Raw genomic sequence first — 72,089 nt, 5'->3', positions numbered from 1 at the left:
GAGAAGCCAGAACAAAGCACATATCCGGGATACTACTCCTGGCTACAAGTGCCTGCTAGCTGACTTTCATAGGTAGAAGTCAGCACAGGTCACAGACTTCCCGAAATGCCTACCACATGTTTGGCGAGGTAAGTTTCAATCACTCTAAGTAAAGCTTAACCTTTGTTCTTCCAGCATCTTTAATTAAACAACGATTTTCAACTGGTTCTTGAAGCTCCTGACCCAGAGCTATTTTCCTTTAATTTCCTTATATGGAAATATAATGGTTTTTTACTTCTCACAGTCAGAAAGAGATGAGAAGGCATCTTTGTGCTAATACTAGACATAGGACCAGACTCTAGCAATTCCATTGCTTATACTCACTTCTGCATCATAGTTCAAGAGCAGAGGGGAGCACTTTCATTCAAGAGGGTTTGAAAGCCCGCAGTCACTTCCTATCCCAAGGAGAAGGGACCTTGAGAAGCAATATCAATTGCAATACCAACTAAGGGCCCTGGAAACAGCCTGCTAGAACTCTCCTTGAAATTTTCCTCATAGTGAAGTGTCTGGCATTTGCCTGAGGCATTAACCCATCCCAGTAATTCTCTCAGTTGGCCTTTCATAGTGGTCTGCATCCTTCTCCCAATTCTCTGTTACCTAGCCCAGCCCTTCATTGTCTGTTACATCCAGATCACCCCTGGCTACTTCCCACCCATGATTCTATCTAGATTCCTAGGCACTGGAATTCTCTGTTACCTCACAGTCACTCTAGCCTACTGGCTACTCCCATCCAGATCCTTTTTCTATAAAAAGAGTCAGTCTCATCTAGGCAGGGTGGAATTTTAGAATCATGACCACCTTGACAGGCATGCTAATAAAACCTTGTCTTTGGCTGAAAGAAGGTTTGAATTGAATTCTTTTGAGGCAAGATCTGCATCACTATTTCAGGGTCCCAGCACCCCTAAACCCCAATGGAGGGGGAGCTTGAACCTCATTCACATCTAAATTTGTTCAAAGAGAAAAATTACACACACACACACACACACACACACACACACACACACACACACCAAATTGGAAATATAAATCTAATACAACAGGACAGAAGGAGGGGAAAGGGAAAAAAAGAAAAGGGGAAGTAATAAAAGGGAGGACAATGTTTTTAAAAGGAGTGGTCAGAAGCAAAACAGATTTTAGAGGAAGGATAGGTCAAAGAGAGAGAGAGAAGAAGAAAAATAAGAAAGTAGGACAGAGAGAAATACAGTTAGGAATCATAACTATGAATCTGAATGGGATAAACGCCTGTAAAACAGAAGCAGGTAGCAGAATGGATTAGAAACCATAATCCAGCAATATGTGGTCCACAAGAAGCACTTTGAGAGAAATAATTACTAATAACATTCTTATTGGAATCCAGTTGTTGTCCTCTCCCCACCCTTTTTACTTCCTCATAGTGGAGGATAGAGCTGACAAGATTGGCCTAACACTCCAGGAACATTCTTATAACAATCTTGGGCAGGACTCAACTGGGAGAATTTATTTCGGATAAAAGTATGAAGAGAATCTTAATTTAGGTGAATTCCAGCCCTAAAATATTAGGTTCCATCCTGGAAACCCCCCTTGTTCATTTTAAGTGGTTTGAGTGGGGAGAAATGTCTTTGTCTAGAAAGCTGTAGGAAGCTGTGCCAGATTGTCAGTAAGAGGAGCTGAAGGACTTCAGCCAACTTCCTCCTCCACCCCCTCATTGAACAACTAATCAGGATTGTTCTCTGACTCTCAGGGGCACCCATTTTCCAAAGGTATTCCAGCATTTGATGATCTCCATGGTTTGTCTTTGGGTACTGATAGAAACCACTATTCATCAATTATTTTATTATTTGCTAGACCAATTAATAAATTAATCATTAATTACACATAAATTCTGTCTCTGGGGATTTTTATTCATCTAAACTTGAAACAGAAAAGACACACAGAGTTAAAATAAAGTGCCAGATCAGAATTAATTATGTTTCAGTTGAAGTAAAAAACACAGAAGGCTAAAAGAGAAAACACGGACAATCAAATAACATCAATACTAAACATATATGCACAAGATGATATAGCATTCAGATTCTTAAAGGAAATTTTAAAGGAATTACAGAAGGAAATATTAAAACTATACTAGTGGGGGAACTCAATTTTCCCTTTTCAGAGCTAGATAAATCTAACCTTAAAGTAAATAATAAAGAAGTTATGCAAATGTATAGAATCTTAGAAAAAATAGATATGTTAAACCTCTGAAGAAAAAGAAGGAATAAAGACAGTACCTTTTTTCTAAGCTATCTACATAGCACCTTAACACATACACACACACACACACACACACACACACACACACACACACACACACAATGACAATGTATTAGGGCATAAACATCTCACAATCAAGTAAAGAAAAGCAGGAATATTAAATATACCCTTTTCAGACCAAAACACATTGAAAACTATATTTAATAAAGGGCTATGGAAGGATAAATTGGAAGTTAATTACTAAAAAATCTAATCCTGAAGGGTGAGTGCATCAGAGAATAAATCATAGAAACAATAAACAATTTAAAGAAAATGACAGCAATGAGACAAGATCCCAAAATTTGTGAGATACAGTGTAAGTAGTAATTAGGGCAAATTTTATATCTGTCAATGCATACATCAATAAAAGAGCAGAATAATGAACTGGGTTTGCAAAAAGAAAAACTCAGAATAATAAGCAAATTTAAAATTTCTAATTAATCACCAAAATAACTAAAAATCAAAGGAGAGATTAGTAAAATTGAAAGTAAAAAAAATTTAACTAGGAGATGGTTTTATGGGAAATACAAAACAATAAAATAGATAAACCATTGGTTAATTTTATTTTTAAATGAAAGAAAACCATATTATTAGTACTGAAAATGAAAAGTGGAGTGTACCACCAGTGAAAAGGAAATTAAAACAATTATTAGGAGTTATTTTGCCTGGTGATATGCCACTAAAACTGAGGCCATCACCAGTCATCCTGATCTATATCTTGCCACTGGACCCAGATGGCTCTGGAGGAGAAAGTAAAGCTGGTGATTTTGCACAGCCATCCCTCACTCAAATATAATTCACTTGCAAGTCATGGCATCATCTTCCTGATGTCATGGTCCTCTTTGAGAATGAAGGACAAACAACATACCACTGAAACTAACAATCTAAGTGAAATGGAAGAATATTTACAAAAGAAAAAAAATGAAACTACTCAGACTAATAGAAGAAATCAAATACTTCAAAACCTTATCATAGAAAAAAAATTAACTAAATGATCAATGAGCTCCCCTCACAAAAAAAAAAAAATTCCCAGAAACAGATGAATATATGTGAATTCTACTTAACATTTAAGGAACAATTAACTGCAATGCTATATAAACTGGAAAAAAATGGGTATAGAAGAAGACCTACAAAATTCATTTTATGACACAAATATGGTTTTTATACATAAACCAGAAAGACATAAAAGAAACAAAGGAAAATAAAAACCATAGAAAAATTTCCTTAATGAATATTTATGCAAAAAATTTAAATAAAATACTAGCAAGGATATTACAGCAATATGTCAAAAAGATCATATACTAAAACAAGGTGGGATTTATATCAGAAATACAAGGCTAATAAATATGAGGAAAACTATCAGCATAATTGACCATATCAGTAACAAAAACAATAAAACTTACAGAATTATACCAATAGATGAAGAAAAAGGCTTTGACAAAATACAACACTCATTCCTATTAAAAATGCTAGAAAGCATAAAAATGAGAAATAGTATGTCTCTAAAACCAACAGCAAGCGTTATCTGTAATAGTGACAAACTTATAGCCTTTCTAATGAGATCAATAGTGAAGCAAGGATGTTCATTATTGTTCAATAATAGTTTAAACTATAAATGCTAGTTATAGCAATAAGATAAGAAAAAAATGAAGGAATTAAAATATGGAATGAAGAAACAATTGTCATTTTTTTCAGATGCTAGGATTGTATAGTTAGAGAACCCTAGATAATCAACTAGAATGCTAGTTGAAACAATTACCAATTTCAGCAGTTACAGAACATGAAATAAAACAATATAAATCATCAGTATTCCTATATACTACCAACAAACTTCAGCAGAAAGAAGTAGAAAAGTAAATTCCATTTAAAATAACAGCAAACAATATAAAATACTCGAGCTTACTTGCCAAGACAAACCCAAGGATTATATAAACACAATTACAAAACATTTCTCTCTCTCTCTCTCTCTCTCTCTCTCTCTCTCTCTCTCTCTCTCTCTCTCACACACACACACACACACACACACACACATGCACACACACATACCACAGATCTATACATTTGGAATAAATATCAATTGCACATGGGTAGGCTGAGCCAACATAATAAAAATGACAATTCTACCTAAGTTAATTTACTTATTCGATGCTATGCCATTCAAACTACCGAAGAATTATTTTACAGAGCTACCCAAAAGAATCATCTGCAAAAACAAAAGATTCTTAATATCAAGGGAGCAGTTCTAGATTTCAAACTATATTACAAAGTGTTAATCATCAAAACAATCTGTTACTGGCTAAGAAATAGAGTGATAAACCAGTGAAATAGATTAGGTACACAATATATAGTAATAAATGACCAAATATCCAAGCTTTGGGGGTAAAAATTAAAAATTTGACAAAAATTGCTGAGAAAACTGGCAGAAACTAGGCATAGGCCAACATGTCACATACAAAAAGAAATAGATCAAAATGATAAATGATTTAGATATTAATGGTGATATCAAAAGTAAAGTAGGGTAACATGAAAAAAAGTGATCCTCTCAGATTTATAGTTAAGGGAAGAGTTTATGTTCAAACAAGAGACAGAGGGGGTTGTGGTTAGTGAAATATATGTTTTTGATCACTTAAAAGCATTTGTACAACCAAAACTAATGCAGCCAAAATTAGAAGGAAAATAGAAAACTGGTAAAAAAAAAATACATCAGGTTCCTCTGATAAAGGTCTCATTTCTCAAATACAGGGAGCTGAGCCAAATTTCTAAAATATATATACATGAGACATTCCTCAACTGATAAACGGTAAAGGGATATAAACAGGCAGTTTTCCAAGGAAGAAATCAAAGTGACTCATAGTCATTGAAAAAAATACATGAAATCACTACTGATTAGAAAAAAGCAAATTAAAACAATCGTTAGATAACATTTCATACTCATTAGATTGGCTAAAGTGACAAAAAGGAAAGTAACAAATTATAGAGGAGATGTGGGAACACTGGGACACTAATGGATTGTTGATAGCATCATGGACTGGTCCAACTATTTTGGAAAACAATTTGCATCAGTGTAAGAAAAAAAAGTTATAAAAATATGCATACCCTTTTACCCAGCAGTACTGGTAAGTACGTATCCCAAAGAATTTTTTTAAAAAATGGAAAAGGACCTACTGTACAAAAAATATTTATAAGAGCTCTTTTTTGGTGCAAAGAATTAGAAATTGAGGAGATGTCCATCAATTGAAGAATGGCTGAACAAGTTGTGATATATGATGACATACTATTTTGCTATAAGACATGACAAGCAGGATGGTTTCAAAAAATGTGAAGACTTACATGAAGTGATTCAAAGTGAAGTGAGCAGAATCAGGATAACATCGTACATAGCAACAACAATATTATAAGGATGAACAACTATGAAAATCTTAATTAATCTGATGAAGACAAGAACCAAGATAATTCACAAGGACATGTGATGAAAAATGTTATTTACCTCTAGAGAGAAAACTGATGACCTCTGAGTATAAATTGAAGGATATTTTTTCACTTTCTTTATTTTCTTGCTTTTTATTTTTTTGCAACATGGCTACTGTGGAAATATGTCTTACATAACTTCATATGTATAATTAACACTATATTTCTTGCCTTCTTAAGAGATGGGGTGAAATAGAACAAGGTAAAAAAATTTGTAATTGAATTTTTATTTAAAATACGCATTTGATAACCTGATTGGGATAGCCTTAAATATGCCCAGATATTTGGATGATAGTCATTTTTATTGTGTTGCCTTTTATTTTCTATTAAAATATATATTTATATTTTAAAAAACCCTACTACTACTACTACTACTACTGCTACTACTACTACTACTACTACTACTACTACTACTACTACTACTACTGCTACTACTGCTACTACTACTACTACTACTGCTACTACTACTACTGCTACTACTACTACTACTATTACTACTACTACTACTACCGCTACCATTGCCACTACCACTACCACTACCACTACTATTACATCAGCAATGTTAATGAAACACAGGGCCCATCATCTTAAAGCAACTATATAAAGGTCAACATCAAAAATGTAGAAGGAATTTGGAAGCCCTTCTTGGTACTGGTGTTAGTGAAGTGGTTTCAAAAGCTTAAGGATTTATTTAAAAGAAACAAATAAGTGGATATCACTTAATTGAGCAATAATAAATGTTGCCAAGTACTATACTGATTTTTCCAGTTAATTTGGTGGCAAAGTAGGAATTAGAGTTAGCCAATATCCTACAATCAAGCCCTTAAGCTTTAAAGTACATGAATAGAACAATAAAAGGGTGAAAGGCACAGCACAGAAGCTGTCCTAATCCACAACAGGAAACAAAAGCAATGAAGCACCTAGGCAGCCATGATTTAGGTCATAGCAAGAATATAACCCAGAGGAATGTCTGGGAAACATAGCACTTGGAATCCTGCTACCAACACAATCAACAAAACCTGACATAGATCTACTGCAAGGAGGATTAAAAAAAAAGACAGGGAAGGGACAATGGTTAAAACCTAAGTAAAGCCACCAGGAGAATGAGCCCCAAACCAGGTATTCTTACATTGGTAACTTAGCTACTTCATCCAGGACCCAGACAATATGTTCACATCATCTGAGAGTACAAGAGGGAGCATAATCTAACCCAAACACAAAGCCCTGATATAGAAGCAAATACTGAATAAATGAGTAAACAGAACATAATGCCAAACATCATGAAGAAATATTATTGAGAGATAGCTAAGAAGTAAACCCAGAAGGAAAACAAACAAACAAACTCCAAAACAGGTCGAAGTAGAGCCTGAGGGTGAGAAATAAGTTGACCAGAAAGGCTATAAGAGTACCTGTATAAAATGAAGCAAGACATAAAAAATGAAATATTATATAAAATGAGAATGAGGAAGGGAATAAGAATTATTAGCTTAGAACACGGTATCATCATCCAAATATTTTCTTCCCATCACAATAGGTAAACATCATTGTTTCTATTAAATACAAGCCAATGAATTTTACCACTAGATGCAACCAATGAAATGGCTAAGATCCAAAAGTGAAATCTAAAGATCCTCTATAAACAATATCCACATGAACTCAACCATCAATTTATCAACAAAGAAACACACAACAAATGACTTAATAGGCAAAAATCTTTACAAAAATGGAGAGATTTATGATGAGAATTCTGAATCATGTCATCACAACCAGGAATTACAGATACATTATATTTTTGAAGCTAAACTTATTAATCAATGCAATGAAATGACAGAAACTGTGCTACACATCATTGAAAGCTGCAAAACTTAGGGGCAGCTAGGTGGCACAGTGGATAGAGCACCGACCCTGAAATCAGGAGGACCCGAGTTCAAATCTGGCCTCAGACCAAAACACTTGACACGTACTGGCTGGGTGACGTTGGGCAAGTCACTTAACCCTGATTGCCTAACAAAAAAAAAAAAGCTGTAAAACTTAAGTAACTACCAGTTACCTAGCACTATATAACCTTGTGGCTAGAATTACACATCAAAAGCTTGCTATTTTTCATAAACAGATTACACATCCCTGTATTACAAATAAAAATCTCAAATATTGACTGGTATTTAGTGAATAAATTATACTGGAACCAGATCATTATCACAGATAACTGTTTATCATCATCTATATGCAATTTTGATGCATAGATGCTTAAGAACAAAGTTTTCTGTAGAATTTGCCATACCAAGTACTCTAATATCTAAACTAGATGAAACAAAACAAAAAGAAAAAAGGAAAAGAAAGACAAAAATGAAGAAAGAAGAAAAGAAAGAAATTGGCAATATAGAGAACTAACCAAATAAATAAAATCAAACCATGTGGGAACAGGATTAGGTGCACATCATCCTCTTCATGATGTCTGCCGTTGGCACTATCCCAAAGATGATTCTGATGAATCTGAATTTCAAAAGATAAGATTTCATCACAATATCTTAATTTAACTATACAAGGTAGTTATTTTATTCACTTGTACAATTCTCTGAACAACATTAAATAAGAAAGAATAATAGCAAGATAGTAACTTGTCACAGAATGTCAATCCCAATTTAAATCCCCTTAAAAATAGAAAGAATGATAAGAATAATAGCATAATAACTTACATAGATATAACACTTTGCAGTTAACAAAACATTTTCATTTATGTTATTTAATTGAATACTCACAAGTTTCTTAGAAAATAGGTAATACAGATATTTTTATCCCTATTTGAAACTCAATGTTGAGTAGGAAAAAAAAACTTTAAGTACATTAAATATTCAAATAAGACACCACAAAATCTAAAGCTTTCAGGGTATGCAAGTGCATGTCACAAAATTGAAATCTGATATAAAAATACAAACAAGCAATGTCTACATTATCAGTAAAAACAAAGCAAAAGAAAAATTCCAATTCTTCCTTTCTGTCAAAAGTGATCTGCCTCTCTGGCAGGCAATGCGATTGGCTGAGACCCAGCAGCATTTATATCTTGCATCATATTACTCTGTAGGGAGACCATGGTCCATTGGTTTGGATCAAAGTTGCAGGTTACAACAGTTCTGTAATGATTCTGCTGGTGAGTGCATAGATACAGTCACAGTCCTTTCTTGGTAGGATGATAATTAAAACTAGACATAATGGTAAAATATCTCAGAATGAATCCAGGGAGCATAACTATATTTGTGCCCAGAGGTATAATAAGATGTTTCACAGCTGCCAACACATGCTGACTTCTAGCGGGAATTACGGGGGAAAACTATTTGAGCAAAGCCAAAAGAATAGTATCTACAACCAGTGGGTATATTGGATACATGATTATAACATCCAGCTTGCCTAATCTACCAAAGTTATTTTAATGTTGCAAATATAGCAAAAGCTATAGGGTTAGGTATGCAGCTTAATTATTGTAGCATTGTCAGGAATTTAGTAACCTAGCTATTCATAAGAACAGAGTAGCTCTCTCTGTCATGTCTCCTGCAAGTGAATTAATAGTATTGATGTTGTCTGCTACTTCTGTTATATCACATAGCACCCAGTACCTTCCTGGACATATACTAGATGCTACAGAAATATTTGTTGGAAAAAAAAAGAAGCATTTGTTGAGCAAGCTAAATCATTATGATGTTTCTTCTACATGAAGAAAATGGTCCTCTCAACTCCACTCAACCAGTTTCTGCCCTTACTGTAACGTCCAGCTTAGGGTCTAGTTCTTCATAAGAGAAGAGAGCTTTTCTCCACAGAGAAAGCTCTGTGCTTTGTCAATCAAGGGCCTTTGTCAGTTACACCTGGCTGGCAGTGATCTCATCATTCTTCTGAATATCCTGCCTCTTGTTAGACATTGCATATCTTTTATTGAATTTTTACATTCTGAATACGTGAATGAATGAATGAAAAGTGTATATTAAGTACTTTATATGCGCCAAGCTACATGTTAAGGGTTAAGAATACAAATACAAAATTGAGACTGTTCTTACCCTCAAAAAGCTTCCATTACAAAAAGAAAGACAATTTTTCCTGAGAAGTGGTGACCACAAAAATCACAAAGTAGTCTGGAAAATCACAAAGATGGTGAGAGGAACAGTAGGGGAGTCAACTCAGAGATCTGAATGACTGGCAGCTGTGGTGGTTTCCAGACTTCTCAACCCACAAATGCCAAAGACAGCTTACAAAGTCAGTAGGAAAGGTCTGTCAAACATGGGTAAGAGAGTGTGGGCCAGGCCTAGACTGGGGTGGCAGCTGCAGTAGTGGCTGCTTCCAGAGTTCTGGCCCACAGAGAGAGGAGAAATCAACCAGCTTATCAGAGGGGCATTACAGGGATCACTTTGCTGTCCTGAGGCAGGATTCTCTAGCTTTACCCGTGCTTGGATCTGAATCTCAGTCCTGGGTGGTGGTCGTGGATGAGGAGGAGCACTGGCCTGGTAGAGCATAATCAGTAGTGGAGAAGACTGTATCTTCACAGTTCTAAGGCAGAAAAGAGTGGTTGTGCTCACTCATAGACCACAGTACAGGCCAAGAAAGTAGTAAACACCTTGCCTTTGATGATACCTACTTGGAAGAACTGAAAATGTATAGGTCCCTAGAAGTATCTCTGAAAACAGTTGCACAAAACCCCTGAGGCTTGGGACAGTACACCCTCCACTCTGGAAACAGAGCCTTGCCTTAACAATGAGTTAAAAAGTCAAGTAGCTGACTGGAAATATAAGCCAACAGAGGGGGAAAACCCCCCTCAGATTATAGAATCTCACTTTGGTGACAAAATACACAACCAGAAGAAAACAATAAAGTCAAAGCTTCTGCATCCAAGGCCTCCAAGAAAAAAATATGAATCAGTCCCAGGCCATGGAAGAGCTCAAAAAGGATTTTGAGAAATAAGTAAGAGAAGTAGAGGAAAAACTGGGAAGAGAAATGAGATCAATGCAAGAAAATCATGAAAAACAAGTCAACAGCTTGCTGAAGGAGATCCAAAAAAATACTTAATAAAATAACACCTTAAAAAATAGCCTAACCCAAAAGACAAAAGAGGTCCAAAAAGCCAATGAGGAGAAGAATGACTTAAAAAGCAGAATTAGTCAAATTGAAAAGGAAGTCAAAGAGCTCCCTAAAGAAAATAATTCCTTAAGAATTAAGAGTGGTGCAAATGGAAGCTAATGACACTATGAGAAATCAAGAAATTATAAAAACAACCCAAAAGAATGAAAAAAATAGGAGACAATGTAAAATACGTCATTGGGGGAAAAAATGACCTAGAAAGTGGATCCAGGAGAGATAATTTAAAAGTTATTGGACTACCTGAAAGCTATGATGAAAAAAAGAGCCTGGACATCATCTTTCAAGAAATTATCAAGGAAAACTGCCCTGATATGTTAGAACCAGGGGGTAAAAGAGAACTTGAAAGAATCCACCTATCACATCCTGAAAGACATCCCAAAATGAAAACTGCCTGGAATAGTATAGTCAAATTCCAGTGTTCTCACTTCAAGGAGAAAATATTGCAAACAGCCAGAAAGAAACAATTCAAGTATTGTGGAGACACAATGGGGATAACAGAAGATTTAGCAGCTTCTACATTAAGGGATAGAAAGGCTTGGAGTATGCTATTCTGGAGATGAAAGGAGCTAGGATTAAAACTGAGAATCACCTGCCCAGCAAAACTGAATAAATCCTTCAGGGGGAAAAAAATGAATATTCAACGCAATAGAGGATTTTCAAGCATTCTTGATGAAAAGACCAGAGCTGAATAGAAAATTTGATGTTCAAAAGAAAGACTCAAGAGAAGCATGAAAAGGTAAACAGGAAAGAGAAATCATAAGGCATCTATAGCTGTTGAACTGTTAACATTCTTACATGGAAGATATATATATATATTATCTCACATAAAAGAGGGGGTGAAAAGCTTTTACAGTAGAGGGGAAGAGGGGCAAGGTTAAAGGGAATGAGGGAATCTTACTCTCATTGGATTTGGCTTAAGGAGGGAATAACACACACTCAACTGGGTATGGAAACCTATCTTACCCTGCAGGAAAATAGGGGGAAAAGGGATAAGAGAGGGGGTGATGATAAAGAGGAGGACAGATTGGCAGAGGGGCTAATCAGAAGCAAACATTTTGAGGAGGGACAGGGTCAAGGGAGAGAATAGATTAAACAGGGGATGGGATAGGATGGAGGGAAATATAGTTAGTCTTTTACAACATGACTATTATGGAAGTGTTTTACATGCACATATTTGTAACCTGTATCAAATTGCTTGCCCTCTCAACAAGAGTAGGTAGGGAGGGAGGAAATGAGAGAATTTGGAACTCAAAATTTTAAAAACAAATGTTAAAAATTATTTTTACACGCAACTGGAAAATAAGGTATACATGCAATGGAGTATAACCATCTATCCTGCCCCACAGGAAAAGAGAAGGGGGAGAGGATAAGAGAAGGGAGGGGGTGATAGAAGAGAGGGCTGATTGGGGCAAGGGATATTCAGAATACACAGCCATCTTGGGGTGGGGGTAGGGGAGAGATGGGGAAAAAATTTGTAACCCAAAATCTTGTTGAAGTGAATTTTGAAAACTAAAAATAAATAAATAAAATTTTTAAAGAAATCCAGATTGAAGAAGCAATAGTTGTGACTAGAGCAGCAAGAGTGGCTGGGTGGATCACTCTGCCTTGTACAGAAGTTTATGTACATGTCTCATATTTTCTGCTGGACTGTGAGCTCCTTAGAACTTTCTGGACATCATCTCTTTCCTATCCAGAGGCCCAATTTCCTAAATAGATACTCCCTAGATTGGGCCAGTCTTATATCAAGGACTCCTGTCATGCTTATTTCATTACTGGCTCAACTAACTCTCTTAAGGCAGCTTGCCCTGAGCCAGGTATCCTTCTCCTTCCACTTTCCAGCTTCCCTTTATATGTTGTCTTGCCCCATTAGAATATAAGCTCCTTGAGGGTAGTGGTTGTCTTATTTTCTTCTATTGGTATCCCCAGAATTTGCTTACTTATAACAGTACTTTGCACATAGTAAAATTTTTATATATTCTTATGCATTCTCTCTCTCTCTCTCTCTCTCTCTCTCTCTCTCTCTCTCTCTCTCTCTCTCTCCCCCTCTTCCTCCTGTCATGTGCTCAGGGTGATATGTTTTTCTTTATGTCCTTCATCAGAGAGAAGGAATCATGGTAGGATGTTAGCTTTGGAGTAAGAGATCTTGGGTTAAATCACACCTTCAATAAGTAATATTTGTGTGACACTGGACAAGTCATTAAACCTCCTTGGGTTTCATTATCTATAAAGACCACATGGCCCTGTGATCCTCTGGTATGTAGCATAGCGTTGATTTACTTCAGTCTTCCCAGGAATTTTCATAAAAGCAGCTTCCCTTTTACTTCTAAAATAAACTTAATTGTATTTTTCCTGACTTGCTATCAACTCTAAATCCTTCATCTTGTCCTAGATTTATACCTAGAAAGAAGCTTGAGAGATTATCTCATCCAACCTGCCCATTTTGTAGATGAGAATTAAGTGACTTACAGATTAAGTGACTTACCCAAGGGTAAAAAGGTAGCCCACATATAGCAGCATAGATAAAATTCAAATTCTGTTCATTAAACTTCAAATCTGGTGTTTTTTGTTTCCCACTACACAATGCTATAATCCTTAATGTTTATTTATTGGTCTTTTGGGTTTATCTATTTTTATATTCTAGATTTTTTTTATTTTGCTTGCAAACTAAAAATACAGCCACACAGTCTGGTGGAATGAGTAGTTGTCAGTACCCCTGTCAGCACTCAAAGTCTATAAGCTTCAAAGTAATTGCCCATCTGAATTAGTAAAGGAGTTTCCTCAACAGGAATTCTCTACGTTGATGAAATTACAGTTTATAAATGAAAAATGTAAGGTGATAGAACGTGATCTATGTGATTCATTTTGTTCAGTACACAGGACCACACTAGTTATAAGAGGAATATATATATTTTTTCAATTTGAAAGGCAGAAGACTGTAGTGGGAGAAGAATTCCACATGGAGTCAATCAGTCAATAAGCATTTAAGTGCCCACTTTTTGCCAGGTATTGTGCTAAGCATTAGGAATACAAAAACAAAGTTCTTGTCAAGGAACGTGGATTCTGTTGGAGAAGAAAACACGTACAATACATAAGAATATATATATGCAAAAAAAAAAAGGTAATGGGGCCACTAGAAACTGAGAGTATCAGAACAGATTTGCATAGGTTATGGCAAGTGAAATGACCCTCAAAGGAGAATAAAATTTCTGAGAAGTAGGGTTGAGGAGGGAGTGCATTAAAGCAAGCCTATGACAAACAATCAAGAGACTTGGATCCTGGCCTTACCTGGCTTTTGCTATGTGATCTCTAATTATTAATTTAACTTCTCCACATCCCTTTGTCTTTATTTTCTCTCTCTACTCTGCATCTTGCTGCTCTGCTTGGTTCAACTCCACATAATAAGAAGTCCCTTCCAACATAAGCAGATTACTTCTAAACTCATCATTCTTGTTGTTCAATTGTGTTCAATTTTTCATGAGTCCATTTGGTCTTTTCTTGGCAAAGACACTGGAGTGGTTTTCAATTTCCTTATCCAGCTCATTTTACAGAGGAGGAATTGAGGCAAAGTGTCTGAGGCCAGATTTCAACTCAGGTAGATGAGTCTTCCTGACATGGCCAGTATTCTATCCACTGTACCACCTAATTGCCCCTCTAATCTCATCATTATACTGCTAACTCAAGTCTTGAGCAACAACATCTGGATCAGTCTCCCCTCCTATGCTTGGGGGGCTGGATAGTGGAATACCAAACTCCTCCCAGTGCCTTCCTTTATGGAGGCAGAAATTGGACTTTCAGCTTATACTACTCTGAATCTTCTCTGTCTGGTTTCAACTGAACTGTGTCTCCCCTATCCCCATGACTTTGGTGCCTCCTTTTGTGTATTGTTTCTTTATTAAATAAGAAGCTCCTTGAGGGCAAGAACTGTCTTTCTTTTCCTCAATTGTATCTTCCCATCTTTGCCACTGCTTTTTGCACTGGGGACTGACAGATGATGAATCCCAGCGTGTGCACGTGCATGTGTCCATGTGTATATATTTTGAAAAGGAGAGAAATAAAGGAAGAAAGAAAGAAAGAAAGGAATGAAGGAAGAAAGAAGGAAGGAAGGAAGGAGGAAAAAAAGAAAGAAGGAAAGAAGAAGAGAAGTAAAGATGGGAGAAAAGAGAAAGGGGAAAGGGGGGAAAGGAAGGAAAGGAAGGAAAGGAAAAGCGGGAGGGAGATGAAAGACAGAAGGGAGAGTGGAGAGAAAAAGAGATAGAGAAGCAGAGAAAATGCACGTGTACATGGAGTATGAATCAGTGTGGGACATCTGTATCTTTGAAAGAGGAGCGTGTGTGTGTGTGTGTGTGTGTGTATGTGTGTGTGTTTGTGTGTGTAACATGATTTCTGTGTATATATCTCAGCCTTTGGGGAGTTCACCAGTGAATTTCATATTTGTGACTGTTCAAATGGAAAAGGACTGGGGTTTTTTTGTCCCCAAGGGTCTTTGTATGGTTCACTAGTATGTGAGAGGGGTCCCTTTAGATATACATGAGTTAAAGTATTTTTATTGTTTCTGTGAATGTGTTTGTAAGGAATATGTTATATGTGGAAGATGGAGAGCTGGAGCACTGAGACAGTAGTTAATGGACAGTGTTTATGAATTCTAACTCCTGAGTGGAGGAGGGGTGATTTTTAATACCCTAGGTAGTAGGATTCTACAATTTAGGGTTCTGGTCTCAGAAGGGAAATTTCTTAGGTAGTACTAACCTTGGTAATCTGCTTGTGGGTAAGCCCAAGTTGGAGGGTTTTCAATGTTGAGGTCAGGGATTTTTGTGTGTGGGTTTGTGTGTGTGCTATACAGATAGCCAGACTGGTGAAACCGATGGACTCCTTCTCAGAATAAAATTTTATGTCTTTGTGCTTTCCATTAAATCATGTTAGTTTTTATTGTCTAAAACAAAACAAAACAAAAACAAGCATCTCCTTTTTTTTTAGCAAAGACCTTTAGTCCCTGCCTCAGAGTTTTGTAACTTACATTGCACAGATCAGTTACATTCTTGATTTATTTAATTTTTTAGTTAAAATAAGAAGATGAAAACAACAGGTCTTTAATATGCTAATGAATGGGTAAGCTTGAGCTTGAATTGGGTATTCTACACAATGATTATTGATGTATTGTGATTGATGAATAGTGATAAAAACCATATTGGTCATTTTTTCCCATGAGCATTAACATGTCATTTGATACTTTGGAAGTGTGGCAATCTATGAGTTTTTTCCAGGAGGTACACCCTTTTATTGTGAAACTCAAAGGCCCTCAATGGTTTCCCATATACTAGGGTGATTCCTATTCTTGCTGATACATGAATTCCTCACAAAGGATCTAACGAACAACCTGAAAGACATCATTTTATTTTCTAATCTCAGGAATACCTAAAAGACAAATTTACTGGTAATAAATATATAAATAATCTAGAGGTCAGTAGGTTAAAAAAAGACATCTAATCATCCACTTGTTCCATTTATGGTCATGATATTAAACTGCATTAGCACAGTTGTGGGCCTAATAAAGTTTAAAAAAAAAGGAACTCCTTTAGCAGCATTATAAGTATTACTTTTAATAAATCACAGTCACACTTAACCACATTTTATTGCAAATTATCATTTATTTGTTTGTTTGTTAATTTTTATATCTAGAGTATTTATATCCCAATAGTCATTTGATTAGTTTCAACAATGTGAAATGGTTTTGATACATAACCTAATACATTCATACTATAAAAATACTCCAATTCTCTAAAATAGAAAATCATTTGAATTGTGCAGAGGGAGTGTTTATTCTAGTTTATAAATAAAATTTCTTTGGTGTCTAGTGCCTGGGATATTACCACTTAACATGGACTTTTGTTGGATACTTATCATAATGGAGACAGTACATTTTATATCAGAATTCGCACCATGAAAACATTTTTGCTTTTATTTTTATGTTACAGTTGTATCTTGTTCCAGTACCCCTGACCAGTCCCCTACCCTTTCTAGTCAGCATAGCAACTGAATTTATAAGTAGCCAACATAAAGGGAAATTGCAGGAAATAAGTTTGCAAAGATCAAAGGAGCATAATATACAAATTGTAATATATATGGACCAAAACTCCCATCCTGATAATAATATGTACTGAATCAGCAGAAGCTATCCAGGCTTTTCTCAGAAAAATTGCAGATCTCCAAAGTTTCAGAGCAGCAGAACTTCAAAAAGGAGCTAATACTTTGAAATGACATGGATATGTGTTCTGTAAAGTTTTACTGATAACTTTTAGATGATTTGGATATGTTAATGAACTATTCCTGGTGTCACATGAAAAGAGTTAGTCTGCTCCCCCCAGAACCTTATAAAAATGAAACCTCAAAGTCTTGCCCTCTGAGTACTCTTCTCTCTCTATCAGGTTCACACCGTCCAGTGATCTCAACTCTAGCCCATGGTTATGTGAGTGATATATAGTCTCTTCTTCCACCACTCCATCCCCTTTTCCCATTCCATCTGCCTTTATATCCCTCCCCACTTTTACCACTTGTCTCTGTATTTTCTGTTGCTTTTTGCCTTCACTCCTTTAGGTTAGTAAAACAGAGTTGCCACTCTGTTTCCTGGGGCCAAACCTGCTCTTTCCTGGTGAGTAGTCAAAGAACAGGGCTTACCTGCCCCCATTTAATAATTTCACTAATTAATTATCAATTAAATGTTCATCCATATTTCTTAGTTGATTGGTTAGCTTTTACTTTAGAATATTTATATGAAATTTTTTTAAAAAACCTATTTTTAACCTTGTTAACCTCTACTACCATGAGGAATAAAAATAACTTAATCATTCTATTAACAGACACTAAACACTTAGCATGGCCAAGCACTGTGCTCAGTTCCAGACATAGAATGAAAAAGTAAAAGTAGTCCCTGCCTTTCATAGAATCTTGAAAATGCACCACTTGATGTATTCTATGGGAAAATGACCTAAGATGACCTTATTCTGCCAATTATGTAGAATTCAGTTAATAATTTGTAGGACTGCTATAATCTCTACCTTTTCAGAAGGTTCAAAATCATAAGTATGTAAATAACCTTTAGATACTACCAATGATGATTTCCATAAGACACAAATGACATTGTCAAAGGTCTGTATGAATGGAAAAGGGTATGGGAGAAACAAAGTATAGCCATTGCTGCATATTGCAAATATGGTCTTTGAGTGATTTTCTCACCTATCTGACAATATCCTATCATCATTCTCTACTATTTTATCCTTCCCTTCAGTCTCTAATAATGTGGTATCCCTTTTACCTGCCAAGGCCAGCCCTTCTGAATACACCCAAGATCCCACCCATCTTCTCCAGTAGATTCACCCACTACAATCTTATCTGTCTCCCTAATCCTTCCCTGATACCTTCCATACTGGTCTCTCCCATCCTCAACAAATACTCAATAGATCCTATCAACTTGCTGACTACCATGTTGTATTTCCTGTTTCTTTTTTAGTCAAATTCCCTGAAAACAGTTGATCACAATCAGTGCCTTGACTTCCTTGCCTTTCATTTTTTTTAACATCCTAGAATCTGTCTCCCAACTTCTTTATTCAACTGCCATAATCCTATCCAAAGCTACCAATAATCTTTTAATCACCAAATCTAATGGACTTTTCTTAGTCCTCATTTTCTTTGACTTCCATGCTACATTAGATACCATGTCCTGAATATTCTCTCCTCTCTCAAGTGGGTTTTTGGGATACCTACTTGACTCTCTTCCTGACTTTGTCTACTCCATCTTTTTTTCCTTTGCAATTCATCATCTATGCTAAGCCCACTGAAGAAGTGTTTTCCCCAAGGCTCTGTCTGGGTCCTTTTCACTTTTCTCTCTTGATGCCCTCACCAACTGACCTAGGTACAGTTAACATCCTTATATAGATGATGCACATATCTCTATATACAGTTCTAGTATCTCTTGAGCTGTAGCACAGCATCTCCCAATGGCTATTGGAGATTTCATACACGTTGTCCCAAAAGCATCACAAACCACAGACACCCCCCCACCTAACCACACCTACACCCACCCACACCCACTGGCTCTCACCAAGGCTAGAGCACGTGAGCATGCTCATGCACGCACACACACACACACACACACACACACACACACACACACACCCCACATATATAAATAGAACCCATTATCTACTGCTTCTTACTCTCTTCCAAACTTCCCTATTAATGTCAATGGTACCACAACCTTTCCAGTTACCCAGGTTTGCAATCTCATGCCATGCTTACCTCCTCACTTTCATTCACCTCATCCTTCCTAATTAATAAGTTGTCAACTTGCTATTTCTAACTCTACAATGTCCCTTCTACGTGTCCCTTTCTCTCTCTTCATGCAGCTGTCATCTTAGTCCAGGCCCTCATTACCTCTTTCCTGGACTACTGTAATTGTTTCCCATTTATTAGATTTGCCTTAAATATTTCCCCATTTTAAACAATTCTGCCCATAGCTACTCCCAAAAAACCCCCCAAAAAACAAAGGCTTATGATTACTTCTAGGATCAAACATAATAATATGCCTGTTTATCTGAATGAATATACACACTCCTTTTGGTATTTAAAGCTTTTCACAATCAGGCTTCTTTCTACCTTCCCAGGCTCCTCATATTTTACTTCTCTTTACTCTTACATTTACTCTGGCCATACTCCAGCTTTACATTTACTCCACCCATAGCAGCCTATATAGAGTTTGACCTATAGCATTCCATGTCCAATCTCTTTACCTTTCTGTTGTGTCTCCCCTATGCCTGGAATACAATTCCTTCTGACCTCCATGATTGGAATCCACTCTCTCCTCGTCTCCATCCTTTGTAATCTCTGATTTCCCTCAAGACAAAATTTGTGAAGTCTTTCTTATTGTATTTTCCTTATTCTATCTTTCCTATTGCTATTTCTTATCCAGGTACTAAAGCACTCTCTTCAAAACTATCTTTTGTTGATGGTGCATATATTCAGAAAACACTAAAACACATACTTTTTTATGTCCTCCTTTAGAATATGAGGTCATTGAGAACAGGGCCTATCTCTATTTTATGTTTTTCCCACTTAGCACTTAGCACAATGTCTCTCATGTAGTAGGCTCCATACATGCTTTCTGATTGATTTCTGGAAAGACATGAAATCCTGTCTAAAGTAATGGAGAGAATTCCTACAATATTGAAATCGTGGATAAATCTACATATCAAAATAAGTGATTTTCTAGTTTCTTTGTTTTATCATTTGAAAAATAATTATTTGAATAATAATAATGTACATGTATACATTAGTACTAAATAGGTGTTTTTCTTGTGGTAATTAGCAATTAAAAACATACGGAGAGACAAAAACAAATTGAATAATTGTGTTGTGCACATTCCAGGGCTAAGATGGCAAGGGAGAAATAGAAACTTCCATTTTTCTTTAAGAAAACTAGAAAAAATATGAATTTTAATAAAATAATAACAGATTTAGAATTAGAAGAGACCTCTGAAATCACTGAGTCTTCTTATTCTTCTTATTCCTTCATGTTATAGATAAGGAAATCAATACCTGAGGAGAAGTTAGGACACATTCAAACTCCCAAAGATAGTAGTAAGTAGTAGAATTGGAATTTGAAGTCAGATCCTCCTGCTCCTAATATAATGTTCCTCCCCTCCCCGCCTTGTACCACACTACTTCATGTTAGATTTGTAGGAAATGTTGTCATAAGGAGAGTTTCAGATCCAAGCCTTTATAGTACCTAGCAGGAAAAAAAAAATAAAAGTAGGAATTGGAGTCTTATAATACCACAATAAGGTAGCTTCAAGGTGCTAGAATTACATCATAAATCCCCCAAAGATATTGTTCTGCCTAATATTTATAGGATTATAAGATAATTAATTTAAAGCTAGAAGGGACCTTAGAGGGACTTTCTTATTTTATAGATGGGGAAACTGAGACCCAGAGACAATACAATAGGCTCATAGTCTTTATAACTGGATGAGATCTCAAAGCTCTCCGAGTCAATAAAGGAAGACCAGTGGTTCTTGAGTCTACTAGCTCAATGCATGAACTAATCTAATTAAGTAGAATAGAACATGAACACAGTCAGTTCCCCAGGAATTCTTCCCTTGAATCACGTAGTTTGGATTGGATTCCGTTTAGGAAATCTTAATGTTAGGGAAGAAGGAGGTTGGAGGCAGAATGCCACCTCTTGCTCAACTCCACGTTAGGGTGGGATACCTTTTTTCAACAAATATTTTTGACGTGGACCCTGACTTAGCCAACTTCTCCTCAGCTAATGTTTAATGCACTGTCTAATAATCAAATCTGTCTCTCTCTCCTAGGATTTAGAGCTGGAATAAAACTTACGTATTGGCATCAGCAGTTTCTGAAAAATGTAGTATTTCCTAGCTAGAAGGAGAAATAGGAGGATAAGAAATCAGAGACTTTGGATTGTCAACAAGGGGGAGAAAGGTGGACAACAGCTGCCAGGTGAGAGAGACCATGGCAAATAAAATGCAATGTTTCCCCAGAGCTGTTATTTAGTGATTGACACTGTTGAGTTGTTTCAGTCATGTCTTACTTTTCATGACCCCATTTGGGGTTTTCTTGGCAAGGATATTAGAGTACTTTGTTATTTCCTTCCCCGGTTTATTTTACAGATGAGCATACTAGGGCAAACAGGGTTAATTGAGTTGCCCAGGGTCACACAGCTAGTGTCTGAGACTGGATTTGAACTCATGAAGATAAGTCTTTCTGATTTCAAGGCCAGTGCTCTATTCATCGTGCCACCTCGTTGACCACAGTAATTATTAGATCAACTAGAATTATTGGCTCAGCTATAACTACGAGCAGTTGGAACCTGGTCAGTGTCACTTATCTACTTAAGGAATGATGTGCTTGATAGAACTTGATGCTTGTCTGAATATATCTGCCTTATGACCATGCTTGGACCTGATGAATTTGTCCACGCTCCACTTTCCCCCTCTTGACTGCAAAGCAAAGTAATTAAAGATGCAGCCTCTTTTTTCTTTTCCTTTTCTTCTCTCTTCTTCTGTTTAGCCAGGAGTTCTTCAACATTTGTTGTTGTGGCACTTTGGTTCAGCCTATGGACCCCCTCTCAAAATAGTATTTATTTTTTAATACATAAAATGAAATACAGATGGTCATAAAAGAAACCTCTTACATTGAAATTGTCATCACACTAAAAACAATATTCATGGAACCCAGATTAATAATTATCATTTCTCTGGGTTAGAGAAAAACTAAAACAGAAACTCAAAAAAAACATAATGTATTCTAACCTATTGTTCGATCCCCCATGGATTATGATAGTAAGCTTGATTCTCTTTTTTATAAATGACTTTATGCTCACCATTTGTAGGAATGTTTTTACTTAAGATCAGAGTTTGCATGGGGGAAAGGCCCTGAGGTGTTTTGTATCGTACAAAATATATGGTGTTATGCTGCAGTGTATTTGCAGATAAGAACTCTCTGGGGACTATGAGTCATGGTTTAATTTTATTAAGTATCATATTATTCTCTATCAGACAAACCCCTAAAACCTGAATGTAAAAAGTAAATATTATTTTCCCTTAGAAGAACAGGCTGATTGGCCACATGCTGCTTTTATAAATGTCAATGCTAACTTGGAGGCAAAACTCTACCACTCTAGCTGAAGGGTTGTTTTTGTTGTTCAGTCATTTTTAGTCTTATCCAACTCTTCTGGACCCCATTTGTGTTTTTTTTTTTTGCTTTGTTTGCAAAGATACTGGAGTGGTTGTCATTTCCTTCTCCAGCTTATTTTACAGATGAATTTGAACTCAAGTCTTATTGACTCCAGGTCCAGTGCCCTATCTACTATTCCACATAGCTACCCATATAACTTAAGGGAGAGGGTAGCTAAAAGAGACTAGAGGAGAAAGCCAGTGCTGATCCCTAAGTAGTGGTCTTGAAGGTTTTGACTCAACAGTTTTCTGCTTGGGAGAGGACAAGAATCCTCTCATTACAAAGCAACATCTGGTATTAGATATAAATTATAGAAGTATAGCTTTATAACTGGAAAAGAACTCAGAAGCCAGAGTCCTGATCTTTGGATAAGAAGGCCACAGTAGGTTAAATGAATTGCCTAAGGTCAGGCACTAAGATAGTAAGCATCAGGACAGGATTGGTACTCAGATCCTCTGACTCCAGTGATTCCACTGCTTTTTCCTCACTAGTTGTCTATCCCCATACGTGTACGTGTTATAAGTTCGTTGCAGAACTGAAAAAAAAAAAACACATAACTAAAGCAGGAGCAAGGCCTGGTAAGAGGATAAGCCACTTGGGCTTATCATCTGTTTCTATATCTTTCCTTCTCCCACTCATTTACATGGAAAATGAAGCATTTAGGAGGCTCATGAAAATATTGTCAAAAAGTCAAGCACTGGGGTTTGTGAAGTTTCTTTGTTCTGTAAAGAATTTTTGGTCATACAATCCCTATTGGGGAAATTAAGCAGCAAGTTACTTGGGCTTTCTGACTCAAGATCTCTGATGCAAACTACCCTTTGTAACCAAGACCTTTTCTTTTGCCTAGACCTATGATTTCAACCCTTGGGAGCTTCTATTGAGGAAAGTTTCCTTACTAATTTAGATTTACTAATGTTCTGTAATTTATAGCTTTAGGATATTACCATGGGTACAGTCAGGTTGAATGACTTGCTGAGGGTCATAGAGATAACATGTTTCAGAAGCTGGAATCAACCCAAGTCCTCCTAATGCTGAGACTAGCTCTCCATTCACTTTTCCATGTAATTCTTCCTAATGAGAAAATACAGATCAATAGAATTGAACAGCCACTAATTATATGAGATAATATTCTCTTTATCAAGTCAGTTAGGTGGCACAATGGATACAGCTTGAGTTGGGGGGAGGAATAGATTCAAGAATACCTGAGTTAAAATCTGGTCTGAGATACTTGCTGTGCGACCAAGGGCAAGTCACTTAATCTCTGTTTACCTCAGTTTCCTCAACTGTAAAATGGGGGTGATGATATCACCTAATTTGCAGAATTGTTGTGAGAATCAAATGATAAATTATTTATAAAGTGTTGATCACAATGTCTGACACATAGCAGGTGTTTAATAAATGTTTTTTCCCTCCCTCCCTCCCCTCCCCTGTTTCAAAGACCTTGACACCTGCATTTAAAAATCTCCTCAAGAAGCTGTTTCTGGATTTGAGCTAAAAAGATCAAAGGCAAAGCCTACTTTTCCTATGTGGGAGAAATCATATCTCAGATGAAGACTCCAGCTGAAGCCACAGTCTGATAGCTCTTGCTGGGAGCAGCTCTACAGCATCATGACCAGTATTAGCATGTATAGCTGGCAGTGTGGCCACAGCACCAGCAGAGCAATGATAAACAGCAGCCAACAATGAGATCAGAGATAATAGGTTGTGTAATTGTGTAAAGCCCACAGAATACAATCCCACTGGGAACAAATTTCATTAAAATGCCAAAAACATATCAATAACTTTGCAGTGAGGGAAGAATGAGTTTTCCCTCCATGTGTGACACCTAGCTACCCATGTCCACTTTGTGTGTAGCCATCTACATATGTGCTCCTCCACATGAATGGTCTTTAAATAAATATCTTCTTCTCTTCCTACCTATGGTATGAAGATTTTTGAAAAAAATATGCTCCAGGCTTAAGAAGGGAAGTATTGCTATATTTCTTACTATTTGTTATTCAGTCATTTCAGCAATGTTTGACTCATTGTAACCTCATTTGGGATTTTCTTGGCTAACATACTGGAATGATTTTCCATTTCCTTTTCTAGATCACTTTAAAGATGAGGAAACTGAGGCAAACAAGAACTCTATCCACTGTACCACTTACCTGTACCATGTTACTATGGTGTTTCATTAAATTTCTCTGCTTAGAATTGTGTCCTTTGGTTAACAATCAAATGTAACCATGGCAACGTTGGTTCTTAAACTGTGCTTTTAAGTGGATATGGAACCACAGACTACTTTGAACCTGAGCTCACACTGTTAGAAGGAGATCTAAAATAGAGGGTATTCCAAGAAACTTCAGATAGAGATGAGGGAGGTAAGGCCCAATGTTACCGATTTAGTAGATGCTGGACCAATATTTTCTAACTGCAAATCCAATGCTCTTCTGAACCTACTACACTCCAGATCAATAAGTCTTTGCCCAGTCCTTGTGATAGTGTAGACATGCTCCTGCACACTGTCTCCATTTGACTCTCTCTCACCGTCCCAAGTCTGACTCTAGACACGCACACCAACTTTTCACTTTTCTGCCCACTAGAGGTTTTCTCCCAATGACCTTACCACAACTCCTCCAGGTAGGGAATGGACATTTTGGCCACTTGCATTTTCACCTTTTCTCTCTCACCTTTCTCACCTATGTTCTTTGTATATGATATTTGAGTCTAAACTTGGCTGTTTGGGAAATATCTCTTTATCATTACCTTGTCCTTAGGTAACTAACTACCCTGAATCTGTATTCCATATAAGAGAATGTATTTATTAAAACAAACAAAACAAAACAAACAAACAAAAAACAGTTAATGAGTTAGGCAGACTATGGCTGTGTAACAGTCTAAAGTTTTAGTAGAACTATAGCTTAGAGCTTGACACCAGCATTATTGTGGGACTCTGAAGTATTCCAAGGGGTGTAGTGAGACAGTCACCCTGTCATCTTCTGTGGAAACTTACACTCTAAAAGAACACATCTATGAAAAAGGAGAAACCGTAGTACTGCATTCTCCTAGTGAAATCTGAAAAAAATCAGTGACCAGACATGGAGAGGGAATTTGTCTTTTATTTGTGTAAGAAAACTAGAATGAATACATTTATATATTTCTAGGGGGGAGGAGTAATTCCTTTCAAAATATATTTATTATATATATATATTCACTCATTTTGGAGATTCTACACTTCTCTCCCTTTCCCCCTTCCCCAAAGATCTTATGGCTTTTTATGCTTCAGATGAAACTCGGATTCAAAAGAGTGAGATTTTCCCCCCGAAGGCCCTGAAAGGATAAAGGAATTCAAGACTTATTCATATGTTTTTATTTAAGCTAGAATAGGTATAGATAGCCCCACACAAACCAGACCGCAAGTTCTCTCTCATGACCCCATTGTCCTCTGCATAATAAACTCAGATCTGTATGCTTCCTGCCCCACCATCCACACTGCAGGGTTTTGTTCACTGAGCTTAAGTATATTTTTAGTTACTCTGTCAAGGCATAGGGGTTCACAGGAGTTCATTGCTTAAATCACTTGGAATGCATTAAGAAAGTGAGCACAAGCACAGAGGGCAGGAACAGGGAAAGGAGGAGAAGGGAGATTGGGATGCAGTATAATGTGAGGTAATCAAGGGGGTTAATGCAGGAACCATTTGGCCGGAGCTGAGAATGCAGGTGCCAGCTTGTTCCAATTCTGGCTCATCCTTCTTTTCTGTGCGTGTTACTCCCACAATGTTGGGAGAAGTCCTGACCTGCTTTAGTACTAAATTGGGGTTGAAGGTCCTTCTCCTCCTCAGCTGATGATTCAGGGTAAAAGCAATTGAGTCTCCCTACAGCTTCTCTATGCAAACCTCCCCTAGGTTTCATATGTCACTTTGATGCATAGTTTTCCTTCTTATATCATCTCCTGATAGGAAAGGAGCTAGGTTATTACCTTCAGCTGTCCTGGTTTAAAATAAACACATAAAAAGGAATGTTTAAAAGGACTCTGGCCATTTGTAACTTCCCTCCAACTGAAGTTTTTTTTTTTAAATGAGGGGAGCAGTACAGAAGATTAGGAGATATATTATTGATTGGTATGGAACTGTCTTTTCACCAAGTATAGAGAATGATGTTGAATGCAGAATGTCAAATCATATGAGTCATAGAGAATTCCTAGGAGAGTGAGAGTGACTTGTGCGTGGTCCACAGCTAGTGTCAAAGGCAGGCCTTGGACCTAGGTATTCCTGACTCTAAATATGGCCTTTCCCCTACATTATGCTGAGCAGTCACTGTCATGGATAATTTCCTTACTTATGTGGTTTTTTTTTGTTTTTTTAGGCAGTTGGGGTTAAGTGACTTGCCCAGGGTCACACAGCTAGTAAGTGTCAGCTGTTTGGTCTGAGGTTGCATTTGAACTCTGGTCCTCCTGACTTCAGGGCTGCTCTATCCACTGCGCCACCTAGCTGCCCCTATAATTTCCTTATTTAAAGCAACAGAAATAAGAACTTTAAATCAAGTCATTTTAAAAGCAAGGTAATTCATCTCATTTCTAGAAACAGAGGAATTTCTAATTTTCCCTACTATTGCATTTATGAAAATGTGGAACTGCTGCTATACATCAATACCTCAAAAATGTTCTTTAAAAGAAGAATTTTATGATGGTTTGAATACCCAAGTGAATATTTTTTAAAAAGATAATGAAAGCTGATCACCTGGGAATCTCCACCTACACTTTCAACTGGAAAACTCCCTGGAAGTATCAGACTGTATTATGAATTCTTGAAAGTCAAGAAACATTTATTAAGCACCCACTATGTGCCAGGCACTGAAGTGAGCTATGGAAGTGCAAAGAAAAGCTGCTCACACTTTAATGGAGATGATGACATACAAATAACTATGTAGAAATAAACTATATATGGGGTAAATTGGAGATAATCAATAGAGGGAATTCATTAGCATTAAAAATGATCAGGAAAGGCTTCCTATAGAAAATAAGATTTTAGCTGGGACATGAAATCAGAACTGAGAGTCGAGGAGAGACTATTCCAGGCATTGGAGGATAGTCAGTGAGGAACAGCAAGGACACCAGTGTTATTGTAATACAGAGAACATTGCAGGGACCAAGGTATAAGAAGACTGGAGACATGAGAAAGGGGTCTGGCTATGAAGGACATTGAATGCATAACAGAGGGTTTTATATTTAATCCTAGGAGTAATAGGGAATTATTGGCCTTTATTGAAAACTGGGGTGATATGTTCAGACTTGCATTTTAGGAATGTCAATTTGAAAGCAGAATGGAGGGGGTGGGGATGGAATGGAGAAAGACTTGAGGCAGGGTGATCAGTTAGCAATCTACTGGAATTGTTTAAATGTAAGGTGATGAGGAACTCCACCAGAGTGAAGGCAATGTCAGATTAGAGAAGGAAGCTTATACAAAAGATGTTCTCAAGATAGAATTGATGGTGCTTGGCAACAGATTGGCTCTGGACGATGAGAGAGAGTGAGAAGTTGAAGAATGATCTGGAAATCATTGGCATAGACATGATAATTGAATCCATTGAAGATGATGAGATTGCCAAAATATTATTGAGGCGGAATAGACGAAGGCCAGGACAAAGCCTTGGGCATGTATTCATGGTTAGTGGGTATGACCTGGATGAATATCCAGCAAAGAAGACTAAGAAGGATTAGTCAGACAGGTATAAGGACAACATGGAGACAGAAGTGAAATGAAACTCTATCAAGAAGAAGGTTATTGACACAGTCAAAGTCTTCAATGCAGAGAGATCAAGAAGGATTGAGAAATAAGGATTGAGAAAAGGCCATTAAATTTGGGAAGCCAGAGATGACTGATAACTCTGGAAAAAAGTTTCAGTTGAATGGTGAGATCCAAAGCCAGACCACTGTCAGTAAAAGAGAGAGAGAGAGAGAGAAAAGGAAGTGTAGACACGTATTGTAGATGGACTTTTCAAGGAGGTTAGCCACAAAGGAGAAGAGAAATAAAAAAAAAAAGAATATCTGTTAAGGATGGATGACTCAAGTCAGGGTTTTTTGTTTTGTTTTGTTTTTGAATAGTGAAGAGACATGGACATGTTTGCAGGCAAGGGAAAAGTATTCAGGGGACAGAGAGATTGAAGATTAGTTAGATATTAGGGATGATAAAGGGAAAAATTTGCTGCAAAAGACAGGATGGAATGGAAATATTTGTATATGTAAAGGGGTTTTCCTTGGCAAGGAGAAGGGCCACCTTTTTGTGTGAGACAGGAATGAAGAAAGAGATAGTGGTGGAAGGTATTTGAATGAGATGAGATGAATAGGAGAGGATAAAAGGGATCAATTCATATCCTGTTTGTCCTATGAAGAGAATGCTACCACCAAAAAGAAACCATATGGAGCTGCTTTTTTGGATGGAGTTAGTTTCTGTTCTACAGAATCCAACTGAAACATGGAGATTTTCTGTAATTATCCCTATAGGTTCTGATTCACTCAAAGCTTTGAGAGGAGCATAATGCAAGAGAAGTTGCATCAAATCTAGTATCTGGGTCTGAGACTCCTTTTTGACCCCAATTAGGTGTGGGAACATGGGCAAATCAATACAACTTTTCAATGCCTCTTTGACCATGGACAAATTTTTCAATACATCTGCTAATAATTTATTGGTTGCCTACTACGTCCCATGCACTGTGGTAAGTGTTGGGGATACAAATACAAAATAGAGACATCCTTGTCCTCAGGGAGCTTATTTTCTACTTATGCAATACAGGCTGTTTATAGATAAATATGAAATAAATATGAGAATGACTCCCCCCCTTTTTTTATTAAACCTGAAATGTCCAATGACTGCATTGTAGTGGTAGTAGTAAGGTCCTCAACACTTACACCTGCTTGCCTCAGCTTTAAATTCCTTGCTGCTATTCTTTCAGCTCTTAGGTTTGGGGATGTTTTCTCTCTCCAAAAGTTACCTTATTTAAGATTTTCCTTTTTTTTTTCCCAGAGGGCAAAATCATCTTTGAACTTGGAGAAACTCGGGAAGCACATGCAAGGCTGATATTTTGGAAATGTTCTGTCTATGGATTTAAGGCTAAATTCTGGAATTGTATTGCCTAGGCAATAGAAATCCTCCCTCTACAAGGGAGGTTGTAGAAATAGTCAGCATTTATACAGAACTCTAAGATTTCCAAAGCACTTTATATATGCATTATCATTTGACATTGACCTTGAACTCTTGACCTCACAGGTAAGCACAAGAAGCTTCTACATCTAAAACATTCTACCCTTGCTTCAGCTGTTTCCATCTATTGAAATGGGAATTCTCCTCTCCATATGCTAGTTGAAAAAAAAAATTCTTTGTCAGTTCATGTGTCTCCCATGTGCTTCTGAGGTTGGTGTGTGGGAAAACTTATATCTATAGGCTGTCTCCCTGGACCTAGTTCAGGGCTACTGTTCTCTAGTCTGTAATCTAAATAGGAAATAAGAAAGAAAAGAGCTTTGAGCCTTTTTGAAACTCAGTTTCAGTTTCTGCATTTGCGAAATTGGGTAGTAATGTGTTGCTAATTTTATAGTGTTATTGAAAAGAAAGCACTTTATTTAAATATAAAGGATATGAATCACCTCTATTCTCTTCATTGCTATTATTATTAGTATGTTCTCTAACTGTAGGATGACTTACAGCACTCCTAGGTTAGGATTCTATGATATAGTTTAAAAAGCTAGTCCTTTCCCCTCCAGACACTCAGGTCTTCCAAAAACACTTTAATGTCATTTATTGTGTATGTGTCAGAATTAACCTGATGTATTAATTGATGTCTTATTCTAGAGAGAACACTTCAAAGGGAGTGACATAATCTATTTAGTGGACAGTACCTTTCAATACATAGAAGCTTACTTCCGTGTTGGTAATTTTGATAATGTTGGGTGAACTTCAAGACCAAAAGTTATAAATTGTACCTCTAGCCCTTCACAAGCTTTTGCGAATTTGCTTGAAAATAATTAGGAAAGGGGGAAATGTTTATTAGCCAAACTTCCCCCTTTTTTTCTCCCTGCTTGACTGAAATGCAGGTCACATCTTTTGCAATACCTCTTCTTACAGTTTTATAGACTCTGTGTCCTGCTAGTGGGTCATCATTAATTTTAAGGAAATGCTGCTTACTATAGCAATTTGTATCAGCTGTCCACAGACCCGCTGAACCAGAAATCTATAATCTTTAAGATTTTTCAACTCAGTATTAACTCACTCCAGAAAGTAAGTCTTCTTTTGCCTTCATAAGCCAAGAGGTTTTTTTTATCTAACTTTCTACTGCAATGGCCCATTTATATTAGTCATCAGGATATTCCACCCAGAAAAGAATTAAATGAAGACCACTCAAGTTGTAAGGTTATAATTCCAGCAGATATATAATTCCAGCAGAAAAAGGAAAGTTAAAAATTGGACCAAATTGTTCATTGCCAGAGAAAACAGGGAATAGCAGCAGATGGACCATAAGACATTAAAAATCCATTGGATTCTCATGTTACTGTAAAAGATTCAGGGTAGAGAGATATAAGGTTTATAGAAAATGATTAGTAGTCTTGTTCATTCCCATGCATTGCTCTGAAAAATGAGATAAAGAATTATCTTCTTCTAGATAAAAGGAGTTAATGAGAGTGGAGGTGAACTCTCTGGATCATTATTCTTTGAAATTGACAATCTCCAGAAAGCTTTTGTGATGATGTTATCTGATTTCTGTTTTGCTTGTTGAAACTGAAAAATGTTCATTTGGTTTTTTTGGGGGTAAATTTAGCATTCTCTTACTCCTCTGTTCAGAAGCTGAAACATTTATGTTATTATATCATTCAATTATAGGTTATTATTTGCCTTATTGAAGAAGAAAAGAATGTTTTTACTCAACTGAAAACCTATGTGCCCAACTTCTAATTAATCTAATTTAAATATATTTTAGTTTCATAAAAATTCAATAGCATTTACTACCTTTAATTTATGACAGCTGATTCCCTAAGCATGGTGATTTTCATTTATCAAGTGGCCTGGCAGTTTCATATTTTGTACTTCCAGCAAAATTCGACTTTGCAACAATAATCAAGTAACATGTTCTTCTCATACCTTAGCTGTGAAGAGAAGGCAGGAGTGTTCTTGAAGAGGGCTACACGGAGTCACTGATATTGGATGGCCTTTCTATCCCTACTCCCATACTGGTTTTTTACTGCATCCTCAGCAAAATTAGGACTAGTTAAAAACAGATGGGTTGGTGCTCTGAGGGGACTTCCTAAAGCTGGAGGAAATGCCCCATCATGCCCTCTGCAACACTATCATATTCAAGTCCACGACTTGGCTCAGATATTCCTAATGACTAGGAATCTAGATCTCATTCAAAATAGGACATTATTACAGTCCATGAGTAGTATCTCAAAAAGAATAGAAAGGGAATGTTTTCTCCTGTTCAACATTTCCCTGTGCTTTAGTAGAATTGAATAGAATGGTCCTAATGATTTGCTTGAAAAATTATTTCATTTAATATAAAATGTTCAAAGGATCATTAATTTAGCACCAGAAGGAAACTTAGATGGCCACAAGTAATTCAATATCCTCCTTTGTTTTATAGATGAGGAGCCTGAGCCCAAGAAAAACAGTGGCTTGCCAAAATTATGAAAGTAGTAAGATGTAGAGCAGAAATTAGCAACCAGGTCCTCTGTTACAAAATCCAGAACACTTCTCATAGACCATGCTACCTCTCCTTTTAAAGCTTATCAAATATTTCTGTAAATCTCAACTTTGTGACCAGAAATCTTTGAATTATAACTCTATAAATAAAAATGCTGCAGGATGTTTTGAAAGTATGTTGACTGAAAATACTGATGATTTTCAATGTAAAAACTAAAGCAAATCCAATTTAACTGACTCTTCAAGAAGGGTTTTTTTCTAAATTTTTAAAATGCTGGTCATTTTGTATTACCTTAACTGGCATCATTTTTTTTAATCTGTATGTTCATTATTCAAAGCATATTGTTTTATAGTCCAGATCATGCATAGAAACCTAAATATGGGATTAAGTTGTGGAAAGAACACTGGACAGTCAAGAGTCCTACATTCTGGGTTTAGCTCCATCCCTGCCTAGCTATGTGATATTTGGTAAGCAGTTCAGTGGTTCTGTATTTAATTTTGAAACATGAGGTGCTTTAAAGTCCCTTTTAGCTCAAAAACATTATGATTCTATTATTCTAAACAGTCCTATTATAGAATTGAGCTGCAACCCGCTTAGAACTTAGATAATTTCTAGCTTTATCATACGGAAATGAAATAGATAAAATTGTCACTATCTAAAAAAGAATGATTTTCTATATATAAACATATACATATGTGTATATATATATATATATATATATATTCAATAAAAAATTTATAATGCACATGCACATACATATATATAACATCTATATCTACATTTACATCTCTCATATCTATTTCTATCCCTATCCATTTACCTATTTATAGATCTATATCTACAAAAATCTAACTATGGATAGATTTATATAAATAGTTGAAGCAATTTTGTTACCAGCAGGAATGCCTAACAGAAAGTCACTAATCACTTGTTTTCCATTTCAGTCTTTCAAAGGGAAGCTCTTTTTTTCATTTGAATTAAGTGTGGGTACTTGATGACATTGACAGCAGCTGAAAGGAATTTTCTCACCCTCAAGCCAAATAGTAGACCAAAGAGGTTTATTAGACCAAAGAATAGCAGCTGAGGCAGGGGGAAAAAAAGGATTTTAAAAAGAGACGATATAAGCCTTTTGCTTTCTATATTTTCTGGATGGCTAAATACTACTGTGGTTCTGATCTCATTAAAATATTTCTTGATAGAATGTAAGATCCTTGAAGGTAAAGACAATATCACTTTTGTCTTGTATGCTCAATGCCTATCTTAGCACTGGTACATAGAAGCCATAGTATTATAAAGCTTTTAGTAGTCAGTCACTTGATAAAAGTTTATTAAGGGCCTACCATGTGTCAGGAACTGTGCTAAGCCCTGGGATACAAAATACAGCAAGTCATAGTCCTTGCCCTCAAAGTGCTCACAATATAATGGGGGAGAAAACAGGCAAAATACATACATACATACATATTATATATATACAAACACACATATATATGTATAAACGAGCTATATATAAAATAAATAGGGAAAAAATAAAAGGGTGAAAGCATTAGAATGAAGTGGTATTGAAAAAGTTTTCCTATTTTCCTTTAAGCTTGGACTCAAAGGAAGCCAGGGAAGCCAACTGACGGAGATGAGAAGGGAGAACATTGCAGGTTATGGGGAACAGCCAGAAAGAATATCCAGAACCAAGAGATGGAGTCTTTTTAATGGAACAACAAAGAAACAACAGTTAACCGAAGAGTATATAACAGAGAATGGAAAGGTAAAAGAGTGCTAAGTTATGAATGGCTTTGAGAGGCAAACAGAGGATTTTGCATTTTATCCTGGAGACAACAGGGAGGCATGGGAGTTTTTTGAGTGGGGGGGGTGATATGATCAGACCCGCACTTTAGGAAAATGGAATGGAAAGATGTGTTGGAGTAGGGACAGTAGGTACCAGTAGGCTATTGAAATAGTCTAGATGTGAGGTGATGAAGGTCTGCACCTTAGTGGTAGCAATGTCAAAGGGGATGAACTGGTATATTGGAGAAATGTTACAAAAGTGACAAGTCTTGGCAACAGATTGGATATGAAAGTGAGAGTGAGGAGTCAAGGATGACACCTAGATTGTGAGCCTGTTACCCTAGGAAGACGTGTTGCCCTCTATAGTCATAGAAAAGGTAGGAAGAGGGGAGGGCATAGGGGAAAAAAAAGATTATGAATTCCTATGGACATGTTGATTAAGATGTTTGTTGGGCATACAGTTCAAGATGTCTAAAAAGTAGGTGGAGATATGTGATTAAAGGTGAGCAGAAAGGTTAGAGTCAGGTAGATCTGAGAATCATCAGCATAGATATATTAATTAAATCCATGTGAGCTAACGAAATCACCAAGTGAAATAATATAGAGGGAGAAGAGAACAAGACCCAGGACAGAACCCTGTGGGACAGCAAGTGTTAGAGGACATGATCTGGAAGAGAATTCAGCAAAGAAATAGAGAAAGAGTGGCCAGATAGGAAAAGAACTGAGAAAGTGCTATCCCAAAAACCTAGAGAGAGAAGAAAGTGTCAAGGAGAAGAGGATGATCAACAGTAACAAAGGGTTCAGAGAGATTAAGAAGAATAAAGGTTATGAAAAATGCATTGGGTTTGCATTACAAGCTCTGAGGATCTTTTTCCCAGTCCCCTCTTGCACTGGTTAGTCAGGTTCCTCCAGAGAAAAGCCACTTATGTTGTTCCCTTAGGGTTCCTGGGATAATCCTAAGGGGTTATAGGATTCTTCTTTAATACTAACAGCTTGACCTTCTATCTCCCCAATTTAAATCAATATCTCTCTTATATCATCAGTACTCTACAATTAATGCATCATTTAACCAGATAACATAAATTAGATTTAACTGTGTTATATTTCTTGAGAAAGAATAATAGGACAGAAATACACACCTTTTTCCCCCCTGTACATTTTCCTAGGGTTAATATCTTATTTCTTGACCTTGAAATGGGCCACCAACTAATCTAGGGCTTCTGCCATGTGGACTTTTCTGGCCTGGAAAATGTTATGTCATCAATTTAGTTGTATACATCAATGTCCTCAAGAAGGGCTACCTCTTTGAGGTCTGTTGTTGTTCATACCTCCTTTTTCAAAGAGAGCCAATAATATCATGGGGTAATGTCAACTCACATGTAAATTGGATTTAGATGGGGCAGAGTTGCACATAGTCATCAGCCTCACTTTCTCTTCCTGAGTCACCAAAACCTGGTGGCAAAACAAAAGTCAAATCAACTAGCCTGGGATGAAGTGGATGACATTGGTGTCTTTAATGTGTGACCAACCTCTAAATGTTCCACAGTGACTACTTCAACCACCTTTATGGACATTGGAGCAAATTGCTCTCATCTGCCCATTCTGTAGAAGAATGCTTCGCATACTTGGGGTAGACGCCCCCCTAACTCACTGATGGGTTTGAGGCCCGTTGTTTACCCTCAATCTATTATAGCCCATCTGCCCAGATGGTTTTACTGGAGTGTGGCTGCTGAATACGCTACAGTTTCTTGGAGTCACAGGTGAGAGTTGGGTGAAAGGTGAACACCAAAGGTGGATGAGTAGCCTTGAAAAGGATTCAGCTAGCCTTTGCACCAGAGGTGCTAATCGTCCCTGAACACCCTGTACACCCCTCTTTCAGGTCTATGCTCACCATAAAGAGGCAATATGAAGGAAAGTTCAGGTAGCCCTGAGGAAGTGCAATGAAAGTTCACTGGACTTCTTCCCAATTGAAAGTAAACTGCTCCTGATAAGTCTCAGTCACAGAAATAAAGGAAGTAAAGATTGACAACCCCATAGTACTCACCATGGCCCTGGGCTCAGTCATGAACGTAGTTAATACAATCTTGATCATTTATTCACTTACCTGAGGTCCATGGTAAGCTGCCAAGTGCCAGTGACTTTTTCATAGATATCATGATGAAGAAAAAAGGGTACAGGAAGTAGAGGAAGGGGAATAAAGGAGAAGGGTTTAATTGTGTGCTCTGAGGATGGGGCTCCCAGTGGTCAGTCCCCACACTACATGCAAGGAAGAATTCTTGTTGATTCATTCATTGATTGAACACAACCTGACACTAGGTAGTTTCCTGAAGTTCCTCCCTTCAGGGAAGAGCCCATGTAATATCTACTATTTAGTGAAGACTCATAGAGGACACAAAGTCTCTTATTTTTGTCACCAGGTAAAGAGAGCTGTGGAAGCCTACATGAATAGCTCATGATGTAGAAATTAAAGAAGTTTATTACTAATGTCCTCACAGGAACAACAAAGGAGAACAGAAGCTCCCCTAAAACAACTCTAGAAGCAAAAAAAGCTATCCAGTGGGAATACAGCCTTAGAAACACAACTTATCCCTGGTCATATATATTGCCCAGGCTACAGACTTCCATAGATAAATTGTTTTCTTCCACACATTTTGCTCTGACCAAGTGTGTTCTTAGTGTTTCCTCTTCCCCATATGTGGTTTGGTGAATTGGTAAGGAGTAAATGGAAATGGGGAAAAATTTGCGTTTCATGTATTTTTTGTGTCACTTTGTTCAAAGTTTTTTGCTTTGAATTAATGTGTCTTGTGCTTGGTCTGTTAAAAGGAATATCAGCTGGGATTTGTGAGCTGTGGCCTTAAGTAGAAGGCATTCCAAACTATGCCTTGAACCTGGGACATTGTGTGTGTGTGTGTGTGTGTGTGTGTGCGCGCACGCGCGTGCGCGTGCATATGCACATGCACATGCTGGCATACAAATGTGTATATTTAGTAAGGGTATTGGTCTACATAACTTTGCAAGGCTCCTTCAAACTCCAAATGTTCATATGAACATGTCATTTCAGAAATGATACATGGGACATGAAAATATGGGCTATGATATTTAATATGATATTTAAATTACAATAAAATTTCTTTTTTTTTCCTTCTCAGTTTAAAATGTGTTCTACATTTAAAATAAACAGGCAAAAAAATTACAATATCTTATTTATTTAAAAATGGGAAGATTTGGAATTGTAATGACTATTTTCAAAGCATATGATTTTTTGGGGAAAAAGAAAATATGTTGAATGCAAGTTCTTTGAATGCAGGAGTTTTTTGTTTTTTGTTTTTCTTTCATTCTATCCCCAAAGCCAAGTGTCATGTCTGTCATATAGTAAGCTTTTAAGAAATGGTTGTTGATTGATTGAAAATGTTGATAGGTCTGAAAGACTTATATTTGAATATCAACCCTGGTTCAGTAGATACATCCTATTTTCAGTGTAATTTCTTGGCTCAGTTTCACATTCAATTAAAGATTTTTCCTAAATAAGATAAGATGTCAGGATGTAGCACAGATAGCAACCAGAAAGCTGAAATTTTTTTTTCTCTTTTAATTATACTTATGTTTTACCTTAATTTAATTGAATGCCTCCTTTATTTATATTCACTGTAGATGGGAATTCCTGGACTGACATTCTGACACAAACCCCTTATAAAAGGGTCTAGAGGAAAAAAAGACACAAAAGCATGAGTCAATATTGCACATTAAGAGTATTTACAACCATACTGAAATTAAATTCAGTATTTTACAGATGTGAGGCACTATGTGCATTATAGAGGATGGAAGAAAATCACCTTTTGTAAATTGGTAACTAAAAAAAGATGCCAGTAAAAAAAAATGAAGTGAATGTTTGGCTTAATTGAATATTTAATCTTTAAATTATCTCACAGCCCATGCATCTTTTATCTCTTTTATAGTTATATTATTTTGAACTTTAAAAACTTTGTCTGAGTGATACTATTTGCATGGAACATGCATGCATCTTCCTATCTGATGGGTAATAATTTTCATTTATATTTTCTTTGGAGTGAACTCAGACACATCAACACTCTAGGTACTCATTGAGGAGCACCTTCCTATCAGCATAGTAGTGAGAAAATAGCAAAAACAAAAACAACAAAAGTAAACTAACATAACATAACAACATAGTAAAATTAAGCAAAAACAACTTGAGACTTGTCCAGAGTTCAGGCAAATAAGATTAGGTTCATGGTGGAAATGATCAACTTGAGTTAAATTAAACAAGTTTACTTCAGAGTCTCAGTTACAGAAAGAAAAAATTTCCAGAAGGAGTGGAAACATACCTGGAAGGAGTGGGAATAAATAAAGGTTTTCTGAAGGAAAAGCAGTCGAAATATTTTAACTAACAAGAACATTTGGTCTGTGATGCTATATATGTATATGTGTGTATGTGTATGTATATGTGTGTGTATATGCATATGTATGTATATACACACACATATATACATATATACATACACATACATAAATACATATGTATATACACATATGTATACATATATACCAAATTATCCTTCTCTTTTGGTATTATATACCTAAACGTTATATAAAATTGAAACATGGGGTATATTGACCATATCCCTTTCCACTTCATTCAACTTGAGGTGATATGGCTATAAATTGAAGGCCGATTTTTTTACCCCAACCATCCTCATATTCTTTATATTTTAAAATATTACTTTTGCCTCATTTTTATATCACATTTTCACATAAGCTTCTCCCCCTTCTTCCCCAGTCAACCATCCTTTGTCACAAAAATAGTTATTCAAAGGAACTCAATGCTGCAACCATATCTAACTGTTTAAAATTTTCCAAAACCATAGTGTGATTTTATGGTTTGTTGTGGGGGTCTTTATCTGAAATAATTCAGAGTCAAACAACTTCTAATCCAATTATAGGCATTTATTGGGAATGACACCTCCAATAGATTGAATTCCAAAAGGAAACAGAAACCTAGTAAGATAAGAGAGTCAATTTTGCAGTGTAATGATGCTGATTACACAGCAGAAATTATGAATATTAAAAAGGCAAGAGGGATTTGTTAAGGGATTACATAACGGGGGAGGGGCCCCAGCCTCAGTGAAACTGCACACGTGATTGCCCACAATGCCTACAAAGAAACACATTTAGGGGGACTTATAGGTATGATGATGATACTGTAATAAGCCTCTTTACATCATAAATTCACTTAAAGAACAGGTTTTGCTGTCACTATGCAGGTGCCTACTTAGGGAATATCCCTTCTATTGTTCTGGAGTCCACATCCTGCTCAGGCATCTGGATGGTGCTGCTTTCTGATTGGCAGACTATTGTGGTCCTGAGATTAGGTGGATGTGGTTGTGGTTGAGTGCGTGGACACACCCATTGTTTCTGTGGGAAATATGAGGTATGGGTCTGGGGGGTAGTGGGTAACTAGAGGCAGTGATTGGGATCCCATCACATGGACATGCCTCTTGTTTATGTGAGAAATATGAGTTCATGGACACAGCTATTGTTCTAGTGAGGCAGTGAGGCATATATGAGGAATTTAAGACATTGAATGGGGAGGAGGGCAATAACTAGGTAAAGGCAGTGGGCCTGCTGTTCAATGGGGCTTATGATTGAGTCTGGGCTTGTGGTATGATTAAAGCCAGCTTGTAAATCAGGACATGCCTACTATTCAGTTGGCCCAACAAAGAAGTTAGAATATTGGAACTGGGGGTACCTTTATCATGATTTCATCAATAGCTCCCCATCTCTCCAAAGAAAAGAGAAAGGCTCATTTCTTTATCTCTCCTCCTAGGCCTAAATTTATCATTATTAGCCTAGCATTCAACTCCATTTTATTATTCTTTTTATTTATATTACTGTTGTTTTACAAGTTGTTTTCTTGGTCTGCTTCAGTTCATACAATTATTCCTAAGATTATTTTTTCTAAAGATCTCATTTTCATTAATTCTTACTGTGCAATATTATTCTACTGCATCGTTATGCTTCATTTTGTTCAGTCATTCTTATTACAAACCCTTTGTTTGTAGTTCTTTCCTGTTACAAAATGTCACTGTGAACATTTCTGTATATTGTGTACAGGCTCTTTTTTGTTTGTTTGTTTTTGAGATACTTCGGGGAAATAGATCTCCAATTCTCTTCTTGCTCTTAATTGGTAGAATAAGTAATTCTCCTATAACCACTGGTCTGATTGGTAGCCAATTTTGACACCTTTACATTTTTGTCTTAGATAAGATGGAAAAGGGTTGGCTGAGGTCCAAAGTGCATTAAAGCTGCTTTCTTGAAAGAATGCCTGGAAGTGTTTCTATTTGACATACTCCAGCCTCTATCTAGATCATATTTCTTAGCACAGTTACAGTCCCTAGAGGAGATCATGTACAGAACATGAATATATAGAGTATAATCTGACTTTTACATGAAGCTACTATCCAAGAAATTGATTCTTTCTTTCCCTTAGCTTCTTTCACCAAAATTTGACCTTTTATTCACTATACAGTGCACTGTAAGATCTTTGCAATGGAATATAAAGATAACTTACATAGAGCCACTCATTGATTACCTTCACCAATGCAAAAGGAACCTCAGAAGCCATCTATTTCAACTCATATCTGTATCCTTTTGACGTTATCAGCAGATGTTCCTCTAGCTTTTGTTTGAAAATCTGATGTGAAGGTGAATACATTAAAAGCTGATTGAGGAGGTTATGCTTTGGGATTAAATTAAGCTTAAATCAAAATTTGAATTCCCCATAAATCTCTCCTAGTTCTGCCCCATGAAGCAAGTTTTTGTTATTCAATTGTTTTTCAATCATGTCTGACTCTTTGTGATCACATTTTTTGGGTTTTCTTGGCAACAAAACTGAAGTAGTTCACTATTTCCTTCTCCAGATCATTTTACAGATGAGGAAGCTGAAGCAGAATGTTTAGTGACTTGCCCAAAATTACACTGCTAGTAAGTGTCTGAAGCTAGATTTTAATTCAGGAAGATGGGTCTTCTGGGATGTAGGCTGGGAAACTCTATCCATTGTATCACTTAGCTGCTGATGAGGCAAGTAGAATACATCTAATCATTACTCTCTATTACAGCTCTTCAAATATTTTAAGAAGGTCAAAGTGTCCTTGCCTCTTTCAACTAATACACAATAATAGTTTATTAAACATTTACTCTATTCCTGGAAACAAGATCTACCTTCTTGGAGCTTTAATTCTGTCTGGGTAAATAATGTTTATTCATATAAATACTAGCAAATTGAGTACAAGGTAAGTTCAGTGACTAGGGATTTACAGCTCGTGTGATCAAAAAAGCTGTCATTTAAAAATTGTCATCCAAACAGATATTTGTGGGAGAGGAGGAATGTAAAAGGTGAGGAGGCAATTCATTCAACATAAAGGAAACAACCTGAGCAAAGGGTTGGAAGATGGAATATGGAAGGTCTTTTGTGAGGAATAGCAGGACAGTTTGCTAAAACTGTAGAATGAGTGATGGAGAATAAAATAAGGCTGGAGAGGGAGGTTAGAGCTGGGCTGTGAAGGCCTTTACATACCAAACAATGAAAGTAATAGGAATCCTAAATGTAATATGGAGCCTTTGGAGCTTAATGAATAGGTAGGTGGCCTAGTTAAACCTTCATTTAAGAATTATCACTTCAGTAGCTATAAATGGAGGATAGATTGGAACAGGTAAAATCTTTAGGCAGGGAGAACAATTAGAACATTATCACATTAATATAGGTGAAAAGAAATGAAGTCCTGAATTTAGATTTTATATGTAGAAAGAAGAAAACACAGAAATTAGGCACAGACCAACATCTTAAACCATATACCAAGATAATGTCTAAATGAGTACATGATTTAGACACAAAGGGTGAAACTATAAGCAAATTAGGAGAGCAAGGAATAGTTTACCTGTCAGATCTATAGAGAAAGGAAGGATTTATGACCATACAAGAGATAGAGACTATTATGAAATACAAATGGATAATTTCTATCACATTAAATCAAATTATTTATTTATGTATTTGTTTATTTTGCACAGACAAGGCCAATGCAACCAAGCTTAGAAGGGAAGCTGAAAGCCGGGAAATATTTTTTTTATAACCAGTGTCTCTGATAAAGACCTCATCTCTAAAATATGTAGAGAACTGAGTCAAACTGATAAGTATATAAGTCATTCCCCAATAGATAAATGGTCAAAGGATATGAACAGGCACTTTTCAGATGAAGAAATTTAAGTTATCTACAGTATATGAAAAAAGTGCTCTAAATCACTATTGATTAGAGAAATGCAAATTAAAACAAATCTGAGGTAGCCCATCATACCTATCAGATTGGCAAATGCAACAAAACAGGAAAATGATAAATGTTGGTGAAAATGTGGGAAAACTGGAATGCTAGTTCATTGTTGGTAGAGTTGTGAACAGATCCAACCATTCTGGAGAGCAATTTGGAACTATGCCTAACGGGCTATAAAACTGTACATACCCTTTGATCTAGAGAATGAACAATGGAGTTTGAATGCAGATCAAAGCATACTATTTTCTTTTTCTGTTTGCTTTTTTATCTTCCTTGTGGTTTTTCCCTTTTTTTTTTTTGATTCTTCTTTCACAGCATGACTAATGTGGAAATATGTTTAATATGATTGTAGATATATAGCCTATATCAGATTGCATGCTGTCTTGGGGAGAGAGAGGGGAAAGTGGGGGGAAATTTAAAACTCAAAATCTTTTGAAAGTGAATGTTAAAACTAAAAAATAATTAATTAAGAAAGAATGAAAGGAGAGGATGATAAAACAGACATTGTAGGGGAAGAATTAGCCAGATTTGACAAGTCTTTGTATATAATGAATGAAGGTGAATGAGGAGATGAATGTAGCTGTAAGGTCACAAACTGGGGCTATTGAAAAAATGGTGATGCACTCGACAGAAACAAGAAAGGCCAGAAGAAGGCAGGTTTTTGAGGAAAAGCCAAGGAGTTCTATTTTGGGAAATCGAAATTAAAATGTTCAGTAGCTATTAAGTGATGTGGGAGAAGGGGTAATGCATACAGAAAGTTTTTTGTTTGTTTTCCCCAGAGTTTGGTGGTGAAAGGGAGGCAAGATACAGGTAATGACTTGAGGAAATGATATGGTGAAGTGTAGGATCTTTAAAAATGAAAGACACTAAGACTAAACATCCCTGTACCATTCAACCAAGTATATTGTAAAATATACCTTCCAAGTAAAAGAATAACATGGAAGAAACCTGGAATCCCTCAGAGACTTTTAGCCTTTAGGATTGCCACTGTAGCGGATTTTATCTAAAGAGAAATCAAAGTCGGAGGTTCCTAATCTTTTTTGTTTCATTTATCCCTTGACAGTCTGGAGAGATACATAGACATTTCAGACATTTCAGAATAACAATTTTAGATGCATGGAATATATAAAATGCATGGTATAAAATACATAATTACAAAGGAAAGCAATTATGTTGAAATAGTACATAAATATACACTAAAATATGTACACACATAAATATGTATAAATATGGGTACATATGTGTGTGGATATATTATATATGTTATACCATACACATAATATAAATATACACACATGTGTATTTCAATACATTCATGAATATATGTGCACATCTGTGTACACACACATTTATAATGTTATACACACATCTATTGGTGTGTACATAATGTTTCCATAGGATCAGTTTTCATCTACCTGGACAAAGAGGTATTGTATATGCATGTATTTTTACATCTATACATATAATATACATGATATATATATGCATACATGATATATGTATAATATATACACACACATATATAAATATGTTTATATATATGTATATATACACACACACATACATAGGTATGTGTGTATATTGTATATATACACATATATCTACCACCACAGATGCCAGATGAAGCAACTATTCTTTAAGTCATCAGCAGTCTAGAATTTCAGAACATAAAAATTGGGGAGTGGAGAGAAGGCTCTAAACAGTGTGCCTAGAACGTGATAGGACTGACATTTACCAGCAAACGCACAGTGCACCAAGGGCTCTCCTCCTTCCCTCATCTTTAGGAATTAGCTTTTCCAAAAGCAGATAAAGCTGCCACTTGGAAATGATAGGCCTATGCTTCTACCATTGGATAGGCTCAAGCTCCAACTCTAACAGGGATTAGCTTCTTTCAGAAGAGGACAAAGCTGTTCCAGGACCTGGTCCTGGTCATCAAAAGGCATAAAATGCCCCAGTCATATGAAATCTAAGCCTATCAGACTTGGTAGGTGCCTCAGATGACTGTAGTAATTAAGTCCTTCACCATCTTCTTCCCAGCTGTCCCGCTACATTTTCATATGGACACAGGGGGTGCTGTAGCCAGAGAAGCTAAGGGCCATTGTATCCTTGTTGTTTATCCTCGTTATATTAAGGCAAAGGAAATCTCATTTTGTTAACTGTTCAATGATTTGCAAGTGTCTCGTATTATCACCTCAACCAAGAGAATAGAGGTTAGAGCTGCCATGAACATTCAGAAATTAGAAGACGGGTGCTTGTTCCATAAGCAAGGTTCTCTTCTGAGTTGTGATTTGTCCTCTGCCATTTGAGCTGACATTCTTATTAAATATACAGCATGAGCTCAGTCTAGCTCCCACAGGCCTAATTACTACCTTCACCTTCCTCTTTCCCTCTTTCTTCTCCCTCAACTCCCTCTCAGACTTTCATAATCATAAGAGATTATTGGCTTCTATGAGTCAGAGGCAGTAAGGTCCTGCCCTAATTACGTACTTAATTAGTGACTGGTGACTACTAACTTGTCACCCCACCTTCATACTTCCGTAATGCTTATCAATATGATTCTGAGGTGAAAATTCTCTTCCCTCTTTCTTTTGCTTCCCATACTTTTTCCTTATTTGCCTCAGCTCTGGCCCTCTATGAATCATATTGTCCTCTGCCTTACTCCTCAGTTATGTCTTCTGGAACTCTCATTCAATTGTCAATAACATCTCCTTTATCCCAGATCTCTTCACTTCATACACTTTCCATCTGTTTTAAGCTAACAAAAACCTGGTTCTGCCCAGAAGACAATGTTTATCTGCTCCCCTATACTGTCACTTGATCTGTCTTTGCCATGCCTTAGTGCACTGAAACAATAAGTAGCAATTATTCTTGTTCTTCATTCCTGCTTCCACTGTTACTTTTCCCATATTACTCAGTACTATTTCTTCCTTTGAGATTCACTCTATCTATATCACCCAGTCCACCTCCTCCCAAGATTATATCTGCCTTCAAATCATTCTTCCTCTTTTTTCTAAAAATTCAATGCCATGGCCACAGTTGTCTTCTCCTCATCAACTCCTGCTCTCATTATGCTTGGGGACTTCAGTGTTCCCTCAGACATCCTTGCCTCCTAATATATCTCCATCCTTAACTCATTTCTTCTCTACTGTACTGTGCCTGAGCTACAGACAGGGTGGAAATATACTGTTGATTGGGATATAGTTCACTTTGTGTTTCAGAGTGCTGAAATCAGAATTCAGGCCACATCCACCTGACTTTCTTTTTTTCTCATTCCTCTGACACTTATTCTCTGTCCCCAGTGTAACACCCAGATAATCTCACCTTCTTAATTCTCTCAATCAATAACCCCTCTTCTGCCTTTAGTTCCTTCCTTTCATAGTATTGAACCTATGTTTGACCACACATTGTCAGATACCTTTGCATCTTTGACCCTATATCATTTTATCACGAGTCATATTTTGGGTAATGTCAATCTGCCTATATCACACATTCTACATTGGTTATTCTAAATCTCCTCTTCTTTCCTCAAACATTTGATATCATTTCTTCTTCTCTGCTGATGGTAGAGTATTTTGGTTCATACTTTTACAAGGAAATATAAATCCTCCATGGAACTAGTGCTCTTTTCCTTTTCTCCATGTCCCCAAACACTTGTTTGTTGTTCTTCAATCTCTCTTCCATAACTCTAATCTCTGAATAAAAGGTGACTTTATCTTTCCAAGGACTGTCTCTACACTTTTGCTCTTGATTCTATCACTCTTATCTCCTCCTAGAGCTATCCCCTTCATTTAATATATTTCTTTCTCATCTTAAATCTCTTCTTACCTACTGACTCCTTCTCTACTACTTAAAAAAACGTGCCGGTCTAACATATCTTGAAAAATCTTTCACTTGACTTTATCATCACCTTAATCTGTCATCCCAAATCTCTTTTCCTTTTTAAAGTCAAAGCCCTAGGAAGGTTCATTGATACTCATCTGCTTGATTTCTTCACTTTCTACTCACTTCTCAATTCCATGCCACCTTCCTCCAAATCTCAACACTTTCCTGAAGCTATTCTCTTCAAGGTTACCAAAAATCTCCTAACCACTAGATAAAATAGCCTTTTCTCAATTTTCATTTAATGTCCTCTTTGCAAGTTTTGCATTGTTCACTTCATTCTCTTCAGAGACACTTTCATCCCTTGGTTACTATGAAACAATTCTCTTTTGCTTTTTCTACCAATTTTACATCTTTTTTTTCATTCTACTTTGCTGGATTATCTTCTTTTTTCTGTATTGAATAAATATGGGGGTCCTTCTGGGGTCTGTCCTGATCTCTCTTTTCTTCCATCTCTACATGTTCTTCCTTATTTATCTCATCATTTCTCCTGTGTTTGATACTTATCTTTATGCCAGTTACTTCCAAATCTATATAACTAGGCCTAAACAGTCGCTACAACTTACTTTTTGATATCTCCACCTTAATGTCTTAAGTACATTATGTCACCTAAGTGGCACAGTGGGTAAAGTGTTGGGCCTAGAGTCAGAAAGGATTGAGTTCAAATCTGGCCTCAGAAACTTAATAGCTATATATCCCTGGGCAAGTCACATTTTACTAAACTGTAAAGAGGAAATAATGATAGCACCTACCTCACGAGGTTGTTTTAAGGATGAAATGAGCTAATATTTGTGATGCACTTAGCATAATACCTGGCGGGTAGTAAACATTATATTAATGCTGGCCATTATTTGTATCATTATCTTGTTCGTTTCCAAAAGGATTCTCATTATATTTCTTCCTATACCCATTCCTCCCTCAAACTTCTCTATTTCTATTTAGGACCATATATACTCCTGGGTTCACTACCTTGGGCTTATCCATGGGTTCTCTGTCTCTCTCTGTCTCTCTCTCTCTCTCCTACTCCCCCCCCAACACACCAGTGTGTAATCAGTTAAATTTTTTTTTGTGTCTTCCTCTATGACATTTCTCATACTATGTGTGATGTCCTCTTTCCACACACAAGCTCTATTCTAGCACACATCCTCATCACCTCCATTGTTGTTTGCCCTTCATTTTTGAAAAGGACAAAGACATCATAATGTTAGGGTAACATAGTAGATGATGGGTGATGTCTTGACTTTTGTGCTTGAATTGGATTTAAGTGGAGCAGAGTAGTGCAAAGCCATCAACTTAGCTCTCTCTTCCAGAGTCACTGAAGTCCACTGGCAGAACCAAAGTCAAGACAACTGGAGGTAGCTTGGGATGCAGCAGATGACCTTGGAATTTTTGAGGTCTGGCCAAACTCTAAGCAGTCCACCACTATTATAAACAAAATGCAAGAGCCTCCTAAATTGTCTCCATGCTTCAAGTTTATTTCTTCTCTAATAGATCTCACTAAGTTGATATTCCTAAAACCTGTCCAACCATTTTGCTTCCCCCATTACAATACAATCTAACAAACTCCAGTGGTTCCTTGTTGCCCGCAGGAAAAACAAAACAAACAAACAAAAAAAACACCCCCACACACAAAAAGTGCCTAAGCTGAGAATTTAAGTGCCTTCACATTCTGGTACCAGCCAACCTTTTCAGGGTTATTTCATATCCTTTTTCTCCACTTACTTTTCATTCAAAATTAGTCCACTGGCTGTTCCTCATGTGCTACATTGTCTCTTGCCTCCATGCTTTTGCAAAAGTAAATCTCCATTCCCCCAGTACAAACCTGTCTCATAGAATAACTTCCTTGGGTGTATAGCTCAGGTGCAACTTAATACATGAGGCCTTTATTTATCTCTCTTTTTATTAGTCATTCAATGGTTAACACAAAGATTTAGATAGTACTACCAGGAGAAGGAAACCCAACAAGGAGACAATGAGAATACCTAGAATTGCTTCAGCTGAGGAAAGTTTCCTTACCAATTTCCCAGCTAGATGGTGAAATGAATAGAGTGCTGGTCTGTCTAAAGTCAGGAAGATCTGAGTTCATACATAACCTCGGAAACTTACTAGCTCTGTGACTCTTGACAAATTCATGGAATTTCTGTGTACCTCAGTTTACTCAACTGTAAAATGAGAATAACAGTAGTATGTACAATTCAAGGCTCTTGTGAGGATCACAATTATACCAATCACAATTATCTCATGAGATATTATTTGTTAAGCACGTAGAACAATGGCTGAAAAATAGTAGGTGCTTAATAAATGATTCTTTCCTTCCTTCCTTCCTTTATTCCTTTCCTGAGCTACTCATCAGCATGTACTAGCCAACAATCAGTGCATCCTCTCTCTCCCCACCCCCACCAGCTCTTTGGGACTGTTTTATACTCAGGGGATAAAAAAGTGTTGACAACAGTTTGAGTATTTAGTTCATGGAGCTTTGAAATTCTAAATACCTTTTAAAGAAAAACTAGTCCTATGTGAGTAGAGGAAAGGCAAAAATATTGATTCTACCATAGAGAGAGTCAAATTAGAGGGCATTTGAGACCACTTCCCTCAGTAAATATATTATCCTGTATACCATCTTACTTTTCTCTTATCCAAGATATGCTTTTGATCTAATCATTCAACTATCTCTTAATGTACCAAACTAATGTACCTTAATGTACTTATTATCTAGCCCACATTTCTCCATCTTGTTCCAATTTGCCAAGTACGAAGCTGAAATCAAGATGTATTTTTCTTGCAATATTAATAGATTTGATGACAGAAAGGAATTTCCAGGTCGCCTAATTTGACCTCCTCATTTTACAGTTGAGAAGATATATATTTTTTTAATTTTGCCTTTTTTTTTTTTGGCAAGGCAGTCAGGGTTAAGTGACTTGCCCAGGGTCACACCTGGGCACACAGGTAGTAAGTGTCCAATGTTTGAGGTCAGATTTGAACTCAAGTCTCCTGACCCAAGGCTGGAACTCTATCCATTGCATGACATTAATTTTCTTGTCAAGGGTCGTGAAGGTAGCAAGTAGAAGAAACATGATTTGAATACCTGTCCTCTGACTTTAAATAGAACAGTCTTTCCATTTTGACATGTTGCCTCCTGATTAGTCCAATAAGCCTTTTCTGATCTCCATAGTTGACGAATATTTGCCTCCATAAATTTCCCATAGAATTTTCTATGTGCCTCTTTTTATTGTCTAATTACTTTCATAATTATTTGTGTAAGTTTTGCCTCACTATCTCCAATAATTTAAAGGTCCTTGAGGGGCAAGATATTATTATTTTTCATCTTTATACCTTCAGGAAGTTAGATGATATATGGATACATACATCTGTATACATACATGTGCATATTTATGAATGTGTATATATAAACTGAATTGCAAATGTACTAATTTAATTGAAAATTAAAATATTCTGTCTATGCGTATGTAAAAATTTCTAGGGTCTGATTCTCACTGGGATTCCCCCCTCCACCTGCCTACACTCGCTTTTCTGCCCTTTGGACAGACATGCTTTTCTCCCAGTCCACTGTTCATTAGTGCCTTTTCCACAGTATATGTTTGTATTTCAGGGTGTGAGGCTGGGGTATGGGGTAGGGGAGGTCATGGGGGAAGTGGGACTAAGATGAACTGATACGCCAGATAATTTAGTTTTCAACGTACTGATAGAAAGTGATGACTGAAATTATTACTTGTATGAGAACTCATGGATTTTCAGAGGCATTTGTGTATGCTAAAACCATGAAGACAAAATATCAAAAGATGCTGTTAAGTTTTATTTTGTAGTTTTGTTTTTGGTCTCCTTTGTGTGTCCTGAAAACACAAGGGAGAACAGGATTCCAAATCTGACTTCATTTTCACAAAGTCAAATAAAAGCAAAATACTCCATGAGTGTTTTCAAATCTCAAATCTAAAGGTTGAATGGCCATCCTGCTACTTTCAGCATGTACGACACAACATATGGCAGGCATTCACAGCCAGAGACAAGTCAAATTAATTTTAGTCAAAGACCACTTCAGTGTCTTCAGCTACTTGAGATTTTAATGTCATCTTTAATGTATTGTCCTTTGTGCTCTGTGTTTCCATATGGGTAACAAAAGACAAATTATTGAGTTACAAAGGTCATTTTCAAAGCTTTCTGAAGGCACAGGACACTGCCATACAGAAGCTCACAGTTCAAAGTTAAGTGCCCAATTGAGACTCCTGTGGACCGGGAGTGCATTTTGTTACCCCAGATGACCTAGCAATCTAACTCAGACCAAAGAATAGCTTAGCAGATGTAGGACCTTAGGATGGGAGATAGATATAATTATCGTCACAGCTGATCATAATTTAAATGGCACAGGGGCAGGAGAATGGAGTGGCTTTGATTTTCTATCTCAAGGTGAATGTTTTTGCACACCCGCCTCTGAAATTCCTGCCTCCTGCTTCTACCCAAGGGGAGAGGCTAAAAATGCAAAAATAGTCTTATCTATTTTTAGAAAAAAATCCTGTTTTACCTCAGCCTAACATTAAGATTCTGTTAGTGTTATGTTTTATTTGTTCACAATCATGTTCCAAACTGATACATAAGGATTGCTGTGAATGCTTCTGCCTGACTTTTCCCCTTAGATCTCAATGACCCAGAAAATAAAACTGATCCTAGGCATTTTCCACCTCAGAATGTGTCACAGATTTTTGGATCCTAAGTGAATTGGGTAGGAAATGAAATAAGAAGGCCACTAGGTAGCCACTAGGTCTGGTGATAATAAAAACTACTTAATCTCCCTCCCCACCCCCATCACACACTCTTCATTTTATTTACATATAGTAATGTGCTTTGTCTGACCAATAAGGTAATAAACATTTGTAAAGTGCCTACTATGTGCCAAGCACTGTGCTAATACTGGAGATAAAAAGAAGGACAAAACATGGTGTCTGGTCTCAAGGAGCTCATAGTCAATGTGGAAGACAACATATGAATAATTACGTACAAATAAACTATACAGGAAAAAAAATGAAGGTAATCAACAACGGGAAGGTATTAGAATTAAGAAGGGTCAGGAAAGGCTTCGTGTAGAAGGAAGGATTTTAACTGGACTTGAAGGTATCCAGGGTAACCAAGAGGCAAGGAGGAAAAGGAAGAGATTTCCAGGCATGGACAACATCCAAGGAAAATGTCTAGGGTCAGGAGATGGAATGTTTTCTGTAAGAACAGCAAAAAGAACAGTGTCACAGGATCACAGAACATTCAGAAAGAGAGGTTGTAAAATACAAACAATTTGTAAAGTAAGAGGAGGTCAGGTTATGAAGCACTTTGAATGAAAAGATAAATAGACTTACCTTATCACTATAAATAAATTAAAATTTGTCAGATACAGTAAATAGAGGATCTAAGGTGGAAATAAGAGGAAATGGAAAGATCTTTGTGTCCTTGAATTACTGATCATAGCCATGTACTTTGCCCAAGTTCCTTTTGAGATACTGCTCTTTCCTTTTTCCAACTGTATCCTATAGATAATTCCAAACTCATTATTGTTTCAGGCTTTAGAAGGTTAGAAGTAAAGGATAGAAAATTGAGTATTGGTCCATATTCAGAAATAAAGAGAATAAGTTAAGGGAAATAAAACTGGACAGGTGGAACACTAAGTTGCATGATTCCCTCACTTCTATGTTGCAGTATAATCTGAACAAATCATCAGAGACAGATCTTTACTTACCTGGGAGATGAGAATGAGTCGGTACGAAGTAATGCCAACAAGTGGAGCACTGTATAGGATGTTGTTGGACTTACAGTGCAAATGCAGTCCCCAACACCGTGATTTTAGGCAACTACTTCAATTCTGTCTTAGTTTCCTCATCTGTAAAATGGGGATAACAATGGCACCTACCTTCCAAGGTTGCTGTGATGGTAAAATGAGATATTTATAAAATGTTTTGCAAACATTAAAGTGTTATAGGAATGCTACATTGGGTTTTGGTTTTTCCCAAATTTGTCAAATGTTTATACTGACCTGCTGATATGTATCTCAAGCAACCTTTACTATGTGCTGGTTAACCAGATGCTTGTCCTTTTGCCCTTATTTGAACTCTATGTAATGTATATCTCATGAAGATTTGGGAGAAAGTCCCATATTTTTCCAGCTTTTACCTTTGCCAAATGATTTAATAAAATTATTTCTAAAAACCTGTTCAGGTTTGGGGTTTGTTTTCAACCAATTGACAATTATTGCTACTATTATTATTAACATTATCATGATTAAATGTGCTTCCTGAGGACCAACACCTGACTAAAGTTTGGCAGTGACATGATGGGGTTAGACACAGTCCCCAAAATATTTCTTGTAATGGAATATGCTCTCTCAACCTTACTCCTTGGCTTCCCTGCCCCAAACACTGCAGAGGGAAGACTGCACACCAAATTTAACAACAATGATAACAACCAAATTCTGAGATTAGTTCTTTCACATATGTAGGAAAGATTGTGTGTATGTGTGTTTTTTTTTTGTGTGTGTGTGTGTATACACGTGTTTTACCTTTCTGAGGAGCCAGGTGGTTTACTATAATGTTTTATTGTTTTTATTTCTCCTCTGAGTCTAAAACCGAGATGTTTAACATAGATCTTGACATGATTTGGTCTGTTTACATTTCAAACTCACCTCCCTGTTGTACCCCATATATAACACCCCATCACCAATCTCTTTGTCTTTGTCTAGGCTACAAATCAATATTGAGAATGTCCTTCCTCTATATGTCCTTCCAAGTGAATCCCTAGTATCCTTCAAGACTCAGTTCATCTATCAACTCCTATACAAGGCCTCTCCTCATATCCTTGGTTGCTAGCACTTTCCCTCTAGAACTGATTTTGTATTTATTGTACTTATAATTGATTTTGTATGTATTTTGTATTTGTTTATCAATGTGCAATAGAATTTTTTTTTCCCCAGTAAAATGTGAATTCCTTGTAAACAGGTAGTATTTTGCTCATTTCGCATACTTAAGGTTCCACATAGTACCTTCAATATAACAGATACTAAACAAAAGCTTATTGATTGGTTGTTTGGTTGAGCAAAGAATTTCAGAAAGAGCTAGATTAGGATGTAAAAAAGATATTAGTGGGAGGGTTTTTATTTTTCCCCTTATTTTGAGAACAACATGAGGAAAGATCATTGTGAGGCAAGTATAGAGGAAGAAGCAAAAGCTGAGTACTGCTAGGATGCAGAAATGTCACATTGCAGATTGACCTAAGAGAGGTAGGAAAGACTGTAAGAGGGATTATTCTAAGGGACTTCACTTAGAGGTTTGGAGTATTCAAAAGATTAGTTTCTTTAAGAAAGGATCAGACTTCTCAATCCTACCTCTTGCTTAGAGGGAAAGAGTATTGAGGACCCATCAACATATGACTCAGAGAATCACAGAGGCAGAATATTAAGATATTAGGAGGAGTAAGTGATAAGGAAAAGAACCATAACCCCTGAACTTAGTTTTCAGAGAGTACCCTATTGCAACTCATTTTATTTTTTAAATGTATGTCTTCCTTCGGTCTTGCCACTCATCTCTCCCCCATCCAGAAAAATGTGAAAACATATCATAAAGGAAGAAAAAAAATATCTGTACTGGTCATGTCAAAAAAATTGTCTCCATCTGTAGTCCAAGTCTATCCCTTCTGTATCAGGAAATGGATAATTTGTTTTATACTGAATCCTCTAGATTGTCCTCTAGTCCTCTTAGTTGGTTATTGTGTTGATCAGAGTTCTAAGACCTAAAAAGTTGATTGTTCTTACAATATTGTTATTGTATAAATTATTCTCCCGTTTCCATTCAATTCACTCTGCATTTATTTGTACACGTTTTACTGGGTTTCTCTTTGTAATTGTCTTCATCATTTCTTACAGCGCAATAACATTCCATTACTTTCATATACCATAAGTTGTTCTGAAATTCCCCACTTGATGGGCACCCTGCTCCTCAGTTTCCAATTCTTTGTCAACTCAAATAGAGCTGCTATGAATATTTTGTACATATGGTTAATTTTTCCTCTTTCTTTGATCTCTTTAGTGTATAGACCTGGTAGAGATATTGCTGGGTCAAAGGGTATGAACAGTTTTAATAACTTTTGGGGCAAAGTTCCAAATTGCTTTTCAGAATGGTTAGACCACTTCACAGCTCTACTGTGAATGTATTTCTTTTCCTATATCCCTCAAGCATGTATCATTTTCATTTTATGTCAGTTTTGTCAAACTAATGGTCAGAAAGTGGACCTCAGAACTGTTTTAATTTGAAATTCTTTAATTTTAGTGATTCAGTGAACTTTTTTTCATTTCACTACTGATAAGTTGAATTTCTTCCCCAGAAAATTTTCTCCTCCTTTGACTTTTTACCAAATGGGGAAAGATTTATTTTTTTCTAAATTTGAATCATTTCTCAAAAAAAAAAACGCTTAGAAATGATCTTTATCAGAGAAACTAGTTGCAAAGATTTTTGTTCCACTTACCCGTTTCTCTTCTAATTTTAGCTGCATTGGCTTTGTGTGTGTGTGTGTGTGTGTGTGTGTGCGCACAAACCCTTTTGAATTTTATATAATCAAAACTGTCCATTTTATCTTCCGTGATTTTCAAAGTCTCTTGTTTGATCATGGCTTCTTCACCTATTTAGACATCTGAAAGATAACGTATTCCTTGTTCTTCTAAATTGTTTATGATGTTACCCTAATGTCTAAGTCATGAAACCAATGTTGAGCTGGTAAATGTTTAACAACCAGCACTCCTAAAATGTACTGAACATTTTTAAGTCTAACCTGCATTAGTAACATTTTCTCCATCACTCTCTTAAGCTTAGATAATTAACAAAATAATAAATCAAGCCATAATTTGTAAGATTTGCTTATTCCCAAGTTGTCAGCGCCCACATTGAAAACATAGTTATTGGCTTTCTCAGTCAGTATTAGCTTGTTCCAGCCCACTATTGCTGAAGTAAACATTTGAAGTTTGTCCTAATATACTATGGGAGGTGTTGGTCTATATCTGGCTTCTCCCAGACTGCTTTACATTTTTCAAGTCTTTTTTTTTTCTGAAATATGATATAATTTGGTATTTGGTTATGTTATGTCCACTTCATTGTTTTTCCACTAAAATTTTAGTCATTTTTTTCTCCTAGTGATTTAATTTTTCTTTATACTTTTTAGAATTTCCAGTGTGGACTTATTGGCATAATAATAAATATAAAAAAATTATTGAGTGTTATCATATTTTTGATTAAATTTTCATGCTCCAAAATATCATGGACCTGAATATCTCTCAAATTTGTTGTCTTCTTCTAGCTCTGTAAAGACTGTTTTATAGTGGTATTCATGTGGGTTCTACTTGACAGGTTAAATTCCATGTATTTCTGCATTTTATAGTTATTTTGAATGGAATTTTTGCTACTATTCTCTCATTTTATAATAAAATATATAAATACCAAAAATTTTTGTGGACCAGTTTGGACATTTTACTTTATTAAAGCTAGGATAATTTCAATTTATTGATTCTCTGTGGTTTTCCAGTACAATACCCTGTCATTAGCAAATAGAATTTGATCTGCTCTTCCAATTTACATACATTTCATTTCTCTCTCGTCTTATTTTTATGCCTGGATTCTAAACAAACATTGACTAATGATGGGAACAAGAAACATCATTATTTTCCCACTGTCTGTATTAGGAAAGTTTACAATGTTTCTCTATTGTACATAATTATAGCACTTGGATTTGCATCTATACCATAATCATATTAAAGAACGGGCCTTTTATGAAAATAACATGATAAAAAGTGATGAGATTATTCATACATTTTAATACATCAATCTAGCTGGTATGCTTATAGTCCATGGAGATCAAAAATAAAAACAAAAAAGATTCCACACATGCAAATAATTTTAATAACAACATTTTTAATGGCAATAAAGAACTGGAAACAAAGTGGATGGCCATTGATTGGGTGCTAGCTAAATAAACTTTCATATATTAAAATAAAACAATATTATCATGTAAGAAGAATTCACCAATATGATGGATTAGAGAAACACCAGAAGATTTTTAGGAACTGATGCAGTCAAAACCAAGAGGGGGTAAAGAGTGACCTTCTGAGTCCATCCTAGAAATGGGAGCCAAGAAATCTGGATTCAAGGGGTAGGGATTCCATATCTGTAAGCAAACTTGTTGGGACCAATGATTTTAGAAACTGTATTTAGTCTGAGAATATTCTCCACAGTGACCAAGAGGGAATAGGCTAGATTGTGCTCTTAAGGTATTTGAGGGTGGAGGATGGGAGAATGTTTGTGTTTTGTTATTGCTATATACTCAAAGTAAATGTACTTTTGGAAAAACTGAAAAATCATATTTATAATATGTTCTGAAAAAAAACACCCCTGAAAATAATTGTCTCCTCAGCTATAAAATATTGATTTTTCTATAACTCCTTTGAGATGATCTCACATATCTTGTTAACACAGGATATTTGTTTCTGTTGTTGTAAATTATTACATTCATGTAATCCATTTTAATAGGTTACAAGTGTATTAAAACTGGTATAATGAGATTTTTGTGGGGAGGATAGCTTGTTTAATATAAACTAAGCTGATGAATTTCTCTTTAGACCTTTGAGACTTTATGGCATGTTATGGTATAATTGTATTACTCCTCAGCCAATATATTGCTTTCTGGGAAGATGTTTAAAATGATAAAAGTTGCAAATGGTTTGTATAAAGCATATAATCATGTAATTGGCCTAAATTTTGAAGGGTCATCAGTGTTCTCTCATCTTTTAAAAATTAATATGTCATGTCTTTTGTTAAGAAAGTAATAGATATAGATATGGGGATGGGAAGGAAATGACAAATGTCATCAAATCAAATACCCAACATTTTATAGACAAATAAGCCCAAGGATTTGAGAAGACTTGGTCAAGGTAACATATGTAGTAATGGCAGAGATAGGATTTGAATCCAGTATTCGTGAATTGAGAGCCAGTGTTTTCAGGCTTTCAGAAGATAGTAAATTAGCAAAATGTTTTACTAGTAACTCATATGTCACTGTGAAATTCTTTACTTTTTGATCTGGATCTTATCTGACTTATTACTTCCTCATTTTTCAGAGACACTAAAGTTTCAGTTCCTCCCTTAATATACTGTTTTTGTCATACTTTTTTTTTAATGATACTCAAGCTTTCAATTTCATTTTTGGCTTGTCGTTTTTTCCTTTCATTGTGTTCTATTTGTTTTGTTTTGTTTTTATCATATTTGTTGTTCAGTTGTTTCAGTTATGTCCAACTCTTCATGACTCCATGTGGAAATTTCTTAGTAGAGATACTAAAGTGGTTTGCCATTTACTTTTCCACCTCATTTTTACACAGAAGGGATTGAGTTAAACAGGGTTAAGTGACTTGCCTAGGGTCACACAGCTACTAAGCATCTGAGGCTGTATTTAAACTCAGGTCTCCTTGATTCTAAGCTCTGCACTCTATCCAATGTGCCACCTAGCTGCCAATTTAGACCACTTTTTTTTTTTTACAAATTCCAGGGTTTTTCTCTATTCTCTATTTTTTTGTTTGTTTCTCAAGAGTATATAACAAATATTTTTATCTATGTCAATTAAAAAAAACTTTATTCTTTGTACATTTTGAGTCCATCTCCTCAACCACTTAACTTTGACTTTGAATTGTTGGTTAAAAATATTTAGAATTTATGATAGACTTTTAATTTCTGAATTCCATTCTTTTTTTTTTATTGGATTTAACTCAATAATATGGTGTTCAGGATTACTTCTATGTGTACTAATTGATAAGAGATGTAATCTTCCTTTGACTTTCCAAAGGCCCTCAATCTTTAATAATTTTCTTAAGTCTCTGCCATGATATAATTGGGTGATTGTCCTTAGAAATATTGGTAAATAGCTCCCCTTTCCTTTAACAGTATCCTTACCATTGAAACAGGCATTGCACATTTTCTCTTGTGCAGGTTTTGCACTCTCTAGATATTATACTAGGACATTATTCTTTCATCATGGTAATAGCAATTTTTTTTTAAATTAATGCTTTTTGGTATAGTTGGGCTATTAATTGGATTCAAGGCATTCAAATAAAAAATGAGCTTCTGAAATTCTATTCTAAGTATATCTATCACCTTTTATATAATTGTCTGAAAAAAACCAATTAATTATTCTTATCAACCATTTCATTTTTAAGCAGTACTTCTTAAATCTGGGTTAAAAGTAGATTTTTTATATCTTTAAGTTCTTCAGCTACTCCTCCTTTAGATTTCATTATTTCCTCAATTTCTACATTTTTTTGTTTAATCTGGATTTTCTAATTGAGTTGTACTTTAATTTTGTCCTGAATTGATCTGTAATACTGTATTGTATAAATCAGATCTGAGAATTCCATTGGTGAAAATTAGTATGAAGTACTTGCCTATAACTGTAGAGGTCTATTTTAACTTATATGATAAAGTAGTATTATGTAATTAAAATATTTCTCTACAATCCATCTCATACACAGTTGTGTTTTGCCCAATTTAGTGATCAGCTCCATCTCTACCATGGCATTTGGAGCAGCAGAAATTTTAATTTATTCCAATGTATCTTGCCTTTTTATGGTACAAAAACATAAAGGATCTGTTGTTCCTGTTGCCTTCTTTGTCAAGATGATCATCATTATAATTGAGTATAAGGACTGACTGCAATCCTATTCAACACTATCTAATTCTTGGATCCACAGATGCACTTTTATTATACTGGCTAGGGTGTTAATTTATACAGTGTTATAAACAGGGTCCACCTGGCCTCCATTTCAGATTCTCTTCAATATATTTAAATCCAACTTTTAATTCTGAGTGCACAAAGTCCTCACTGTACATAAAGTCTGGTTAGAATTCCCTTATTTTGTCATTTCTCTCCTTCCTACAAAATGGACGATGGTTTACATTTTGAGGGTTATTATTATTAAATTTTATATCATGGAGCAGGTAGGTGGTATACTGGATAGAGTGCTGTGTGTGGAGTCATGAAGACTTGGGTTCAAATCTGGCCTCAGATACCTACTAGCTGTGTGACTCTGGGCAAGTTGCTTAAACCTGTTTGCCTCAGTTTCCTCAACTACAAGATGAAATGAAGAAGGAAATAGCAAACCACTGTGGTAGTTTTGCCAAGAAAATACAAAATGGGGTCATGAAGTGTCAGGCTTGTCTGAAAAATGACTGAACAACAACAATAACAACAAAAACCCCAAAACCAAAACATGAAGTAACTAAGTGGCGTGGTAGGGTTGATGCTGGAGTCAGGAATACCTGAGTTAAACTACTGCTTTAAACATTAACTATCAGTACAACCTTGCAAATATCATTGTACTTCTTTTTGCCTCAGTTTACTTGACTATAAAATGGAGATAATAATAACCTCTACTTCTCAAGGTTGTTAGGAGGATCAAATGAGGTAATAATTGTAAAGCATTTAGCACAGTACTTGGTACAGAGGAGGAACCAAATAAATATTAGCTATTGCTATTATCTAAATTATTATAATTATTATGAAATAATTGTAATAATGATTGCTTGAACCTATGATTTCAATATTGGCACCTATTCTGAGATTTTCATGTAGTCTTTTATAGTTGCTTGGATCACAAGAAGTTAAGTGACTTTCCTAGGGTCACACACATAGTATAAAATGTGTGACTTGAACTCCTGTCTTCCTGACTACAAAGCTAACTTCCCTATTAGTAGATATAATAATTAATTTCTCATACTAATCCTTGTTCTGCTCCTTTTTTAATTATTATTCTTCTCTTTCCCTTCTATGTTGCCAAGTCACCTAGGTTGAGTTCTTGATCTCTGTGGTTTGACCCCTTTACAATCTAAATTCCTTGCCCTCCTCTGCTTATGGTACCTGCAGGTATTCCTTCCTGTCTTGGTTTATTCTATTTCATGTAACAGTCAGCCTGCTTGTAACCTAATTTGACACCTGCCACCCTCCCTCCTGTTTCACTGAACAAGGCTGGTCTCCTGCCCTTACTGCTTTGCTCCTCGGCTTTATTTGGTAGCTGTCCAAGTCCCAGGATGACCAAATCCTTAAAATGGCAATGTAATGAAAATTTTATCATTTATGGCATAATTTTCTAAAGTGAATTAGAACCAGCTCTTCTAAGAGCCTGATCAGAGTCAACCACAAATCAAAACTTAATTAGCTCATAATCTTTAATAATTGTGGTGGCAAAATTAAACAAGAGGGTAATGAAAACAATTGCTAGTTCTGCTACTTAATAGTGGTGCTGAAAACTTATCTTCACAAAAAATACTCAAATTAGAATGTGGTCCAAAAAAATACCAGTTATGTATTGAAATTTCAGTCTACATTTTGAACTCAGAATATGTATATTACCCATGCTGCAAACCCTACATTCTCCCTTCTAAAGAAGACTTCATAAGACTTTCTTCCCATGTCTTCTTTATTATACTTGTACCAAAAAACATGTTGAAATGTCTGCTAGCTTGCAAAGTTCACCTAAGTGACTTAATGGATTGTTAGTTACCTGTAGCAACTAAATTCAATTCAGACACTTAGAGATTAAAATCTTAATTTATATAGTTCTCAAGCCTAAGAAAATTGTGAAGATGTAAAATGGGAAAACCACAGAAAATTCTCCATTTAAAGCAAGGATTCATCATTGCAAGAATTGTAACCTGTATAATGAGGAGATGCACTTCAATTTATTTCCTCTTAATTACATTATCCAAATGATGTCTTTTATTTCAGGAGTTTGAAAAGACATTTTCTTTCAATTAAATGTGGGAAAAATAAAACGATGGAAAAAAATGAAATCACTCAAACCTGTGCTAAGACCTAAATTTATGACATTTATTTGCACATATGGAACTAAATATATTATGTTTTCACCCTAAAAAAACACTTAGACCATTCCACATTTAAGATAAATCGACCTTGTGAAATTGTAGTTCAGAAAATTTATCCACCTGACCCATGTGGTGGCCATGACAACACTGATATTTCTGGTAGGATTTACATGACTCTGGAGGAGAAAATGAGGCTGATGCTTTCACGCAGCTCTGCCTCAATTATATCCAATCCATGTGTAAGTTAAGACATCACCTTCATGATGTGTGTGTGTGGTCCTCTTCAAGAATGAAAAATGAATGAACAAATGAATGAACAATTGAACAAACAAACCATCACCACCACCACCAACAACTGTTTTGCATGAAGTTTTTACACAGAGAATACTTCCAGAGCAAAATTTTTGAGTTAATCCTTATCACACATATGTCTTAATATGCCTCACTACTATTATGATATGCATTTCATCTTACTTGTCTCATGGATGCTGTGTGTATGTGCATGAAGGAAAGAACTGGGTTCTTAGGAGAATGATTTGTATTCACCATATTTACCATGTTAGTAGCTGCCCTCTGGGGATCCAAACTGACAATTAGAGCACAAGTTGGGGGATGTCATTACTATTATTATTATTATCAATTTATTTTTCTTATTTTATTTACTTTTCCCCCAAAAAAGCTGGGAAGATTATCTGTTGCCCTATATAGTTTTTACTTTTGATTTCTTGAAATATAGCTCTGGAAAGACAGGCTATCAAAAAAAAAAGGCATTGTGTTTAAATGGTGCTACTTGACTATGCTTTTAAACCCAAATCACTCTGGCTCTCTTTGAATGGCCAATAATAGCCCCAAGCCTCTGTAACTCATTGTTTAGGTTTTATGGCTTTGAATTTGTGTAAATAGCATATATTTTTTGTTCTGGCACATTAACACTAACAAAATACCCTGTAAATATCACCTCATTTTATCCTCACAAAAACCCTGAAGAGAAAAGTACTATTATTTCTACCATTTTATAGATGAGGAGAAATACAGATAGAAGTCAAGTGATTTGCCTAGAGTTTCACTGTTAATAAAGTGTTCCAGGACAGAATTTGAACACAGTTCTCCTTTCCAGATGTATCATTCTGTCCAGTTCATTAGTTAACTGCCTAGAAGTAGTGGAAGAAGAAAGATCCAAATAATGGAAAGGCAAGTGACTAATAGAGAACTCAAGGGGGAAAAAAAATTGAGAAAAAAATGAACCAAAAAGGAAAGAGAGAAAGCCTGAGGGAAATGTCAGTACACAAGCAGATCAAGAAACAGAGGATCATAAAGTGAGAAGAATAAATGACTAAAACCTAAAAAATAAAACAAATCATGTTCAACATTAAAATGAATAATATTATGAAATGAAGTGAACCAATATTAACTGATGAAAGAAAGAATGCTAAGGACTCTGTAGATCTTGTGAGACAAGAATAACCAAATCCAGAATGATTTAAAAGAGAAACCAAACTCTTAAAAGACAAAATTAGGAATTAACTTAAACTTTTAACCAGAATTGTCAGGGCAATAATTTTTTTTTTCCAATCGCAGAGTAGGAAAGATTCACATCTTTACTAAAAAGCAAAAATCATAGGAAAGCAAATAATAGATTCAGTACACACATAATAAAGGGAAGAAAACAATTGTGAAAAAATAGAGAAGCCAAAGGCAAGATAGTTAAAGGTACAGGTAAATTTCATACATGATAAAGTAATTAATCTTATATGCAAATGCAGACAGAGGTAATTTAAGCTTTACAAGTATCTCAGGAAATCATGATTCATCTAAAACTCCTAAATACAGCAAAAATGATCAAGAATATTTTTGAATTACTTAAGAAAAAAAAATGCCTTGCTTCAAACTCCAAGGTATATAGCTATTACATTTCAGAATTTTAATAACACTTTTTATTTCAAGAAGACAGAGATAGGTAATAAAATAGAAATCTGAATACAAATGCAATTTGAATAACAGGATTTTTCTTCATTCATGAGAAATTATAGAAAATTAAATGGCACAGTCCCAAAAACAAAAGAACCAAGGCTGCAACCCAAAACAAATGCCATGAAAACCTGAGCATAATCATCAATTTAAAATAAAATAAAAGGGTTATGGAAATTTAAAACCAAAGCCTTGTCAGGTCATTCAAAAAAGGAAAGAAAGAACAAAAAAAATTAAGCAGGCTTGCAAATTTCTAGCAGTCCAAGCAACAGATGTTCAATACCTGTAATTATTTAGAAAAATTCTAAGTTATGAAATCAATTTTTTATGCTTATTGAACATTTTTTAAAGAAAGAAAATTGAAATATGAAACAAAAGAATGCATAAAAAGGGCCCACTAAGTGTCTTTAAAAGATTCTAAGGTATTAACGATTTGAGGGTAATTTAAAAAATGGGAAATAAATGTGGGAAAATTGAATTAATATCCAATGACCTAAATTATAATAATATCTTTCTGAAGAGAGAATAACAGTGGAAAAGTATGCAGATGGAGAGAGAGAAGATGACAGAGCCAATGCACTCCTATTAAGTTCAAAGGGGAATATGTAAGGGATAATAATTGGTCTGATTACTCAATAAAAAGCAGTATGGGAGAATGGGATAAGAATAATTAAGGGGAAGGATTGGGGCGGGAGAAACAGAAGGATACTTCCTTTCCAGTACACACACAGGAACAGACATAAACACAAAACATACATACAACAAATTTCTGCTTAAGTAGAAGGATGGAAAAATAAATTTTTTTAGCTTGATTTGAAAACCAATAAAGTGATAAAGGGTCATGCCCTGTTCAAATTGCTGAAGCCTGGGATTTTCAGGAGGGAGTTTCCATCTGAGAAGCCTCTAAGAAGCAGAGGGGACTTTTTCTTAGTTCCGTTAAGGAAGTAGGAAAGAAGGAGGATGCAGAGCAGGAATTTTCATTTAAAATCTTGACTATTATAAAAAATGTATGGTGGTTTAAAGTTATAGTTTCAACATATTAATGATGAAATAAATGATTCTCTGGTCAAAGTGATTGGGAGTGCATTCATCTAAATTGATAATGAGTGATTTAAAAGTTTATTAAAATTTTGGAAATAATTTTATAATGTATGCCCTGTGATACAAACATATTTTATTGTGAACAAGCTATTGATATGTATTGATTTGGAATTAATGAGGTATTCTTTAATATATCAGGGCTTCAATTAAAAAAAAATTTTTTTTAACCCAGGCCTTCTTAAGGCTGACAACCAGGTTTGTTGGGTGATGGGCAGTATGAGCCAGGCTCTTAAGGCAGGGGCTAATGGTCCTGTGGAAGTCTAGGCCTTGAAGTACCTTGATTGGGAGTGGCATTGAGGTGGAATCTGGAATCTACATGTAGCCTGGGGCTATCAGATCAGTAAAAGACAGTGATGGGCTAGCATAAACAAAGGAAAGGAAAGCCAGTCTATAGGGGTGGGAGTGGCCCCAGGAGACTGTTGGACCTGGTGAAGGGGTCTAGAAAGAAAGAAAGATTTTTTATTGGGTCTGTTTTAAGTTTTTAATATACTACTTATATATTTCTGAATTTTCTTATGTGATGTAATCTGGTAAGCAATTAAATTAGTTATGTTGCTGGAAGGGCAATTTCTTTTATAATCTAGAATGTTGTTAAATTAATTGTGTCTTCAGAGAAAAGAGAAAAAAGAATGAATCGGGGCTGTTGGGGCATTCTGTATGGTCCCATTTTGTAACATTTCCTTTTAAGTATTGTAATTTAAGAAATGCGAACTTCCAAGTTTTGTCTATGTTTAAAGGGACGTTTTAGCTGGGATTATCTGGTTTTCACTTATGGAGTTTAAAATTATTAACTAAGCTAGTTGGAGTTCTTGTTTAAGTCAAGCACTAGTAAAAGTATTTTGTGTGTGAGAATAAACTTGGTAATTATGCAAAAAAAAGGAAGGAGAGGTTTTGTGAAATCTCATAGTCCCCTGACTGCAAATTCACCTTTCCTGCCTGGCTATAGGAAAGAAGGGGAAGGGCAGCAGCTACAGCCTGAAAGTATCTTCCAGCACAGAGCCATGAGGGGAGAGTAAAAGAGGGTGGGTCAAGGTAAAGAAACCAGTTTTCACCTGTACTTGGTAAATTAGTCCATCCTTCTATCAATAATTTTACATGATCTGGAAGCACAGTTGTTGCCATTTGAATTTTTTTGTTTATGCTACCGCTAAAACAATTTAGTTATCACTTATGAAAATTGTAAGATTGTTCGTTATTGTTTTAATGTTAAAACTTAAAACTGGTAATTGATTACTATGTGTGTGTTGAAAAAGAGCAGTCTGAGGACTACCCCTGAGGGGCTAGTTAAAAAAAAAAAGTACAGCACATAGAAATTCTAAAGGTAGATTGGGTGGATGGGACAGCCCCTTCTCTGGGATCCCTGCTGATTCTCCTTAGTTTTGTAAACTTGACAAGGAGCTTGTTTGGGTCATGGAGTTCCTAAACAAGAAACTTGGCCTGCCGAGAATTTGCAAGTATATAGAAATGACTTCTAATGATTGGCTCTTACATCAGAACAAGTTTAAATTTGAGAAGAAAAGATATGAAGTAAAATCTCTTATGTATGTGAGTCCTGGTAAATCTGTATTGCTTATTGCAACTCCATGAAAAGTAAAATTAACTGTATCTGGCTTTAAGCTGTGATTAGTGATACTTGCTGTTTGAGGTAAAAGGCTGTTGGGACTATAACTAACTTTGTTTTGAGTTTGAATTTGGGTATAGTTTTCTGCATTAAATCAATATCTTAGAGAAATGGCACAAGAACAGGTAGAGGTCTACACAGAAGGAATGTGATCCATTTGGGAAAAAGGCCGAGGGGACAATCTTAGCCTCAATCTAGTATGGGATCCTCCAGGCTGAGTTTCCCCATTGTGTTCCTTTGGAAAGGAATGTTTCCCACCTGACTGTTCCTGAGTCTGGCTATGAGGAGGAACAGATACTGCATGATTGGAGAACTATGACTCTATCTGAATTTAAACAAAGCTAAGGATGTTTTATCCTGTCATATTTGGTATGTCACATGTTCCTGTTCTTTTTCCTTCTATAGTAAGTTTCTATAATCAGAAGGTCTTGTAAGTACAGTAACAAATTTACTAAAATAAGTGATTATGGAAAATCTTAGGTTATTTTAGAACTGGGACTAGTGTTCCTATGTATGTTCTGGTATGAGTTAGGGTCCTATAATTCTTGGTAATGGTATGGAGACAATCAGGGGCTTGTGAGAATGTTATTTTGTTATTTGGTTAGTATCATACTTTTCTAAAGTTTTGTTACTATTAATAATGTTAAAAGAAGAATGGCTTGTGGTTTATTTTGTAAATGCCATCAAAGAAACATGACATGAGTAAAAGTTTAAGATCTTATATGTACAGTGCTAAAATCAATCATTTAATATACACACACACACACACACACACACACACACACACAATAGAGCCTGTTATTAATCCCTTAGTGAAATCTCATCTTCTGGTGAGGAAATTAATAATGGATTAATGTAAAGTATAAGACACTGGATTCTGATGTGAATTTCTTAAACGTGACAATTGGTCATGGTTCCAGTTTTGAGTTTGAAAAATGATCAGGGTTATAAGGACTAGAAATAGAAATTTAAAATTGTGCTAAGGTCCCTTTTGTAGGAGAATGGACAGAAAGGTGGTTCCTACAAGAATACAACAAGAAGAAGATGCTGAAATGCTGTGCTGGAGATGGCTGGAACAAATACCAAGGACCAGAGGACTTCATTGATGATGTTTCCTGGCAGACAGCTGTCCAGTCTGAGACCACCCTGATGGTTATTAAGATTTAGTGGGGCGTGAGAAGGCTTCAAGTTGTAAGAAATGAGAGGGGGAATTGTGAAGCCTCTCGAAAGTGAAGCCTCCTGAGAGGATCAATAGTTCTCATTAATATTTCTTGATTGTTGCTTTCAAAACCCTCCCCCATTCAGACCCTGATTTGTTTTTCAATGCTTAGCAGAAAGAATAGCTCTGCCTCCAACCTGAACTGCTTGCCCTTTGAAAAGCTTCCCACCTTTTCTTGTCTCTGGGATAAGGAGGTTAGGGAGGGGAAATTGCAGCGAATTTTGGTTTCCTAGGAATTACCTAACTCATGGGAATTTGGCCCTAAACCCCATCCTGATCACCACACCACTGCTATGTCAGCATTAGGTTAACTAAATAAGGACATGTATGTTTGGATTGGCTATACCCTGTTTCCTTGCTCCTTGTCTTTGAATTTTCACACCTAGAATGTAAGCCCGTCTCCCAGCTAATGGGATAGGAAAACTTTTTGTGCTAAGAATGTGAATGTAAGTCTGCCTCCCAACCAATAGGCGTAAGGGATAGTGGTGGGTGGAGATTTGTTTGCAATAGGGTACATAATCTCATTTTGCTTTCTCTGCCTTGCCTCTCTCCTACTGGAAACCTACCTGAGGCGCAAATGCCCCTTCTCACAAGATTGTAATAAAAAGTAACTTTTGCTTCCACCTTGAGAAGTCTCTGAGTTTAATTTGGGTTAGGGTTGCTGTACCACACAGGAAGCATTTAGAGCAGAAAGGTTTATGATACCTACTGAATGGGAATGTGAAAGATTATGCACATTTCTCATCACTTTATGGTACTTTGACACAACCCAGAAAGCAAATTCAATGTCCATACCCTATTATGGCTTATTAAAAAAAGTAGTTTATAAATAAAAGAGATAAAAAGGAAAAGGAGGCACATATGAAATATAAATAAAACAGGTCTTTTTCTGTGAGCAAAGAAATGAAAATTGAGGAGGCAACTATCATTTGCGAAATGGATGAACAAATTATGGCATATGAACATAATGGAATACTATTTTGTTTTAAGAGATAATGACTAGCATTTTCAGAAGGAAGGGGTGGGGAAAGAAATTCAGAACTCTAAGTCTTGTAAAAATGAATGCTAAATTTTTTTCTTGATATGTAATTGTGGGGGGAAATAAAAAAAAGTATTTAAAGAAATAATGACTAGGTTGGATTTACAAAAAGAAGGCAAGAATATTTCAAAATTAACACACAATTGACAAATAAATACAACCAAAAATGTACAACAATAAGAGACAAGCTACATAATTGGAGAAATATTTCATGGCAATGCCTGCTTCACACCAATATTGTAAAAATTATAATACTTTCCATTTTTCTCTAGATATAGTATCACACAAATTTTAAAGAGACATTTTATAATAATTGTCTCTAAAATAGGAGCAGTATACCCCTAGTGGTAAAAATAAATGGTATGTGATCAGCCAGTAAAAGGGTAAGAACATTAATTGCATTTTATCCTTCCTGTTTTTCTCTAACACAAGCATGTCTACAGTTTCCCCATTCCAGTCCAAAAGTCTCCCACAGGGGTGAGGTACTAAATGTTTAAAATAAGCTTTCCCCCAAAAAAAGTACATATAACATATTTTAAAGGTTAATTTGCATTATTAAATTTTTCTTCACATTTTTAGGAAAAACTATTATTAATACTAATAATAAATTTAAAAATTTAATACCTGATTTGCAATGTTTGACAATTTACAAAATGTAAATTTTCACACTGAAAATTTAGTAATTGGCTCTTGTGATCTAGTTCAAGGTGACTCCAGAACACTGTGGACCCATCCCACTTTATTAAGCTTTTGCGCATGCCCCCCAATCATACTTCATTTTGCATTGGGATTTGGATCCTAACCAATTATAATCTAACCCCAAACCATACACTAAACATCATCACACAGGCACAGACCTATTGCAAACCTCTAATGTCACCTGATGCTTCTAGGGTAGGAACTCCTCTGAGGGTCCATTCTTTACTCCAAGGGATTTGGCCCTAGTGTGTAAATACCATCACACAGCCCCTAAAGAAGGATGGATTTATAATGAAAAATTTCTGCTGATTTAAAATTAAAAATGATTCAGTTTTATCTGACATTTAGTATGATAAATATTGATACACTTAGAAACATGGCTTCTACTGATGAGAAATATTATTTTAGAATCTGATTGTGGCCTGGTATTTGATAAAACCTTTTAGTTCAAAAAACATGTAAACTGTAAAACAAGAAATTCATCTTCTTTTTGAAGTATATTTGTCAAATGAACTCAGTAAATGATTATTAACAAACATTTACAAATCTTCCCTATCCCATGATATGCATAGGTATTTTTTTTAAAAAAGTAGAAGAGTCAGGAGGAATAGGAAATAAGTGATAGACACAAATATAAAATAAAGAGCAGGAGTAGAATTTATTAGGGAAAAAGGAACAGGGGTGGTAAACATAATCTTGGGTGAAGTTAAGGTTAAAATATATTTAATCAAAAGAGAAAAATAGAGAATCTACACAATGTGTTAGCCACATTTATTGGAACTGTTTTGGAACATTTAAAACAACTAGACAATATAAGGTGGGACTTATCAGTTGGTGGACTTGGAAAAATATGGAAAGATTCGAGCTTATGAAGGAAGAGGTTATTCATCCTCAGAGAAAAAGAGGGTAGGTAAGTATAGTATGGCCTTATATACATGCATATGATTATATATGTTTATATATGACTATGACTATTGATATCTAAGTACATGTACAATTGTGTATGTATGTATGGGTATAAGTGTGTTTATATATATACGTATGTCTTTGTGTGTATATGTTGATATATGTATGTATATATGTGTATATATGCATATATATGTTTGCATATGTGTGTGTGTGTAAACACAAACATATGTTTAATTGTAGTCTTCTGGGGAGGAAGAAGGAGGGGAAGAAAGTAAAAAGTGTACAGCACAGAACAACAAAAAAATTAAAACAAAAGAAACCAAAAGAAAACACAATACATACTATTTATTATTTAGGCTTTCTTGAAAGGGAAATATACTGCTATTTATTTCGAATCCTCTCATTGTGCTGTGCACATGGCAATATTTTTTTTTCGTATTTCAGTTTTTTTTCTTTTCTTATTTTGTATTTAAGTTTAACATTAAAAAAATACAAATTTTTAAAAAAAATCTGTGAGGCAGAAATTGGGAAGGATATATATATCCTTAAAAGTCCATTCCCAAGAAACAAGTACTCAGGTGTATGAAAAATAACTTTTTAAAAAGAGTAATACAAACTGCCAAGAAGCAGCAAAGAAATATGGATTAAAATTATCCTAAATTACCATTTCCCACCATCCTAGAGAAGACAGAAGAAACTGGGGAAACTAATTGTTATAGCTGGAATAAGATTGACATACATTTACTGAAGGATTTTGAATTAGTTCAACCATATTTTAAAAAAAGTTCCTAAATGGTTCAGACTCTTTGAACCAGAGATTCCATTAATGAAACTATAGCACCAAGGACCTTGCTGACAGTAACAAAGGACCAAGATATATAAAAATAGTCTTAGGGTATGAAGTCACACAAGGGTGGGAAGCAAAATTCCTTTTAGACTTTAGATGGTCACATTTGAAGGAAGTAAGGGCTAAGTTACAAAGACCAAGAAACTAAAAGGTGAGACCTTTTTTTTTGATTCTGAATGACTGTACTTGCAAGTTGCATTGCTGGGTAAAAAGCAAAAGGCAAAAAAAAAAAGCCTCTTCAGACTCTGAATGACTTCATTTGTATATGACAAGCTCAGGAATGTGACCTTGCCTAGATACAACTTACCATGGTAAATGGGAGAGATAGACTTTCAAAACTTAAAAGCTTGGAACCCTAGTATTCTTTGTTGATTACAGAGCAAATGGAATTTTTCTGGTTAATTTCCCAATCTACAGAAATTAGTTCCCCTGTTCTAGGGTGAGGTCTCTAACTGAAACACTCTGACCTTTACTAGGAAGAATAAGTCAAGAGAGGGTTAAGAATAAGGGCTTTACCTTGACTTAAGTTTTTAATCCTTTATTCAAGGTACAGACTACAGATGTAATTATGATATGGTTAACCATTTTTCTTTTTCTTTTCTCTCTCTCTCTCTCTCTCTCTCTCTCTCTCTCTCTGTATGTGTGTGTTTTGTTCTGTTTTTAGGAATCAAAGTAGCACTATCTTAGGCCCATATGTTAACTAAGCCTGAAACTGAAACCCACATTCAACTGTTTCTGTCACATAGTAAGTCCATCTAACAAGCTTTACTTATTGAAGAGTAGGTCCTGTGTCCCATCAATCACTCCCTCTTCTCTCTTCCTGCCCATAGTGACTCAATGACATTTTTTCTATAATTTAACTCATTGGAATAAGCATTATAGTGATGAGAATGGGATCTAGACTCCAAAAAAGGAAAAACCCTGAACTTTCCCACATGACCAAATCAGTGTCCCCCTGAGGCTATAATCCCATCCACTGGCCTTTCATTGTGGCTATACCCAATCTCCCAATTCTGTTACCATAAACCTAGCCCAGCCCTGGAATTTATTGAAGTGAGGAGTAAAATGGTTGGATATACCATTTAGGAAAATCACTTTGATGGAGGACTGAAGAATGGACTCAATTGGGAAGAGATTTGAGGCAGGCAGAACCAAAGAGTTGTAGGACAGTTGTAGAACCACCAGCTCCTGGGGGATACCCCAAGATCATGACGCAGGGCCCTGCCTGAAAGAATTCAACTCAAATCTTCTTCAAGCCAGAGAAAAATTTTATTAGTGATAAAACATATAGGCTACGTAATGTCCATGGGGACGAGTGGGCATGGGAGGTTCTTAGACTTTTGGGCTTGAGAGTCTCAGCTTCTGAATGGGGGCCAAGGTAGATCTTATACACTAAAGTGACTTTGGGTAGACAGAGGAGGGGTCTTGGAAAAGGGTCTGGGAAAAGGGTCTGGTAAAAGTGTCTGGGTGAGAATTCTG

General features: G+C 35.9%; 1 long non-coding RNA gene across 1 annotated transcript; it reads left to right on the top strand.

The window, feature by feature from the left end:
- Positions 1-24,916: 24,916 nt before the first annotated feature.
- Positions 24,917-40,765, top strand: LOC110214679 (uncharacterized). The gene is made up of 4 exons (XR_002326333.2): positions 24,917-25,004; positions 29,646-29,888; positions 33,899-34,069; positions 40,634-40,765. It is a non-coding gene; the product is annotated as an uncharacterized LOC110214679 (long non-coding RNA).
- The last annotated feature ends 31,324 nt before the right edge of the window (positions 40,766-72,089 follow it).

This window comes from Phascolarctos cinereus, unplaced genomic scaffold (genome assembly GCF_003287225.1).
Source record: "Phascolarctos cinereus isolate Bilbo 61053 unplaced genomic scaffold, phaCin_HiC Scaffold_4;HRSCAF=312, whole genome shotgun sequence".
Lineage (NCBI taxonomy): Eukaryota > Metazoa > Chordata > Mammalia > Diprotodontia > Phascolarctidae > Phascolarctos > Phascolarctos cinereus.
This window is presented reverse-complemented; position numbering and strand designations above follow the sequence as displayed.